General features: G+C 34.3%; 4 protein-coding genes and 1 pseudogene across 5 annotated transcripts in view; 1 reads left to right on the top strand and 4 right to left on the bottom strand.

Annotated features, from left to right (window-relative positions):
- Positions 1-3,062: 3,062 nt before the first annotated feature.
- On the bottom strand, positions 3,063-7,951 carry LOC126725172 (uncharacterized). The gene is made up of 3 exons (XM_050429708.1): positions 7,660-7,951; positions 7,208-7,438; positions 3,063-3,403 (listed from the first exon to the last, which is right to left on the bottom strand). Exons 1-3 carry the CDS (start codon positions 7,709-7,711, stop codon positions 3,285-3,287), a joined length of 402 nt encoding a protein of 133 aa, XP_050285665.1. The 5' UTR covers positions 7,712-7,951; the 3' UTR covers positions 3,063-3,284.
- Positions 7,952-23,216: 15,265 nt separating this feature from the next.
- LOC126725170 (polyadenylate-binding protein 6-like) lies at positions 23,217-39,601 on the bottom strand. 2 transcript variants are annotated; one of them, XM_050429706.1, is made up of 4 exons: positions 39,335-39,601; positions 25,859-26,735; positions 24,007-24,304; positions 23,217-23,861 (listed from the first exon to the last, which is right to left on the bottom strand). In XM_050429706.1, the coding sequence occupies exons 2-4, from the start codon at positions 25,908-25,910 to the stop codon at positions 23,681-23,683; spliced, it is 531 nt and encodes a 176-aa protein (XP_050285663.1). In that variant the 5' UTR covers positions 25,911-26,735; positions 39,335-39,601; the 3' UTR covers positions 23,217-23,680. The 2 variants fall into 2 exon arrangements, with proteins under 2 accessions (XP_050285663.1, XP_050285664.1); XM_050429707.1 differs by lacking the exon at positions 39,335-39,601 and having other exon boundaries at positions 25,859-27,308.
- Positions 31,136-53,136, bottom strand: LOC126727815 (protein NO VEIN-like; annotated as a pseudogene).
- Positions 35,762-38,512, bottom strand: LOC126727816 (uncharacterized). Its single transcript, XM_050433727.1, has 5 exons — positions 38,477-38,512; positions 38,002-38,104; positions 36,631-36,928; positions 36,268-36,476; positions 35,762-36,189 (listed from the first exon to the last, which is right to left on the bottom strand). The coding sequence occupies exons 1-5, from the start codon at positions 38,510-38,512 to the stop codon at positions 35,762-35,764; spliced, it is 1,074 nt and encodes a 357-aa protein (XP_050289684.1).
- An 18,949-nt stretch (positions 53,137-72,085) lies between the features above and the next one.
- The window catches only part of LOC126725169 (protein NO VEIN-LIKE-like), a 1,441-nt gene continuing 1,437 nt past the window's right edge, over positions 72,086-72,089 (top strand). The window contains exon 1 of the mRNA XM_050429705.1: positions 72,086-72,089. This exon is cut by the window's right edge and continues 524 nt beyond it. The gene's annotated coding sequence lies outside the window, so the exon portion shown is untranslated.

The following is a 72,089-nucleotide window of genomic DNA, read 5'->3' as shown; positions in this document are numbered from 1 at the left end:
TGGATTCTAGCTGTGAAAGGTTGTGTTGTGAAAAATGAGTATATAATGAAACCGTCCTTAAATATGAAGGGTCATAGAACCTTTTTTTTTATAAAACAAAAACATGTATTCCATGGAAGGCCTAGTTTTCCAAAAGTGTTGGTCATAGACTAGAAGAATTCACTAAAGTTCGATTTACTCTTCAATGCAATTGATAAACAGTCGTGACGGGACATATATGTATACTATTAATAATTTTTGTTAATGAATGTCTTAAGGGCAATGTATAAGGTATATACAATGCTTTATTAAATAATATTTATAATTTTATATTTTTCAAAAAAAAAAAAAAAGTGAAACTATACTATGTATACACATATATTCAAAAAAAAAAAACACACACACACATATAATCTCAATAAATTTGTACGTGTAAACCAATAAATCATTAATAAGTGTATTTTTTTTCTTTAAAAATTATGCAATACAACTCATAATTGAGCATTTATTAACTTAATTTCAACTTGTGACCTAAGAGTTGGGTTAACAGTAATCTTCAGTTTCTTCCACAGTATTCAATTTCTTACACAAGCAACCTAGAAATGACACCTTGTATATGACCTTTAATAATCCATTTTTGTAAAGGTTTTATTTTGGGTAGCATGGGTCAAATTATTTTAAGACTTGTACTAAAGGTGGAGAGCAAAATATTCATAAAATTCTTCCATGGATATTGTGATAAGTTTATGCAGTCTATGGAAATATATATATATACAAATGGAGAGAAAGTCCCCACCCCACTAGTCCATGATTGTTGTTGTGGAGTCCCCCTTTGGCAGTGGCAGCTGGGCGGCCTCGTGCATTCATGTGAGATTCAATAAATCCAACCACTTTCCTCCATCATCATCCCCAACCCTCAAAACTTTTGTTCTCTCTCTCTCTCTCTTCCACACACAAGCTAACCTCTCATGTCACATTCATTCCCAACCTCTCATGTCACATTCTTTCCCATTTTATATCTAAGAGGCCACATGTACCCCCTCCTCTTTACCCAAAAATACTCTTAATTATATGAAACTCTCTTGATGCAAGTTAATGGTTATTTGAAAATATTGTGTATTCAAATTGTAAGCACAAAGGTCGGTGCCCAATTGTGAAGAAAAGCCATGAATAAAAATCGAGCCCATCTGTCTTTGGGGATGGCTTAATTGACTTATTTTATGAGTTTTCTAGATCTCTCTTTGACTGCAATATTCAATTCTCAAAATGGCCCATTTATTGATTGCCTATAAGTTTTAAATTGCTAAGCTCCATTCCTCAACTTTGCTTTATCTCTTTGTTCAACTACCTAACTTATGATTAAGTATCTTACTTAAGAATTTGAACTTTAATCACATATCATCATTGCATTTTGTTGGGCTCTCTTGCCCTATTGTTTTTATTGATCCCACTATATCTCTAAGAATCTTGCAGAATATTTTGAAAATATTTATATAAATGATATTAGGAGATATTACAAACTTTACTATATAAATCTTACAAACTTTTATATCACTAATTATTGAAAAGTAAGAGCAATTATTAGGTACTTCTAGAGTACGCTAGCTAGTGTGGTGCCCTCTCCTCTTACATTTATGGTGGATCTCATTAATTAAATTTATGGTATCGTCTATTATGAATGTGAAGTATTACATCACCATGTTTTTTTTTTTTTTTTATTTATTTTTTTTTACAAGATAGAATTCTACTCTAGTCTAATCTAAGTGTATATGTGTGTGAAACTCTCTCCTGGAGACTTAAATCTCGGTCCTTGCCCCCCACATTCCACAAGCACTTATGCTTGTAGAGTGACCATCGCACCAAGGGTGTGCAGTGGTCACCATGTTTTGAAAGTACTTAATAATTTTTCGAAAAATAATTAAAATATTTATTTATTAATTGTTAAAGCGAAACCAATTATATTCATTAGCATGTCAGTTTGTAACTATTTGGAGTGGTTTTAACTTTATCTTATTTAAATATTTTTTGAAAGGTCGGAACCTTATGTTCTTTATTTGTTTAGTAACTTGTGGGTAATTTAGCTTGAGGAAAAGCTTAATGTGAGGTTGGAAAAATAACCTACTCGGTAGTTGTAGTTGGTTTGGTGTTGGAAGATTGCATGTTTTGGAAACTCTATCAGTACATACAAATTTGGGGTGTCCACTGTCCACATCCTTTTTGGAAATTGTGCATGCTCTCACATTAGGCCCATGTGAAAGGCCACGAGGTATAGTTGGACTGTATGCGCACACATTCCCCCCCCCCCCCCCCCCCCCCCCCCCCCCATTAAAAAAAACAAGGTGTATGCATTGCACACACTTAGTACTTGAATAGGATAGGGCATGAAATGAAATGAAATTAAAACTTTCTGTTGCAAAGAAAACGATATGAACCATAGACAAGCAGATATAGATTACAAGTTTCATAGTTCACATTACACCTTCCTAAATTTCATAACCAGAAAGACATAAGAAGATACATAAACAAATAACACAAGAACTCATAAGGTAATCAAGAAACTTCCTGTGTTCTTAACATAGATCATATTTTCTACTTGGTATGTTTCATGAAGCATATGTGGAAAAATTGAAATTCTGGAAATAGTACTATGGTCTATGGGGAGAGGATTGGCCATTTGACATAAGTCGAATGGGCGTTTGGTTTAGCATTTTTTTGAGTGTTTATTTACATACGTGTAGAGAAGTGTACTTTTGATCACTTTCAACAAATAAGTATATAAGGAAAAAAAAACTAATTTCAAACGCACATTCAGAAATATAATGAAGCAAGAGAACTTATAAATGATTCTTAGTTGTTATCATTTTCTGTCTGCAGATTTTCAGCTCTTTTATCAGAAAACAGTAGATTATTATCTTTTAGTAGACTACTGATGGCTTATTTAATCATCGGTCCAATATTCCTCTACTTAGCAGAGCAAGGAAAGTAACTATTCTATCTTTTACTGGCTAAAATTATCCTCCATGATCTAAAGAACTCTGACCGAATTAGATGAACTTTTTGCAGCCATCATTCTAGACAGACAATTGGAAAATGCATCAACATTCAACATAATAAACTACTTCATGCCGGTTAAGATTGAAAATAAAACATCGTTTGTATTAGTCTCTAAATTTGAGAACAAGTGTTGAATAACTCTTGGGACAGATTTTGCTCAAATAATTCGTTTGAGAATAGCTTTCTCTTCATAATGCACTTCTTTCCTTCAGGTCTTTTCGTTTGACCCTCCTTTTCTTTTCCAATATCCACTAGAAAGTTCCAAACAGCTCTGGAATTGCAGCTATAGTTGAAACTTGAGTTGCATCAATGTGCATCTTACTTCTTCCTCTTTCTGCATCTTTCTTCTCTGCCGTCAAAAAGACGAAAGCTGAAAAATTCACAGAAGCACATTAAGATCCCTATAGAAAACTTTGTGAGGCAACTAAATCATAGGTTTTAATATAGTTATTCCAGTAAGATTAAACTAACAATTTATATATAAAACTACCAAAAAGAAGAAGGGGGCCAACTTTGACCATGAAACTAGATATGTACACATCTCAGATAACATATGTTAATAACATGTTAAGCACTTATTTAAAAAAATGATAATAACATGTTAGGCATATATTTCCTTTATCAGAATTTGCTCACTATACTTCCATGTTAATCTAATAAAATCAGTCCTTGAAGTCTTCTTTTATACTCCAGTTGTTCTATCTCAAACCCCACTGAGACACCAAACATGATATTAAAGATGATCCTAGACATAGTATATTAAGCAATCAATATTTGCTCAACACTATAAATGAGGCACATGAGTGACTACATCCTACCTTGTTTTTTTTTTTTTTTTTTGAGTAGTACTATATCCTACCTGATGTTACAGTATGTAACTCCATATTCAAGATACTATGCACAGAAAAAAGGAATTTATACAAACTCATCATAGACACAGATAAAGCCAAAAATTACTTGTATATGATTTTAAACATCTCAAGTAGTAGAGATTTAGATGGCTAGTAAATGATTATGCAAGAATTGCATTCTGCCCACCTTGTGTAATGATTGTTTTTTTTATAATTTTTTATAGTAGAACTACATCCTACTTGATGTTACAGTAGGAAACTTCATATGCAAGATACAATGCACAGAAAAAGGAATTGATACAAACTTTGTCTTTTCCGCATATTGCTCATCATAGACACGGATAAAGCCAAAGATTACTCGTATATGATTTTAAACATCTCAAGTAGTAGAGCTTTAGGTGGCTAGTAAATGATTATGCAAGAATTGCAATCTGCGTGTCATGTTTCGCCCACCTTGTGTAATGATTAAGTTTGTCCTTTTTCCCACTATCACAATAATCTATACCAATTATGCTAAAGGGAAAAGAATCATGATATGGTTTGTCGCCAATTAGAGGGATGGACATATACGTTTGTTACTTGACCATTGGCTGTAAACATAACTCTATTAGGCAACCATAGCGCGTTTTTAATGCAGTGAAGAATTTTTCTAGTTATTCCTGTTAATATTATTTAAACAAATCAAGAAGAAATTTAATCAACAACGAACTCCACAATACTCCAAAATGAAGGAATGTGCATCGTTCATCAGGAATGTTGCTTTATAGAAAGTGGACTAACTACACGTTCAATAATTCAACTTGCTTCAATACACAGCAAACACGCATGATAACAACATCATTACAACCAACAGCATCAATATCAAGGAGATATGAATACACCCATTGTGGAAAATTCAAACAGCGTGCAGGTAAGTGAGGAAGAACTATCTGAAAGGAGAATAACAAAAATGTAAAGTTGCAAATGATAATATCATGGCAAGCATCCTAGGGTGGGAAGATTGGGAGTAAAATTGGGGCTTCAAGGTTTCCAATTTGCCTAGTTTCAATTTATTTTTATCCACAGGACATGGCTAACACGTAGTTTGCAAGTCTATAGGGGTAATCACTCATATTAGTAGATTATTGCAACAGAGAAAATACAAGAAGTATTAGAGCAACCTCACAGAAAATGAAGATACATTCCTCTTTAGCTAAGTTAGACATGCCAGTTTGGAACATGTCCAATAGTAGGCATGCAAGGGCACAAATCCTATATATTCACAAGTCTAATTATGTCTTACAGGGATACATTGCAACTTTTTCAGAGCCCATTTAATGTATCCTCAACACAACCTGTTTAGTTCAGCATATGGTGCTTAATTTGGCCCACAGAAAAGGCAGCACTAAATAAAGATCAACAATATGCATCCCTAGTCTGTTGTATAGTAAAGCAGAGGTTCCAATACACAGCAAGTTCAATATAAAGGTGAAGTAGGTTCAACAAACTACATATGGAAGTTAACAGCAATGAATGAATTCAGCAAGCCTTTAGATATTCTTCCTTTGCTATCTTTCATTCTTATTTCAGCTATTCTATCCCCCTTTTGGTAGGGGAGGGGGAATGCAAACAGCAATAGTTGGCTATACCCTATACCATAATGGGGTGCCTTCTCACACCCCCAAAACACATCTTTTTCAATGGTACCCCAGACCCCCATTATATTAGAATGAACCACAGAACTAGAGACATCAAAAAAATTAATAATTTTTGGATGAAGAAGAGCATGGAGAAAAGCATGGGAACTTGTGCATTTAAATCAAAGAGAAGGCTTTAGCTTTAATTTTAGGAATAATAAGAAGTTCACTTCCAATTTATACATAGACATGCAAAAGCTTCAAAAGAATCCTTTGAAGTTATATCAGCCATAATGCATTATTAGCAGCATAAACACATTCCTAAAGGAGAAAAAAATGCAATAAAGACAAGCTAAAAATCCTTTCACTAAGCAAACTCATTCCTCAATTTTTCTTTAACCTGCAATGATGCAATTAATTATGAAATGGAATTCATTTGTCTTGCTGACAACAATATATGTAAATTTGTTTTATCTAGTTTTTAGATTTTCTTACTTAATTTTTCCTTTCAATATATGCTCTATTTATTTCACATTCTATTAGAGGAGTCAACGTAAAGAAGAAGAGAATTATTTCAACTCATCCAGTTTCATTAGTTTGGAACCCCAATTGCTATAGATTGAAAGTTTTCCAGTTATTATAGTTTATTGCAAGATTTATTTATTTTTGATAAGTAGTTTATTGCAAGATTTATTACAAGTCATCCAGGTTCATTAGTTTGGAACCTCTCTCTCTCTCTCTCTCTCTCCATAGTTCCCTGGTTTTATTCCTCTAAACTCAAAAAAGGGACAATGAAAACCTTGAATTGCAGGAGATTTTGAAGGAATCTCTCTCCCTCTATCAACACTGCTCTAGTTTCACTTCTCTAAACGTAAAAAGGAACAATGAAACCCTTCAATTGATGTACAGTTAACACTGATTGAATAAGACACTGATTGGGAGATGACAAGGTTAGGCCAATCCTCAAGACTTTGCATCCAAGAGTTATAAAATTATATTGTCTCCAATACGTATCAAACAATTTATATTAGTTTTGACCACACTTATAAACCTGGAGAAGCCAAATGAATAAGACCTTAATATACTTAAACCAAAAAGAACCAGAGGTAGCCTCACCCCACCCCACCCTACCTCACCTTGTTTCTTGTTCTGTTAGGAAGTCTATATTGAAGATTTGATATATAAGTATGTCACTGCAAAAGCCATCTAGAAACTACATTCACCAACCTATATTATAACACACATACACACTCTCAAAACACATATACAAAACATGAGAAGGTTTCCACTTGTATACAAATACACAGCCGCATTCATATATCTATCTCAGCAAATTACATTTTAAACCCTATATTTGGAGGCGCCTATTTCAAGGTGTTTTTTCAAATTAAGATCTGTAATTTTTTTTTTTTTACTACGGTTTCTTCAAGATTGCATTCACTAATCCACTGTGAACATTGTTACCTTTTACAATTAAATTTAACCGTGTGACTTATTAGCCACTGCAATCATATTATTGAATTTAATTAAGGAACTTTCTAAAGTACCATATATAAGGCATTGTACTTAAGTTGTCCTAAAATTCAAATTCACACATGGGATAATTTTTTTTGGTATCTAATAAACCACCCCTTCTAACAAAAAGCAAGAAAAGATATTAATAATGATATTACAAAGCTGACTAGGAATAAAGAGAAAGAATGGGACCTGAAAGAGCAAGATTGCCAACAATGAGCATAGACCAGATAGACCTGCAATGCCGAGCAAAAAACTTTTGGGTTGACTGAGGTGGCATAGCTGGAGTCCGAGCCTTCCATGTGGTTGGATCTGATAATGATTCTTTCCTATTTCCATTGAGATTTATACATGCTGCTGCTCCTGATGAAGAAAAGTAAGAGTTGGCTCTCTGCTGATGCCTTAGAAGTTCTGCAATATTTGCTGTTTGCAAAGAGCACAAATCAATGAAACAAGGGTCAGACACCAATACCCAGATACTAAAAACCAAAAACAAACTCAAAAGCACAAGACTTTCATTCATGAATGTGGGTTTTCGAGAAAAACCATGTTTCTGTTTCTCAAAAACAACATTGTTTTCTGAAAGCAAAAACACACAAAATATATATATATATATATATATATATACAAAGTTTTGAGCTTACCCTTTATTGGATTCTTCATGTTGAAGAGTCTTGGAGTTGGACCTTCACTCATTGTTGATTCCAAATTTCCTTTCTTTTCTTTTCAATGCGAAGGCTCTTTCTTTCTTGGAGTGATTTTGGTTAAAATAGACTGTTTTTCAAAAAAGGGTCTGTGAATTTAGGCTAACTGTGCTGTCCAAGCATTCCTTGGCTATGGTTTTATACTTTTCTTACACCGCCAAACTCTTGAGGAAATCCGAGACCGAGTAGAAGTATACCTCAACCGAACTACATGGGATTAAGTCGGCTAATTTTATCCGGCAAAATAAAATAAAAATTCTATTTGTTTAATTCTATTATTCAATAGAAACTGTTTTTTTTTTTTTTTTTTGATTTGATTCAATACAAACTTATAATTTAAATAGTTGAGTTTAATATTCTAATTTTATCAAAATTAAGTGTCAAAATATTAATATAAACTAGCCTCGACATACGTGCTTTGCACGTGCTCTATTGTTAGTGAGGTTATAGTGTGCTCTCCAATGTGCGATGAGGTTCTTTTTATTATTATTTTGAATTTAATGTAATTTTTCAATTTAAATTTATCTATTGTTAATGAGATTATGTAGAAAGAAATTTTTAAGAAACTAAAATTTAAGATTTGAAATGAAATAAACAGCTGATTTAGTGTTTGTTAGTTTTTAGGAAAAAAATATATCAAACATGAGTGAAATATATTTAAATAGAAAGTCTGCTAATATTTTTTAGGAAAAAAGTTTCTCTGGCAGTTTTTTTTTTTTTTTGAATTTTGTTGAATTACAATTTTAACCCATTTATTTTTTTTTTAAGAATATTGATTATCTAATTATTATTAGAGGTATTTTTGATATTTTTCGAAGTCATAACTAATATTTTTTTTGAATATAAGTCCTAACTAATTTTCTGAATCTTCTTAATAAATAGAGATCAACTAAAATAAGTTTCCATAAAAATAAAAATAAAAAGTTAAACTTTTTTTTTTTTAGAAAGAAAATAAGTTAAACTTTGATTTCTAATACAAATATCTATTATCCAAATACAAATATATTATCTAAATATAATACAAATAAGTTTTTTTTTTTTTTTTTTTTTTTTTTTTTTTTTTTTTTTTTGAGAATCTAAATATAATACAAATAAGTTAAACTTTGATTCTAGACGTGGATTTATTTGGTTGGTGGGTTGGTTGAAAACTTATCTAGACATGGAAATAAATGCATTCATCTAAGGACTAAGGGGCTAGGGAGAGGGGATTAAAAAAAAAAAAAAAATCAATCCTCCCTCTCATATATTTTTTACAAAATTTGGCTACAACTCTATTCAATATCTTTTTATTAAATGTGAATTGGACAACATTTTTTTTATGTTTTCAAAATTTTTAGAAAACTAAAAATTAATAACTAAGTCATCAGTCAAATTTTTAAAATTTTAATTTTTATAATATAAAATTATGTACAAAAAATAAGCTTATAGATTAAATAATAAATAACATCCGATTGATTCGAAATTCAACTTACGTCTTAAAAACATGAAAAACATGAGTTAAATTTTTTAAATATGTAAATATGTTAATTTTTTTTAATAGAAGTTGTAGCCTTTTTAAGTTTTTAGCCAAATTATATATATATATATATTTTTTTTTTTTAAGAAATTAATTTTTATATAAAATTATACTAGGGGGTGACCCCCTAGATTTTTTTTTTTTTTTTTTTTAACGTAATACATTTATGTAAATAACTTATATATCATTGTTTTTTTTTTTTTTTTCCGTTTTTACTGGTAACTATTCCTAACTCATTAAATCAAGGTGTATTTGTTGGGTTCCAATTAAACTTATTGGGATTTGGGAACATTGAAGCAAGAGAGCTCATACTTATTGACATTTTCTATTTGCAGATTTTCAGATTGTTTCCAAAAATCATTGGCTTGTCATCTTTTATAGATTTCCGATGACCCATTTAACCCACAATCTGAGTGATCTCTGATGATGAAACATTGGTTACAGGGTAAATAGAAAAAAAGGGGGTCCTCTACCGTTCTATTAGAAGAGCAGGAAAGTAACTAGTAGGCACTACCTTTCACCGACTAATATCAAAATCTTCCTTGTACTGAACAACAATGAAATAAAGAGCTTTAATGGAATTGCATTAAGTTTTTGCAGACATGATTTTAGACAGACAATTGGGAAAGCCGTTAATAATTTGATATTCAATGGAAGGATATACTAAAAAAAAATGAATTTTTTTTTGAAAGAAAATCTAGCTGTCTCTAAATTTGAGAACAAGTGTTAAATAATCAAACACTTGGGATAGATTTTGCTTGAATAAACTGTCTGAAAATGGCTTTCTCTTCATCAATGCACTTCTTTTCATCAGGATCTTTTGGTTTGATCTTCATTTTCTCTTCCAACATCCACTTGAAAAGTTTTCGCTGCATGCTGATCCTCCTAAATAAATTCCTGTAACTTCACAGGCTTTGTGATGGGTGGTGAGGGCAAGACTTTTTCAGCAAGAGGAGCAGTTTTTACATCTGTAGTTGAAATTGGAGTTGCAGCTTCTTCCTCTATGTGTTCATCTTTCTACTTCAACAAATCTAAATCAAACAGATCGAAGAAAACTATAAAGTTCACAGAAACTTTGAGTTTTAGTAATTTAAAAAAAAGAGGAAAAATAAAATAAAATAGAAAAATGAGTGGTAATGAGTAGGGGGCTAGTGAGGCAAGGAAACGCTCGCTGGGTATACCTCTAAACTCACCACTCTTATTCTTATCTCTGCATTTCTCTGTTGATTTGGATGTCTTGATTTTGGTTGGAAATTTGGGATGTCTAGAACTGAAGGATGAGTTTCTGTACACCACTGCTTCCATCAATAAAAGATCAAGCAATTGGTCATATGGATCTATTAACAACTATTGTATGGTATCTATTGGTTAAGGTCAAGCAATTAGTCATATTTGTGTGTGAGATGGAAGGGATATATAGTCCCAATCAAATATCCAACGCATCTTATTAATATACTTTCATGTTTGCCATCAATAATCAGCATCTAAGTTATTCTTCTTTTACAATCATCCATAATGTATGTATGATTCAAGTAACGGTAACTATGAAGGGTCAAACTTCACTGACTGAGAAATTCAAAATTTTTTTTTTGCAAAGGTAACATTAGAAGATTGATTAAATTCCAACGGTAACATGAAAATAGAAATTTGAATGATAATAAAGCTAGCCGTTACAATAGTTGATGGACTCACCCATGTCGGATATGAACGAATACAAATTGCATATTGAGCTAAGCGTTTGACAACACTGCTTTCTTGTGGCCCAAATAATATCTTGGGGTGAGAGAAACTTTTGTTGGTGCAGACTTCCTGAATTAGCCAAAGCCCACAACCCAAAAGAAAACTTTTGATGGGTTCATTCAGACCCAAATTTGCTCCAAGGGACAATGTCTCTGGGATTTATTTAGCATTGAACACCCTATAGAAAAGTGAATGTGGATTTTAAAGGGCGGAGCTAGTAACAAGTGAGGGGTACCCTATAATTTTCAAAAGTAACAAAATAAACCTCTATTTCTAAAATTAACAAATTAGACTTCAACCCATTGTGTTTGAGGTATGATGTAGGTTGGAGTTTAAGTTTTATTTATAAAACCTCACATTTGAATTTGTTACTCTTGAAGCTAGATAGTTTACTTTGTTACATGTTCAAAAGAAAATTTCTCAAAAATGAATTGGTCAATTGATCTAATATTCATACAGACAATGTAATTTTTTTTTTCCATCTCAATTTTTATTTTTTTATTGTAAAACTTCCTTTTCTACAATCCAATATATAAAAGAGCAACAAAATCTAAAAATAAATGACAATGGAGGCAGTTGTGACAATAGCTGTAGCTCAATTGGCAATTTCTCTTCTCCTAAAATAATGGGGCTATAGCTAACCTACCATTATAATTTGGCTTTGGTCTTAAAAGCCAAATTATTTTTTATTTTTACTCACTAGTTTCTTCAATCAAATAAAATCCAATGATTTTTTTTAATTTTTATTTTGTTTTTTTTAATGAAGGAGAAAATTTTACTGAGAAAAGACTACTTCTTGAACGAAGGACACAAAGAAGCCTTAAAGAATTACAAAATAGAATTATGTACAAAAAGACAAACGAATCTGGAAACATATAGAGGTAGAAAAAGTTGCAAGGAAGTTTGAACTGACTCCTCCATACACCACTGGAGATCTGTTTTTTGAAGTGATTGTTATTTTTGACGTGGGCCCTTGAATTTGCCACAAGCCAATTTTTTTTTTTTTTTTTTTAAGGCACGAGCTAAGAACATTCTCATCAAGAGTGTTATAAATGCAAAAATGTTATTTTTAGCATTTATAACCACAAAAACCTACTCTATCAAAGATGCTATATGCTAAAAAATTTGACATCTTGCTACAGTGAGCTCTCATTTTTGAGAGCGTATCGTAGCAAGATATTATAATTTTTTAATGTAATAAAGAAAGAATATTTAAATAAAATGGTAAAAAAATAAAAGTTTTTTTGATAAAAAAAAAATAGAAGTTTTGATGTTAGAGGTATTGTAAAGTGATGAGTTAAATACTATAAAGTTAGGTTTTTAGATGCTAAATGCTAAAATTTTTACAACTCTTGATAAAAATGCTCTTAAATTGGTTACGTCCAGCCACATTAGTGGCCGAATATAATTAGAACTTGGAAACCCACCTGTCGACTTTAGTGCCTAGTATATTGGGCATATTTTGCTAAATAGCATAATTTTTGAAAATATTTAGGAAATAAATTAGGAAAAAAGTATCGTGCTAAACTTATATTTAAAGTTCTAAGCATTATTCTAGTATTATTGCTTAGAATAATGCTTAGAACTCGAGTTCTAAAAAAATGCTACATAACTAAATAATTTTGGTTAGGTGCTATTTAGGAAAATTTTGCTAAATAGCATATTTTTGGAAAAATATTAGAAAACTAGTATGCGGCTGAAAGTATTTAATAAATTGGACTGTTTTTGGATTTCGAGTTTGTGAAACTTGAGTTTCAACCAAAAAAAAAAAAATATATATACGTGGTACTCTTGGATTACTCTTGGATTAATCTGACGTAGATTAAAAAAAAAAAAAAAAAAAAACAGAGGTACTCTTGCAGGTAAATTTTTTTTAAATGGAACTTGAGGTTACTACACTCGAGTTCCATGTGGTTTTTTTTTTTTTTTAAATGCACATCAGATGAATCCAAGAGTAAATCGAGTTTCCCAAACTCGATTTTGGGTTAGAACTCGAGTTTGTGAAACTCGTGTTCCAAAAACAGTCCACCTTACTAAATTGTTTCATCCGCATACTATTTTACTAATATTTTTCCAAAAATATGTTGTTCAGCAAATTTTGCCCTATTTATATATGCTAAAACGCCAGCAGAGAATAGAGAAAAAGAGAGCCACCAGTCTTATGTTTTTGTGTGAGAGAGAGCTACCGTGTTCTCTGAGTCAAGGGTGCTAGGAATTGCAGACAGATTTTTCAGATTTAAAAGTTAGAAAATTACAGAAGAAGCTAGCTATTGATGACAATAAATGATCTCCCAATTTCCCTATTGTTAGAAATCCTGTATCTGCTGGATCAGAAATCCTTGATGCAATGCAAGTCTGTGTCAAGGCAATGGTGCTCTTTTATCTCTGATCCCTCTTTCGTTGACAACTTTGTTAGGCACCACGCATCGGATAGGCGTTTTATCTTGCTAGTCGATTGGCTGAGCCGTCCCATCGTGGTATTGGAGGAATCTTCTGTATTTAAATTCCAGACTTATAAACCTCCAATATATCAACATGTTATATATATTGACGTCATGTCATGACTTGCTCTTATGCTGTGCAAACATGTTCCGTTATACTAGTGTTTACCATGTGATAAATCCAATTACTAGGCAATGGACTCCCCTGCCTCCTCTACCTGAACTTCGAAATGCTCAATATGGATTCATGTGTTGGTATGATGTTCATCATCGGCTCCTTAGCTATTGGGTGATGCGCATTCCTGGTGTTGTGGGTAAGTCAACAGAATTCAATGTAGATATATTCTCTTCCGAAACAGGTCAATGGAGTCAGTCTGCGTCCGTGTGCCCGTAAAGATTTGACTGGGGTGTTTTTGCCTTCCCCCGGGCGTTCCCTATAATGGTTTGTTTTTCTGGTGGAGTAGCACTGACTGCCTTGTTGGGTTTAATCCATACACCGGTAAATGCTGTCAATTCTTTGAGAAGCCTGTAGATTTGAACCGATCCTATGGAATATTTGAGCGTCTTGGGGTTTTTCACGGCAACTTGAGGATATGTAAGATTTCGGGTTACTCTTGTTATACTTGTTTAAGAGTTTGGGACCTCAAGCATGGGTGCGTTTTCCGGATTCAGGTGTGGGTGTGGATGCCGGGTGCGACGATTAAAAATTTATTTATATAGTGAATTTAATATTTTTATATAAAAAAATTCAAATAAAGGGTAGAATTTATTATTAAAAAACAATTATTTATGATTTGTTTTTAATAAAATCAATATTTTTGATAATTGTAAATAAAAAACCACATTTCAAGAAGGTTGCTTTACTTCTTTTCCAATTCCCAAGTCCACCCACAAGAAACAATTGACTTTCTCGCCTACTTAATTTATATTCTTTTGTTATATACCTTTATTCTTCTTCCTCACCTCCTCTAAGTTCTAACCATTTCTTTGTGTCTTCTTATCTTTTTCTTCCTTCTTTTTTTTTTTTTTTTTTTTAATTTATTTTAATTTATTTTTATTTTTTTTATTTATTTATTTTTTTTTAATTTTTCACAAGGCCACATGAAGCAGAAGAATGGTGGCCAATGGCCCATTTTGGCCTGTTTCGGCAGCCGTATCGGTCTAATTCGATGGCTGTTTCAGTTGGAATAGGACCGTTTCAGCTCCTGTTTCCACCAAAATCGAGCCAAATTAGAGCGAATCCAAAAAAAGAAAAGAAAAAAAGAGGCGACTTGGCACGTCGGATGCTAGACACTGTGTCAGGATGAGTTCGATGCAGGTGCGGCGACCTTGGAGCCACACCCGTGCTTTCTTGCCTCAAGGACTATGATAAAGGAGGCAAATGGTACTTAAAGCACAAGGTGTATCTCAGAGATTTAGAAAAATCTCCTTGCCTCACAGAATTACTAAGGGTGGATTCGATTGTGGGGGTCTTAGCCTACCATCCAAATGATGGGGAAATCATGTATTTGATGATTGAAACTAAGGTGGTATCAAGCAACTTGAGGAGAAAAACATTGGAAGTGGTCTTAGATTCTTCGAAGACTAACGACTTATACAGTGACTACAATGTCTTCACCCTTTTGCTCCCTTGTTGGCCAACTCCCATTCCCTATCAGATGGAGAAGGCCGCCTAATCAATATATGTGCCACGTGGCTACATAAATTAATGCCACGTATAAATTAAAAATACCAAAAAATTGTGACTTTTCATTTTCAATAGGCACATTTTCGATTAATAGGCACATTTTTAGTTAATAGACACATTTTCCTTCAATAAACACCTTTTGACTTTTAACTTTTTATTAACAGCTTCTTATTGCACCCACTGCCACATAAATTAATCTATATCTATACTCATAGTAAAAAAAAAAAAAAACTTAACTCTTCAACATCTTCCTTCTCTCTCATTCTAATCTCAGTTTACAATGACCCAGTAAACTTGACCAAATCTGCACAAGGTTGTGAAACTTGTACGGTTCGACCGAATTTACCGGCAACCGTTCATCAAGACGGGTTTTTGACTCTCAAGAACCAGCCTATACAAGAAAAGTAGTGGACCATGCAAACTGCGATCGAACCTCCCGAGTTTGAAAACCGTTGATGGTTCTTGTGGTTTAGATCTGGATTTTATTTTTGGTACTTACCACCATTGTTGAAACTTCAAACCACTATGAGATGCTATTAGACCTTTAGATCGCATTGCCTTTCTTCTTCTTCTTCTTCTCTGTCTCACTCGTGCTTTCTCTCTCATTTTTCAGCGTTTTTTGCCTTTTGCCATTTTAGTTTCTGTACTTTTAGCGTTTGGAGTTGCTTTGCAGATGGTGGAATAATGCTTGCCTGCTTAGCTGTCATCTGCTCACTCACCAAACCACTTTCTTATTAAGGTGCAATTTGGATAGAGATTATAGCATCTACGTTTTGGGAGAGACGCGATTCAGCTTTTTTTTTTTTTTTTTTTTTTTTCCTCTGCATGCGTTTCAGCTGGGGGACAAAGTTACTATTCACACTATGCGATTATTGTTCACGCACTGTTTCGTACTGTTCATGTACTGTTCACCCATTTTTCAGCCACTTTTTCATTAAAAATGAGTCTCACACTACTATTCACACATTTAAAAATTATTTTGTTATAGTGTTTTCAGTTTTCAGTAAAAATAAGTTGTATCCAAACGGACCTTAAATCTCCTTGGGCTTTGGTTTGTATTTAAGCTATATTTAATGAGTAGACTTTTATTTTTTTAATCTTTTATCTTTTTGTTTTCCACTTTTAAATTTCATTGGAAAGTTGACCGTTGAAATGGGCTTGGGCATCAAAGCATGGGCCTAGTTTAATTTGCGCTCGAGGCATGGGCTTAATTTAGACGTAGGCTTCATAAAATATATATAATTTATTTTTATAAAATTACCTTTTAGGTACCTAAATATTTTCTCATTTTAGTCAATTTTTCTATTATTTCTAATTTAATATATTTATTTATTTTTAAATAATTATTAAATTAATTATGACATTATCATGGTTCAACCTTGGTTCCAACTTTAAAAATCTTGAACCACTTCCTTTTCCGGTTCATAAAAGGTTTGGGTTTGAAAACCATACATCTGTATAGATCATGACTTTGATGGAAAAAGCTAATTCAACTGCCATAGTTTCCACCATTGCCAGTTCTTCTTAGTAGTTGGTACGCTTGCTTTTTCCTCCTCTCTTTTTTCTTTGAATTTAATTTGTTTTTTTTCTTCACCCTTCTCACTTTGGCTGCAGAGAAGTCAAAAGTGCCAAAGTGAGGGATTTAAAAAAAAAAAAACAAACTTAAATCTTGCTATGTAAAACTATGTTTTCGTTTGACAGATCATTGTTGGTTTTGGGTTTTTTAGAGTTAATATGTAACTTTGCAATTCTTCCAATTGTCATGGACACCACCAACAGGTTTGGTATTTTTTTTTTTTTTTTGGTTTTATTAATAATTGTTAATTAAATTTGCCAAACGTATTTATTTTTTGATTCAATAACCTGTCACTAGAACTTACAGGAATCTTTGCTCATTTGTCTGCTAAAAGTCTTAATTTTGTAGTATTGAAAATTTCCCATACAGATGCTTTTGCTAGCTTATTGGCCAATTAGAGGATCTAAACGGGCAACCCTATGTAATCTATTTCATATACTTCATATTATCTTCAGACCCATAATTGATGTTTTGGTTAATTTTACCATTGTGTTCGGCAAAATGGCTACTTATGAAAACAAACATTAATATATGTGTTTAACTAAATGCTCGAGATATATTTTGGCTACGCAACATAATTATGTACATAGAGATATAGTTTGGCATTTGTTTAGTTGCAACACCTGCATGTTCCATGATATTCATTTTTAATGTCTTTGTTTTAGAATAGGTTGAGAACTTGAGATGTTTACAAAAAAATTATAATCCAGTAGGCCGGTAATTATTACTATTCTTCATTGATAGTATGTATTTAAATGTTTCCAAGAAATTTCATCATATATTTTTTTATGTTCTTACTTATAGGGAATAACTATTAAAAATTCTTTCATTGTAATAATTGTGTACTAATTTCAACTAATGTTTAGTTCTTTTATGCAAACGAAAAGTAGATTGAAGGTTCTCTACAAAACAATTTCACCAAATTTCCTCTTTACAATTCTCCTTCACTAGTTGGACATGGGAATGCTAAATTTTTATTCTACATCCAAGTCCATTATGTTGCGTAAAGAGTAGGATGTTAGGTATAAAATCTTATTTTGGGGCATCTTTGTAAGTACATGCATAGTTGTTAAAAAATGAATCGTATCATGAATCGATTTTTTCTTTTTCCGTATCGTGTATCATATCATATCGTGTATCGTAAAATACACACACACTTAATAAAATTTATAAAAAATTATAAATATACATATATAAATGGTTTATTCATTATAAATTTTAAATATATTCAACTAATGACTAATTTATTCATCACTTATGTAATAATATTTAACAAACTAACTAAATAAATCAACCTAGCATGTGTTTATAACATACACATTCAAATGGTTTATATTTAAAAGTGATAATATATTACAAATGATCAAAAAAAATAATTTATTTTCATCATATTGCCTAATAAACACTATCTAAGTCAATGCTATCATCATGTTTATCATTTTACAAACTTATTTCTTCATTAAAATTTTCTTCATTGTCATTAACATTTACTATCACCCCTTGTTCTTTTTATTTTAATAATTAAAAAAAAAAATTGCTTCTTGGCATTCTAGTTTCTTGGACTTATAACAATAATGACAAAAATAAAAAAATAATTATATTGTCAACTAATATCTTATTCATAGGAGAAAGAGAGAGGAAAAAACCTTATGAATATGTTATTTTATTAGGCTAAATTAAGTAAAATAATAATTTTGTGTTAAAAACAAGTCTAAAAACTTGTTAGATTCAAATAAAAATACAAATTTTAACAAAAAATCTTATTTTTAAGCATTTTTCTATGTATCGTACGATACATAACTTATTCATAAGTAAAATAAGTTGGCCAAATTTATCATGCTAAACAGACACTTAACATATATAAAACTTTTATTTAACTATCCTGTGCATCCAGAGATGAACCTAGGATTTCAAGCTGGGGGGGGGGGGGGTGGGGAGATAAGCGAAAAAAAAAAATTCAAATACGCATCCATATAGTATTAATAAACTATCAACCAAGACAAATACCTAAAAATCATTGTTTCTTAATATATTAAGATACAATTATCAACCAACAAAAACAAAAGACACAACAGCTCTTATTAGAAACAGAAACAAAATCCGCTACCTAGAAACTACAAAATTTTCAATTTACTTAAAACCCATCACAGTTCAAATGAAAATTAGCAGTAAATATTGATGGAATGATAAAAAAAAAAAAAAAAAAAAAAAAAATTGTTGGAATGTCATAAGTGCACACTAACAAGTGAAAAACCACTGCTAGACACAAGTGCATCTCAATTGTTTCAAAACCTTTTTTTTTTTTTTTGCTAACCAATTGTTTCAAAACTTGTTTAACTATACTAATTGCAACTTTATCTCACGCCCTTTTTTTTTTCTCAAAAAAATAAATACATATATATATATATATATATATATATCCTACCAATTTACCATACATTATTAAATAAAAAAATAAACTGAAAAAGAAAAACATGACTAATAGAAGGTGGCAAGTGCTAGCACAGACCTATTTGGTTTAAAAGCACAACCAACCAAACTTTTGTGCTTTGATTGGGGACGAAATGGGAAATTAGGCATAATTTCCCAACTATCTAGTTAGTAGTTAAGGTTTCAAAACTATTTTTTTTTTTAGCATCTCGAGTCTTTTAAACTCGATTTTGGCCTACAAATCAAGCATCAAAGACTCGATTTCTATGCTCTAGTTACGGCCGACGTGGCATTTTTTTCCACGTGGTTACATAGAAATCGAGTCTCTAAGACTCGATTTCTAACGCTTATAAATAAAACCAAATCAGTGAGGAACCAGAACATCAGAGAAGAAAGCAGAGGAAAAAAAAAAAAAAAAAACCAGAAGCCTGGGCTCGTGAGACCCAGGCGCCGCGCTGCCTGGGCTCGCGCGACCCAGGCACCGCGGAGCCCAGGCCGTGCACTGCCTGGGTCGCAGAGAAGAAAGCAGAGGAAAAAAAAAAAAAAACCAGAAGCCTGGGCTCGCGAGACCCAGGCGCCGCGCTGCCTGGGCTCGCGCAACCCAGGCACCGCGGAGCCCAGGCCGCGAGGTGCCTGGGTCGCGCGACCCAGGCCGCGCGGTGCCTGGGTCGTGCGACCCAGGCAGCACGCGGCCTGGGTCTCGCGCTACTTGGGCTCGCGCGACCTAGGCAGCGCGGAGCCCAAGCCGCGCGCGACCCAGCTCTTTCTCTCCCTCTAATCTGAGTCTTTTTCTTCCTCTAAGCTCTGATATGAGATTTGAGACTTTGGGATTGATTCTTAAATTTGTTTTTGAGTATTTTGGGTTGTCTATGAGACTTCAAGTTTTTTAAAAAAATTTGGGTTAGAAATCGAGTCTCTAAGACTCGATTTCCAGGTAGGCTCCACGTGGAAAAAAATCCACATCGGACGTGATCAATCTATGAAAATCGAGTCTCAAAAACTCGATTTATGGGTCCTAAATCGAGTCTTTGAGGCTCGAGATGTTAGAAAAAAAATATCTTTCAATACTGAACCTATTAACTAGATAGTTGAAAAATTAATGTTAGTTACCTATTTTTCCCTTTGATTGGCAAGAAACACAACAGACAGCCATCTGTCACAAATCTACTAAGCCCAAAGGCTTAAGCAACTTACACCAAACTTATAACTGCCAACACAAAGTCACCAAACAAAGGGTAAGAAAGTTCAAACAGAGATTATCACTAAGAATTAAGAGCTTGTTATCCAAAATGGGCTCTTGAGTCTTGACTGGGCTGGCCAGCTGGGATAGGGGGGGCCCAAGTCTTTTTTTTTTTTTTTTTTTTGTTGAAAATTTTAGCAACTAAATTTTTTTTAATTGGGCCTAGGGGGGGGGTCCGAACCCCCTTAGGCCCCCACCTGAGTCCGTCCCTGAGACAAATGCTAGTAGTTATATCGTTGATCTTAACACACATTATCTTAACATAACAGCCAGTGTTTCAAGACCTTCCTTTATTACATGGCCTCCACCATTACCTGGTCTGCACCACTGCCTCACTATTTTTAAATCCAGACATTCGACTCACTACCACCCAAAAATAAATTCCAAGAAACAACAGAAGTGCAGCTGCAAAAGAACTGTCCAAATAAAAAAAAAACGAAACCCATAGAACATAAACAACAAGAGGAAGTGAAGACTTCAATTTGCGCATCACCCACAAAGCCCTTTTTCTCGTCAATAAAGCTATAGACCTACAGTGGCTTTCTTTTTAATTACTTTTTTCCCTTTCCTTTAGTTAGACAATAAAGTTAAGGATGACAACCAACTTCTCCAAAAACTTCAATCTCCCACACAAACTAGGCTTCCTTATTACTAGAAAGACCAGAACTTCTACATTACATTTTCCCTAAAAGAAAGTAATTACATAAGGTGTTTCTAAACCAAATAGGAAAACCTTATGTATAAATAAGACTCAAAGTATACATAAGACTCATGACTTCTTTAATAACACATTATCTTCAAATGTGCTCTTAGTTTCTCTAGGAAAAGGTTATTTAGGATTTATAATTCTAGTCTTTATAGGAAAAACATTGGCAATAGCCTACATAAATGACTTTCATCATAAAAATATTCATAGGAAGATAATTCCAATAGCTTAGTAAACTTAAGGGTGTAATTGTCTTTTTGTTCTTAAGTTTGATTTTTTAGGAAATCTGAACCTAGGTTCATTGTTTCTACACCACCAACCATTAAATTCTTCCCAAATTTAGAGAGATATAATATTTTATTACCTAAATAGCTAAACCCTTACCAAGCACCATTCAAGAAAGACTTATCAACAATTCTAACCTACTGCAGACCTTTTAGAGATGCTACCTCAAATTTTTAGAGCCTAATAGAATTTATGTAATCTTCTCCTTTTGCATCTTGTCATTGTTTAGGATGTTACTGTTTCATGTGCATTGTTCTAGGTTATTATTCAACTTGTGGCAGATTTGATGTCAGTTTCTTTATATATATATTGGCAAGCATAAATTGAATCTTTTCCCTTAATAAAAGCATGGATAACATTTGTTTGATTTTTCTTAAACAACAAAGGAAGCTATGGATAAGCTAAACGAGACAGAATTGAAGGGAAAGCCAATGATTATCACGTGGTGTGAAAAGCAATGTCCTAGTAGTAATGCAAAATTGTGGGTGTCAATTAATGGCCCCCCTATCAATAATGATAACTTCGAGGCTTTATTGTCCGGTTTTGGTGCTGTTGATTCTTTCAAAGCGGTATTGCAACATCTTGATACATCCTATTGGATTGTGCAGTTCGACTCACAGACATCTGCTACAGATGCCATTAAATTTTTGAACGGTGCTGAAAAGTATGGCATGAAATTGTAAGTAATTTATTTTCTTCATAATTGCATTATTTTGTATTGTTTTGTTTTTTTTATTTTTTTTTATTATTTTTTTATTTTGTTAAACCTTGTAACTAATGTGCTGGGTTTTATTCAACCTTGTGTCAAAATATAATGATTGCAAGAAACTCTGTGTGGAATATCATTCAAAAGATCTAGATGAGAACAACATTCTATTAGCATTCTCTTTGTATGGGGAATGCACTGTCAATATCGTGAATAAATCAAGTGGTATTACTTTTGTTAGCTATCATACATCAGAAGGGGCTGAAGAAGCTACGAGGAACTTAAATGGCACAGATTTAGGTAAACATTCAATTTGGTCATGTCTCTTACTTCTCTTTTTCAATTATTATATAACTAATATTCCTTAATAAAGTTCACATTTTTTGTACGAAAGAGGTATTGTGACGCAAGCTGTGACTGAAGAAGCTCCAATTTTTGTGATTGAAGATAATAGGAGGCAATTAGTTACAACTGTCAATATGGCAGGTTTTCGTACTGTATCAGATTTCCTTCAATTCCTGAACAAACTAGGGGATGATCATAGACATATTGGTCTATTGGAGAGAATTAGGTCCGATAGTCCGTGACCTGGTTATGAAGTTGTGTATAAACATGTTGACAGTGAGAACGAGGTAGTCATCAAACCGTTTGAAGGTGTTGAATCTTTTGATTCTGTTGAACCATGTTTCAACGAAGATCCGTACGAGCACTCTGAGCTATGGTTCCTCGGTATGGTCAACCAAATAGAGTTCTACGAGAAGAAGGCGGTGCCACTTGTGGACTTAAATGCATGATTTAAGCTTTTGAAGGTTTTTTTTTTTTTTTTTTTTTTTTTTTTTTTTTTTTTGGTGTTAACAGCTTTTGAAGTTAATAATGATTTCATTTGGATGGTTTGGACGAAGACAATCTTTATTTATTTATTTATATTTAATTTTTGTGGAGGGACGGAGTTTTGTGTTTTCTTATGATGCAACTCCGTCCCTCCACAAAAATTTTTAAAAAATAAGTAAAGATTGTCTTCATCCAAACCATCCAAATGAAATCATTATTAACTTCAAAAGCTGTTAACAAAAAAAAAAAAAAAAAAAAAAAAAAAAAAAAACCTTCAAAGCTTAAATCATGCATTTCAATCCACAAGTGGCACCACCTTCTTCTCATATAACTCTATTTGGTTGACCATACCGAGGAACCACAGCTCAGAGTGCTCGTACGGATCTTCGTTGAAACATGGTTCAATAGAATCAAAAGATTCAACACCTTCAAACGGTTTGATGACTACCTCGTTCTCACTGTCAACATGTTTATACATAACTTCATAACCAGGCCACGGACTGTCGGGCCTAATTCTCTCCAATAGACCAATATGTCTATGATCATCCCCTAGTTTGTTCAGGAATTGAAGGAAATTTGATACAGTACGAAAACACGCCATATTGACAGTTGTAACTAATTGCCTCCGATTATCTTCAATCACAAAAATTGGGGCTTCTTCAGGATTGTTATCTTCCGTCACAGCTTGCGTCACAATACCTCTTACATACAAACAATGTGAACCTAATTAAGGAATATTAGTTATATAATAATTGAAAAAGAAAAAGAGAAGTAGTTACCTAAATCTGTGCCATTTAAGTTCCTCATAGCTTCTCCAGCCCCTTTTGATGCATGATAGCTAACAAAAGCAATACCACTCGATTTATTCTTGATATTGATAGTGCATTCCCCAAAGAGAACGCTAATAGAATGTTGTTCCCATCTAGATCTTTTGGATGATATTCCACACAGAGTTTCTTGCAATCATTATATTTTGACACAAGGCTGAATAAAACTTAGCACATCAATTACAAGGTTTGAAAAAAACAAAAAACAAAAAGAAGAAAAAAAGAAAGAAAGAAACAAAACAATACAAAATAATGCAATTATTATCAAATAAGAACCACAAGGAAGAAAATAAATTACTTACAATTTCATGCCATACTTTTCAGCACCGTTGAAAATTTTAATGGCATTTGAAGCAAATTTCTCTGAGTTGAACTGCACAATCCAATAGGATGTATCAAGATGTTGCAATACCGCTTTGAAAGAATCAACAGCACCAAAACCGGACAATAAAACCTTGAAGTTATCATTATTGATAGGGGCGCCATTAATTGACACCCACAATTTTGCATTACTACTAGGACATTGCTTTTCACACCACGTGATAATCACTGGCTTTCCCTTCAATTCTGTCTCGTTTAGCTTATCCATAGCTTCCTTTGCTGTTTAAGAAAAACCAAACAAATGTTATCTATGCTTTTATTAAGGGAAAAGATTCAATTTATGCTTGCCAATATATATATATATATATATATATAAAGAAACTGACATCAAATCTGCCACAAGTTGAATAATAACCAAGAACAATGCACATGAACAATACACGCGAACAGTAACATCCTAAACAATGACAAGATGCAAAAGGAGAAGATTACATAAATTCTATTAGGCTCTAAAAATTTGAGGTAGCATCTCTAAAAGGTCTGCAGTAGGTTAGAATTGTTGATAAGTCTTTCTTAAATGGTGTTTGGTAAGGGTTTAGCTATTTAGGTAATAAAAAATTATATCTATCTAAATTGGGGAAGAATTTAATGGTTGGTGGTGTAGAAACAATGAACCTTGGTTCAGATTCCCTAAAAAATCAAACTTAAGAACAAAAAGACAATTACGCCCTTAAGTTTACTAAGCTATTGGAATTATCTTCCTATGAATATTTTTATGATGAAAGCCATCACGTAGGCTATTGCCAATGTTTTTCCTATAAAGACTAGAATTATAAATCCTAAATAACCTTTTCCTAGAGAAACTAAGAGCACATTTGAAGATCATGTGTTATTAAAGAAGTCACTAGTCTTGTGTATACTTTGAGTCTTATTTATACATAAGGTTCTCCTATTTGGTTTAGAAACACCTTATGTAATTACTTTCTTTTAGGGAAAATGTAATTTAGAAGTTCTGGTCTTTCTAGTAATAAGGAAGCCTAGTCTGTGTGGGAGATTAAAGTTTTTGGAGAAGTTGGTTGTCATCCTTAACTTTATTGTGTAACTAAAGGAAAGGGAAAAAGTAATTAAAAAGAAAGCCACTGTAGGTCTGTAGCTTTATTGACGAGAAAAGGGGCTTTGTGGGTGATGCGCAAACTGAAGTCTTCACTTCCTCTTGTTGTTTATGTTATGTGGGTTGGTTTTTTTGATTTGGACAGTTGTTTTGCAGCTGCGCTTTTGTTGGTTCTTGGATTTTATTTTTGGGTGGTAGTGAGTCGAATGTCTGGATTTGAAAATAGTGAGGTAGTGTTGTAGACCAGGTGATTGTGGAGGCCATGTAATAAAGGAAGGCCTTGAAACACTAGCTGTTATGTTAAGATAATGTGTGTTAAGATCAATGGTATAACTACTAGCATTTGTCTAAATTAAATAAAATTCATATTAAGAACAACAGTCCAATTTGTCTATAAATAACAACAACAACAATGAAGCCTTAGTCCCAAAATTTGGGAAAGTTGGTTACAGATTGTGAAGAGAGTAATTAGGGTTGGCCACATCACATCTCATGTATTAGAGTTATTTGATTGAGGACAATCATGTCCTCACTCTACAGTCTTATATATAATTTTGTAGTATAAATGTGAACAAATAATCATATCGTAATCATATGATAAAGATAAAAAAGATATTAAATGTCTTTTCATTGAAGTCTTAAGACTAAGAATAAGAGTAAGACTAAATTTGGAAATTTAATTAAAAGGCAGCAGCAGCAGTTTGGATGGATGGATGGATTACCTCTATCTTTATCTGCCATGCCTGCACCGTATCTACTATACGGATCTGCCATGTCTCTCTTTCTCTCTCTCTCTCTCTCTCTCTCAGCTTCGCCCTCTCTCTCTAGCTTGGCCTGAAACCCCTTCCATTTTCAATTTTAAACGATGTCATTTGATGGTTAATGGCCTAATGGCTTCTACCGGTTTGGTTCGCACTATGTTTTTTTTTTTGTGTTATGGTAGCTATTAAAAATTTTAAATTATATAAAATTTAATAAAAAGATAATTTTGATATGCCAATGTTACAAAGAAAAATTAAATATTCAAAATATTTATTTAAAAAAAAAGGAAGAAAAATTTAATACATCTGTCTCCAAAAAATAAAACTAAATATATAAAGTTTTACAATTTCTTTCTACTAACAAAATAAAAATGTAATAAAGAATTGATGAGAGATAAAGTGAGAATTGAAAATCTTGAAATTAGAATAATAAAGTTAAAAGAGAGTCTAAAATAATGAAAAATAACCGAATCGCTTTTTTTTCTTTATAAGTAATAAGTTTATTGATATCAAAAAGGGGAGCACCCTAGTACATAGGGAGTCTACAAGGGTCAAACAATCAAGAACAAAAATTACAAGAATCTAAGAAATCAAGAAAATATGAATAGTGGAGTAGTGGAGTACCGTCATTACTGCTACGGAATTTGACGACACCACAAGTAGAAGATTCAAAGAGTAACAGAGACAACTTGTAGTTGGATACTTGGGTTATACTTCGTAACCCTATTACTGATTGCCACCCTCTAGTCTAGATGGAAATCAATTTTCTTAGAAAAATTTCAGTATAACCAATCAATGTGGCAAATTATGCAGAGGAAAATCATTAAGGAATTATTACCTTTGTTTGTTTAAAATAGAATCAACTAAAGACGTCTTTCTAGGATCAACATGAGCCACAATCTCTATATTCCTCACTATGAAATTCTACCAGAATTCAAATATCACTTAGTTTAAATAGAAGTAATAAAACTAACCCCAAAAAGTATCATTGTGAAAAATTCTTTTTTAACAAATAAATTCAAGCAATCAAAATCAAGCAAATCCATCTTAAAATTACAATTTCAGACACAATTACACAAACCCACTATGAAGACATACGCTTTTATCAAACCATTTGATTAATAAAATTGCATAAAAAAAAAACCAATAAAGGAAAACTGAGAAAAACCGAGAGAGAACGGTCTGATACCCATAGTCATGCCCTTGCAAGCTTTCTACGAAATAACTTGGGTCTGTGTTTGAGAGAGGGGTAAAGGGTAGAGGTTCTACGCTTAATGGTGGACTGAAAGGGAAAAACAAAAGAAGACAATTTCACCGGCAGCGGTTCCTCTGTGTGACGGCGGCAGGCTAGTGGAGACAATCCCATATCTTATCTCTACTAACAGAGTTTCTTCTCGCAGAGGAAAAATGGGCAAAGGCAAAATTGAAGTGAAATTGAGAATATATAAAGAGAGTAAGAGATAGTTAAAGAACTTAGGGCCCGTTTGGTCATAGTTTTCAAAAATTGTTGTTTACAAAGATGTGAAAACTATGGTTTAAAAAGTGTTGTTGAAAAACGTGTTTTTAGTGTGAATAAAACAAAAAAAATGTGTTTGATATCATGGTTTAAACAACATTTTTCAATGTTCAAAAAATATAAAATATGTGTTTGATATGTGTGTTTTGAATGATAAAAAAAACTGACAAAAGTACAAAATAAATATATTTTAAATCAGGAGAAAGAACATGGTGGGCCCATAAATCAGGAGAGAGAACATGGCTGACCAAAGTATTTTAAAAAAAACTGACCAAAGTACGAAAAAGCTGACCTGAGCACTAGTGTTTGTTGTTTAATAAAATTACGGAATTGCCACTGAGCAGTAGTATTTGTTGTTTAAAAACTGTCTGGAGGTGATTTCAAAAATGGGTTTTTTAACATTGGTTTTTTGAACAATATTTTCCAAACAACAAGGAACAGGACTGGTACACCAAACACATTTTTTTGGTTTTTAGACACTAGTGTTCAGTGTTTAAACATGGTGACCAAACGGCGCCTAACCCACTGAAATGGTGTGTGTGTGTGTGTGTGTTTTTTTTTTTTTTTTTTTTTTTTTTTTTTTTTTTTTTTTTTTTTTTTTTTTCTGTAGGGAGTAAATTTTGGTCAATGTGTGTGAGGGTGAAGCTAAAAATATAAAATATTTGATTTGGGTTATTTGTTGGTTGGTTTAAAAAAAAAAAAAAAAAGCTTATTTGTTAATTTGTCACGAATTTAAAGAAGTGTTTTTCTTTTTTAAATTTCTGTAACTACTATTTAAGAGTAAAACATTTCACGTAAACTACTAATTGAAAAGGCACAATGTTTTGGTGTTTAAAATGTAAACGTGGCATTAATTTGTGTAGCCATGTGGCATAATGAGGCGCAGTCAACAAAAAATCAAACGTTTCGACTATTAGTTATTATATATAATATATAAATATATAGATAAGGATTGAGATCCGTGCAATCTCTCTCTTGATCTAGATCTAAAAAGGGATCGTAGGCGTAAGTGTTTGTGGGTTTGGTTTCAAATGGTGAGTTGCTCTTTTTTCTTTTTCTTTTTTTCTTTTTTTTTTCTTTTTTGTTTTTTTCCCTAATGGGTCTGAGTTTGGTATGCTAGCAATGGTGACCGACGAGGTTGAGGGAGACGCATAGAGCAAGTGTGGATGTTGAAAGAGTGGAGCATTAGGGGAGAGAGAAAAAGAAACCCAGTTGGAGTGGGAGAGAAAGAGAGAGGAGAGAGAGAAGCTGAAATGAAAAAGAGAAAGTGGGAGAAATTGAAAGTGGATTGCCAGGTTGGATCATCAATTGGATTTGGATAAACACGCAAAACCTTCTAATTGAAAAATGAATCCTACTCTCTTTGATAAAATGAAAAAAAAAAAAAAAAATCCTATCTATTTTTTCAAATTGTGATGAAAGAAAAATTATAATACTAAATCAAAAAAAAAAAAAAAAAAGAGCCTCATTGCACACACGAAGCGCGTGTAATAAGGCTAGTTATTATTATTATTGTGGGTGAAAACTTGCAACTCTAGTTTACATAACACCTATAATACTAAGATATTGGACAATTATAGTTGATTTTGAATTAAATTGAAAATCAGTGTATCAAAAATGATAAATTTTTGTGTATTTTGTCGAATTGGTCTTTATAGGTCAATATTGATTCTCTCATTTTCTCATACATAGAGCGTGGTTATTGGAATTCAAAAATAAGAAGGATATGCATTCAAGACCAATTAATAGATGAAAAATAAAATTATTATAATTAATATTTAATAAAATGTAAAAACTTTTTTTTTTGAGGAACAATAAAATGTAAAAACTTGTTTCTCTATAATTCAAATGAATAATTTATCAAATGAAATTCAACATTCTATTAAATTCCGCATATAATTTATAATTTATTTTGTACTCAATTTCATAGTAACTTCTTTTTCATTGTTAAAAAAAATTCAGAAAATTCATCTTCTTTTTTTGTTATGAATTGAAATTTTGACAATACTTATCACAGAAAATACTCATTCTGTAATTGCACTAGAAACTAAAATGATAAACACAAGTATAAACATGTTAGTGTGTAGTTGTGATAGATAATTACACCATTCTATGGTGCACCCTAAAAATACAATAACCCTGCTCAGTGGATGGTGTTGCTTCACAAACCCAATATTTGTTTTAGTAGAGAGACCATAGTTGGGTGAGGTTGTTGCTCGAAGGGTTGAAGTATATGTTCATATGTTCATAAAGTTATGTCTACTCCCAAATAGGTGTGAGTTTGCCTATAAATACCAAGACCCTCATTTGCATTCAGACACAATTTACCCAATCTATTCTCTTTGCAGACACAAGGTTGTGGTCTGTGATCATCACTCTAATAGTATTGTCATCCACATTAGGGACCAAGACAACCGCTATATAAACTTATTGGTGAATTATCGATCTTCTCATCCTTATCAATCATTTAGAACAATTTAGAAAAAAATGACGACAAAAAAAAAAAAAAATCATAATGCATGATTCGACCTAATAGCATCCCATCAATTTTTTTGGGGAAAAAAAAAACTAATGTGAAATATATTGATTAAAAAAAAAGATACATACATATTTGTCACACATGTTTATCTAGAGCAAGAAACTATCTTATAGTGGAAAATGGAAATAACAGAATAATTAAATGCTTATATTTATGTATGTTAAAACAATTTTGTTGCATAAAGAACAAATTAAAAAAAAAAAAAAAATCATCATATAGCCTTATATATATAACTTCAAAATATTATGCGATTTAAAAAAAAAAAAAATATCTATGACCTCATTTAGTATAAGATCAATTTAAATTTTTGGAGATTGAAAATAATATTGGATAACATATGACACTCAAATAGACCATACTCAAATTTTCGATTGATTAGAACTCAAACAAATATCTCCAATTTGTTTAATCAGCAATTCTGCTATCAATTGATTGATTCAGATTATGCTAGGCTCTAGAACGTCATTTTTTGCTTAGGAGAGTTTTCCTTCTAGCAGATGGGAACATTAATTAAAGCAAAGCTCATTATCTAATCTAAATGTTGAGGATAAGCTTATGTAGACTATAGACATCAACAAAGTCAGATGAGCTTTTTGCACGAAGTGCAATATCATCTTGGTTGTGTGCAATAGCTTCATAAGGTAGAGTGGCGACGGGGAGTCTTATGGAAGGAAAATTAAATAATGTTTCGGGCATATATACCCACCTCTTTCACAACACGAAAAATCCATGTACTGGTGGATCCAATGTGTTGTAAGGGGCTGAATATATACACTCGAAACATAATATACCTTCTTGTATGGAAGAGCATTTAGTTGTTGAAAAACCCTCAAAAGATCAAGATTTTCCTTGTGGCAAGCTTTGAATAATAGCCTTTCTACGATCCATAATCTGGTTAGATGTGGCGTCCCTAGTTGATCCAATTTGTGTGCAATGTGACTAATCTTATTAAAAATTAATTAATTATTCATGCCCTATGGTCGTGTAATGTAACAAATGAAGTTTCAATGGTTTGGTATGTAAAGATCCACAGTAAAATTACAATGTTTGGCTGAATCCACAAGAATTAGGAATTTGTTCAAGCTAATAAAAGGCAACAGAAAAAGCTTTGAACTGCTTTTTCTCTTTAATTACTGGAATTATTAGCTCAAATTTTAAAGGTCAAAAGTAAACTGTACGAGGCTAGTACAAAATTTCATGGGCAACTGCTTAAGCCATCACCCGCTAATAAAATATTACAAATAAATAAAATTACAATATGGTAGCAATCTATGATTTACATACAACAATTTATGAAGATGACATATTGACATTAGATCCCTGCGGTGCAAATCAAACCTTTGGCATTTTGGTCACTCTTTTAGAAGAAATACCACTACAGAGATTCTTCAAATCCTATACCAAGTCAGCCCCATTATAGTTCTCTTGCAGGTAAAATCCACAACAAATGCTTGCTTTCCTATGCAGGAGCTGGACTCTTACTGAGGGAAAGAGTGACCGTACACAAGCCTCTGTCATTTCAGTGTATTTCCATAAAGGCAGTTATGGATTGGCTAAAGACTTCAGAGTCAATATAACCCAAAAGCGCAGATGAAAATGAGCGTGTTCATGTTAGGAGACAACGGAAAATTCCTTCTGCTGCCTGGGCATCATGACAACCAACTGCAACTTGCCTAGAGAACATAACTTTACTGGATTCTTGAATACTGACACCCTTGCAACAATATTTTTACCTAAACAAAACATGTGCAATGCTGTATGATTCACCCTTTTCAACTGCAAATTGCCCCTCTCTTGTTGATATATTGAACCAGTCTTGGTTCGAGATTTAGTTGCTTTAACTTCAATGTACTCCCTACTACTCTCCTCCCCTACCATAATGTCGTAAGGTAACCCAGTTTCAAAATCTTCATTAACCCACTTCACTGCTGTCCCACCAAATTTCCCAATAATGTATTTGAAAGCAACATTCTCACCTATTCTCCCCGTTTGCATGGCTTGTACTGCTAAAATTAGATGCACCCAACTCAGGGCCATCAGACACTCGATCTAAATCAACAGGATCAAATTCAACATGCATGGTGGAAACAGTACGATTGGGAGCATGGCCAGACTGATCAGAATAAGTTGAATTGCAAGCATTGGCAGACTGATTTTCCAAATTGGCTGACAAAACTAAAGCTTTTGAAGCTGCTGCAAAATCATCTGCAATGGTCCAATCATCTTCAATTGAGATAGGAACATTATCAGTTTCCATGACTGTGCCTTCAGAATCATCCTTCCGTGGGCTGCCGCTAGGCTGTGCAGCTGTTGCCTGAGTCTTAAAACCATTTAAACGAGCATAACTAAAACCAGGTGCAGTTTTCCAATCCGCAGGCGGCCAATTTGAGTCATTTCCAGCCTTCTTTTTGGACTTTGTCGAATCAAAACTTGTTTGGAGTGATCGTTCTTTGTCCGTGAAGGTATGGATGGGAGGGACCAAACAGATTCTTCATTAGAATGCTTAGGCATCTTTTGGCTATTCAAGATGAAAAACTCTGTTTGCTCCTCAGTAGAACCTGATTCAGCCATGGTTGTGATCATGTGAAGGAAATTTGCCTAGTGTAAATCAGGAGTTCCATCGAATAACAAACGAGACAGCTCCATAAATAGGGCATGAGAATCGGATTCTTGGGTTGTGTACAAAACGTTGTCCTGTTAAAGGCATACGATAAGGATATGAATGTTGGAAATGCCCTCAAATTCTAATAAAGCATACATTGCAAAGTATAAAAGGAGGTTTAATAGTACTCATTTTAGTAACCATCAACTAAAAAGAGAGTACTGAGTTAGTGTTGAAGGCTGACATATTTTAGGGATTTGGAGGCATCAGTCCAGAAAAGGCTTCAACGTGAAAGATGCCTATGGTTCAACATAATTATATTGTGGTTTTGTTTGGAAGCTAAAAGACAATAAAACTTCAGAGAAATGCTGAAATTGTTTCCATAGCTTCAAATTATCAGACCAGCACACAAGGCCAAAGGAAGGTTTTAGGGAGGAAATCCACTTATCATATTCAGTTGGAAGTATACAGTTAAATTTCATAAGATGCTCTTTCAAGTAAATGATATCTTCAGGACTCAGGAGTCCAGGATAGGGGGGCCCAAGTCATTTTGATAAGGGGGCCCAAGTCTTTTTTTTTTTGTTGAAAATTTTAGCTACTAAATTTCTTTTTATTGGGCCCGGGGGGGCTCGAACCCCCTTAGGCCCCCACCTAAGTTCATCCCTGAGACAAATGCTAGTAGTTATACCGTTGATCTTAACACACATTATCTTAACATAACAGCCAGTGTTTCAAGGCCTTCCTTTATTACATGGCCTCCACCATCACCTAGTCTGCACCACTGCCTCACTATTTTTAAATCCAGACATCTGACTCACTACCACCCAAAAATAAAATCCAAGAAACAACAAAAGTGCAGCTGCAAAAGAACTGTCCAAATCAAAAAAACCAAACCCATAGAACATAAACAACAAGAGGAAGTGAAGACTTCAGTTTGCGCATCACCCACAAAGCCCTTTTTCTCATCAATAAAGCTACAGACCTACAGTGGCTTTCTTTTTAATTACTTTTTTCCCTTTCCTTTAGTTACACAATAAAGTTAAGGATGACAACCCACTTCTCCAAAAACTTCAATCTCCCACACAGACTAGGCTTCCTTATTACTAGAAAGACCAGAACTTCTACATTACATTTTCCCTAAAAGAAAGTAATTACATAAGGTGTTTCTAAACCAAATAGGAGAACCTTATGTATAAATAAGACTCAAAGTATACATAAGACTCGTGACTTCTTTAATAACACATGATCTTCAAATGTGCTCTTAGTTTCTCTAGGAAAAGGTTATTTAGGATTTATAATTCTAGTCTTTATAGGAAAAATATTGGCAATAGCCTACATAAATGGCTTTCATCATAAAAATATTCATAGGAAGATAATTCCAATAGCTTAGTAAACTTAAGGGTGTAATTGTCTTTTTGTTCTTAAGTTTGATTTTTTAGGAAATCTGAACCTAGGTTCATTGTTTCTACACCACCAACCATTAAATTCTTCCCAAATTTAGAGAGATATAATATTTTATTACCTAAATAGCTAAACCCTTACCAAACACCATTCAAGAAAGACTTATCAACAATTCTAACCTACTGCAGACCTTTTAGAGATGCTACCTCAAATTTTTAGAGCCTAATAGAATTTATGTAATCTTCTCCTTTTGCATCTTGTCATTGTTTAGGATGTTACTGTTTCCGTGTATTGTTCATATGCATTGTTCTAGGTTATTATTCAACTTGTGGCAGATTTGATGTCAGTTTCTTTATATATATATTGGCAAGCATAAATTGAATCTTTTCCCTTAATAAAAGCATGGATAACATTTGTTTGATTTTTCTTAAACAACAAAGGAAGCTATGGATAAGCTAAACAAGACAGAATTGAAGGGAAAGCCAATGATTATCACATGGTGTGAAAAGCAATGTCCTAGTAGTAATGCAAAATTGTGGGTGTCAATTAATGGCCCCCCTATCAATAATGATAACTTCAAGGCTTTATTTTCCAGTTTTGGTGCTGTTGATTCTTTCAAAGCGGTATTGCAACATCTTGATACATCCTATTGGATTGTGCAGTTCGACTCAGAGACATCTGCTACAAATGCCATTAAATTTTTGAACGGTGCTGAAAAGTATGGCATGAAATTGTAAGTAATTTATTTTCTTCATAATTGCATTATTTTGTATTTTTTTTTTCAAACCTTGTAACTGATGTGCTAGGTTTTATTCAGCCTTCGTGTCAAAATATAATGATTGCAAGAAACTTTGTGTGGAATATCATCCAAAAGATCTAGATGAGAACAACATTCTATTAGCGTTCTCTTTGTATGGGGAATGCACTGTCAATATCGAGAATAAATCAAGTGGTATTGCTTTTGTTAGCTATCATACATCAGAAGGGGCTGAAGAAGCTATGAGGAACTTAAATGGCACAGATTTAGGTAAACATTCAATTTGGTCATGTCTCTTACTTCTCTTTTTCTTTTTCAATTATTATATAACTAATATTCCTTAATCAAGTTCACATCGTTTGTACGTAAGAGGTATTGTGACGCAAGCTGTGACTGAAGATAACAATCCTGAAGAAGCCCCAATTTTTGTGATTGAAGATAATAGGAGGCAATTAGTTACAACTGTCAATATGGCAGGTTTTTGTACTGTATCAAATTTCCTTCAATTCCTGAACAAACTAGGGGATGATCATAGACATGTTGGTCTACTGGAGAGAATTAGGTCCGACAGTCTGCGGCTTGGTTATGAAGTTTTGTATAAACATGTTGACAATGAGAACGAGGTAGTCATAAAACCGTTTGAAGGTGTTGAATCTCTTGATTCTGTTGAACCATGTTTCAACGAAGATCCGTACGAGCACTCTGAGCTATGGTTCCTCGGTATGGTCAACCAAATAGAGTTCTACGAGAAGAAGGCAGTGCCACTTGTGGACTTAAATGCATGATTTAAGCTTTTGAAGTTAATAATGATTTCATTTGGATGGTTTGGACGAAGATAATTTTTTTTTTTTTTTTTTTTTTTTTTGGTAGGGAGGGACGGAGTTTTGTGTTTCTTACGATGCAACTCCGTCCCTCCACAAAGATTTTTTTTTTTTTTTTTTTAAATAAAGATTGTCTTCGTCCAAACCATCCAAATGAAATCATTATTAACTTCAAAAGTTGTTAACCAAAAAAAAAAAAAAAAACTTCAAAAGCTTAAATCATGCATTTCAATCCACAAGTGGCACCGCCTTCTTCTCATAGAACTCTATTTGGTTGACCATACTGAAGAACCCCAGCTCAAAGTGCTCGTACGGATCTTTGTTGAAACATGATTCAATATAATCAAAAGATTCAACACCTTCAAACGGTTTGATGACTACCTCGTTCTCACTGTCAACATGTTTATACATAACTTCATAACCAGGCCACGGACTGTCGGGCCTAATTCTCTCCAATAGACCAATATGTCTATGATCATCCCCTAGTTTGTTTAGGAATTGAAGGAAATTTGATACAATACGAAAACACGCCATATTGACAGTTGTAACTAATTGCCTCCGATTATCTTCAATCACAAAAATTGGGGCTTCTTCAAGATTGTTATCTTCAGTCATGGCTTGCGTCACAATACCTCTTACATACAAACAATGTGAACCTGATTAAGGAATATTAGTTATATAATAATTAAAAAAGAAAAAGAGAAGTAAGAGACATGACCAAATTGAATGTTTACCTAAATCTGTGCCATTTAAGTTCCTCATAGCTTCTTCAGCCCCTTTTGATGTATGATAGCTAACAAAAGCAGTACCACTCGATTTATTCTTGATATTGACAGTGCATTCCCCATACAAAGAGAACGCTAATAGAATGTTGTTCTCATCTAGATCTTTTGGATGATATTCCACACAGAGTTTCTTGCAATCATTATATTTTGACACAAGGCTTAATAAAACTCAACACATCAATTACAAGGTTTGAAAAAAACCAAAAAAAAAAAAAAGAAAAAAAAAAAAAGAAAGAAAGAAAGAAAGAAACAATACAAAATAATGCAATTATTATCAAATAAGAACCACAAGGAAGAAAATAAATTACTTACAATTTCATGCCATACTTTTCAGCACTGTTGAAAATTTTAATGGCATTTGTAGCAAATGTCTCTGAGTCGAACTGCACAATCCAATAGGATGTATCAAGATGTTGCAATACCACTTTGAAAGAATCAACAACACCAAAACCGGACAATAAAGCCTTGAAGTTATCATTATTGATAGGGGGGCCATTAATTGACACCCACAATTTTGCATTACTACTAGGACATTGCTTTTCACACCACGTGATAATCATTGGCTTTCCCTTCAATTCTGTCTCGTTTAGCTTATCCATAGCTTCCTTTGCTGTTTAAGAAAAACCAAACAAATGTTATCTATGCTTTTATTAAGGGAAAAGATTCAATTTATGCTTGCCAATATATATATATATATATATAAAGAAACTGACATCAAATCTGCCACAAGTTGAATAATAACCAAGAACAATGCACATGAACAATACACGCGAACAGTAACATCCTAAACAATGACAAGATGCAAAAGGAGAAGATTACATAAATTCTATTAGACTCTAAAAATTTGAGGTAGCATCTCTAAAAGGTCTGCAGTAGGTTAGAATTGTTGATAAGTCTTTCTTAAATGGTGTTTGGTAAGGGTTTAGCTATTTAGGTAATAAAAAATTATATCTCTCTAAATTTGGGAAGAATTTAATGGTTGGTGGTGTAGAAACAATGAACTTAGGTTCAGATTCCCTAAAAAATCAAACTTAAGAACAAAAAGACAATTACGCCCTTAAGTTTACTAAGCTATTGGAATTATCTTCCTATGAATATTTTTATGATGAAAGCCATTACGTAGGCTATTGCCAATGTTTTTCCCATAAAGACTAGAATTATAAATCCTAAATAACCTTTTCCTAGAGAAACTAAGAGCACATTTGAAGATCATGTGTTATTAAAGAAGTCACGAGTCTTGTGTATACTTTGAGTCTTATTTATACATAAGGTTCTCCTATTTGGTTTAGAAACACCTTATGTAATTACTTTCTTTTAGGGAAAATGTAATTTAGAAGTTCTAGTCTTTCTAGTAATAAGGAAGCCTAGTCTGTGTGGGAGATTAAAGTTTTTGGAGAAGTTGGTTGTCATCCTTAACTTTATTGTGTAACTAAAGGAAAGGGAAAAAGTAATTAAAAAGAAAGCCACTGTAGGTCTGTAGCTTTATTGACGAGAAAAAGGGCTTTGTGGGTGATGCACAAACTGAAGTCTTCACTTCCATTTGTTGTTTATGTTCTGTGGGTTTTGTTTTTTTGATTTGGACAGTTCTTTTGCAGCTGCACTTTTGTTGGTTCTTGGATTTTATTTTTGGGTGGTAGTGAGTCGGATGTCTGGATTTGAAAATAGTGAGGCAGTGGTATAGACCTGGTGCTGGTGGAGGCCATGTAATAAAGGAAGGCCTTGAAACACTAGCTGTTATGTTAAGATAATGTGTGTTAAGATCAATGGTATAACTACTAGCATTTGTCTGAATTAAATTAAATTCATATTAAGAACAACAGTCCAATTTGTCTATAAATAACAACAACAACAACGAAGCTTTAGTCCCAAATTTTGGGAAAGTTGGTTACAGATTGTGAAGAGAGTAATTAGGGTTGGCCACATCGCATCTCATGTATTAGAGTTATTTGATAGGACAATCATGTCCTCGCTCTACAGTCTTATATATAATTTTGTAGTGTAAATGTGAACAAATAATCATAACATAATCATATGATAAAGATAAAAAAGATATTAAATGTCTTTTCATCGAAGTCTAAGACTAAGAATAAGAGTAAGACTAAATTTGGAAATTTAATTAAAAGGCAGCAGCAGCAGTTTGGATGGATGGATGGATTACCTCTATCTCTATCTCTATCTGCCATGCCTGCACCATATCTACCATACGGATCCACCATGTCTCTCTCTCTCTCTAGCTTGGCCTGAAACCCCTTCCGTTTTCACTTTTAAACAATGTCATTTGATGGTTAATGGCCTAATGGCTTCTACCGGTTTGGTTTGCACTATGTTTTTTTTTTTTTTTTTTTTTTTGTGTTATGAGAGCTATTAAAAATTTTAAATTATATAAAATTTAATAAAAAGATAATTTTGATATGTCAATGTTACAAAGAAAAATTAAATATTCAAAATATTTATTTAAAAAAAAAGGAAGAAAAATTTAATTCATCTGTCACCAAAAAATAAAACTAAATATATAAAGTTTTACAATTTCTTTCTACTAACAAAATAAAAATGTAAGAAAGAATTGATGAGAGATAAAGTGAGAATTGAAAATCTTGAAATTAGAATAATAAAGTTAAAAGAGAGTCTAAAATAATGAAAAATAACCGAATCACTTTTTTTTTTATAAGTAATAAGTTTATTGATATCAAAAAGGGGAGCACCCTAGTACACAGGGAGTCTACAAGGGGTCAAACAATCAAGAACAAAAATTACAAGAATCTAAGAAATCAAGAAAATATGAATAGTGGAGTAGTGGAGTACCGTCATTACTGCTACGGAATTTGACGACACCACAAGTAGAAGATTCGAAGAGTAACAGAGACAACTTGTAGTTGGATACTTGGGTTATACTTCGTAACCTTATGATTGATTGCCACCCTCTAGTCTAGATGGAAATCAATTGTCTTAGAAAAATTTCAGTATAACCAATCAATGTGGCAAATTATGCAAAGGAAAATCATTAAGGAATTATTACCTTTGTTTGTTTAAAATAGAATCAACCAAAGACGTCTTTCTAGGATCAACATGAGCCACAATCTCTATATTCCTCACTATGAAATTCTACCAGAATTCAAATATCACTTAGTTTAAATAGAAGTAATAAAACTAACCCCAAAAAGTATCATTGTGGAAAATTCTTTTTTAACAAATAAATTCAAGCAATCAAAATCAAGCAAATCCATCTTAAAATTACAATTTCAGACACAATTACACAAACCCACTATGAAGACATTCGCTTTTATCAAACCATTTGATTAACAAAATTGCATACAAAAATTTAAAAAAAAAAAAAAACACCAATAAAGGAAAACCTGAGAAAAACCGAGAGAGAACGGTTTGATACCCATAGTCATGCCCTTTCAAGCTTTTTGCGAAATAACATGGGTTTGTGTTTGAGAGAGGGGTAGAGGGTAGAGGGTAGAGGTTCTATGCTTAACGGTGGACTGAAAGGGAAAAACAAAAGAAGACAATTTCACCGGCAGTGGTTCCACTGTGTGACGGCGTCAAGCTAGTGGAGACAATCCCATATCCTATCTCTACTCACAGAGTTTCTTCTCGTAGAGGAAAAATGGGCAAAGGCAAAATTGAAGTGAAATTTAGAATATATAAAGAGAGTAAGAGACAGTTAAAGAACTTAGGCCCGTTTGGTCATAGTTTTCAAAAATTGTTGTTTAAAAAAATATGAAAATTGTGGTTTAAAAAGTGTTGTTGAAAAACATGTTTTTAGTGTGAATAAAACAAAAAAAATGTGTTTGATATCATGGTTTAAACAACATTTTTCAATGTTCAAAAAATATAAAATATGTGTTTGGTATGTGTGTTTTGAATGATAAAAAAAGCTGACGAAAGTACAAAATAAATATATTTTAAATCAGGAGAGAGAACATGGCTGACCAAAATATTTTAAAAAAAACTGACCAAAGTACGAAAAAGCTGACCTGAGCACTAGTGTTTGTTGTTTAATATAATTACGGAATTGCCACTGAGCAGTAGTATTTGTTGTTTAAAAACTGTCCGGAGGTGATTTCAAAAATGGGTTTTTTAACATTAGTTTTTTGAACAATATTTTCCAAACAACAAGGAACAGGACTGATACACCAAACACATTTTTTTGGTTTTTAGACACTAGTGTTCAGTGTTTAAACATGGTGACCAAACGGCGTCTAACCCACTGAAATGGTGTGTGTGTGTGTTTGTTTGTTTGTTTTTTTTTTTTTTTTTTTTTTTTTTAGGGAGTAAATTTTGGTCAATGTGTGTGAGGGTGAAGCTAAAAATATAAAATATTTGATTTGGGTTATTTCTTGGTTGGTTTTTTTTTTTTATTTTAAAAAAAGCTTATTTGTTAATTTGTCACGAATTTAAAGAAGTGTTTTTCTTTTTAAAATTTTTGTAACTACTATTTAAGAGTAAAACGTTTCACGTAAACTACTAATCGAAAAGGCACAATGTTTTGGTGTTTTAAAATGTAAACATGGCATTAATTTGTGTAGCCACGTGGCATAATAAGGCGTAATCAACAAAAAGTCAAACGTTTCGACTATTAGTTATTATATATAATATATAAATATATAGATAAGGATTGAGATCCGTGCAATCTCTCTCTTAATCTAGATCTAAAAAGGGATCTTAGGCGTGAGTGTTTGTGGGTTTGGTTTCAGATGGTGTGTTGCTCATTTTATTTTTTTTTTCTTTTTCTAATGGGTCTGAGTTTGGTATGCTAGCAATGGTGACCAACAAGGTTGAGGGAGACGCATAGAGCAAGTGTGGATGTTGAAAGAGTGGAGCGTTAGGGGAGAGAGAAAAAGAAACCCAGTTGGAGTGGGAGAGAAAGAGAGAGGAGAGAGAGAAGCTGAAATGAAAAAGAGAAAGTGGGAGAAATTGAAAGTGGATTGCCAGGTTGGATCATCAATTGGATTTGGATAAACACGCAAAACCTTCTAATTGAAAAATGAATCCTACTCTCTTTGATAAAATGAAAAAAAAAAAAAATCCTATCTATTTTTTCAAATTGTGATGAAAGAAAAATTATAATACTAAATCAAAAAAAAAAAAAAAAAGAGCCTCATTGCACGCGCGAAGCGCGTGTAATGAGGCTAGTTATTATTATTATTGTGGGTGAAAACTTGCAACTCTAGTTTACATAACACCTATAATACTAAGATATTGGACAATTATAGTTGATTTTGAATTAAATTGAAAATCAGTGTATCAAAAATGATAAATTTTTGTGTATTTTGTCGAATTGGTCTTTATAGGTCAATATTGATTCTCTCATTTTCTCATACATAGAGCGTGATTATTGGAATTCAAAAATAAGAAGGATATGCATTCAAGACCAATTAATAGATGAAAAATAAAATTATTATAATTAATATTTAATAAAATGTAAAAACTTTTTTTTTTAGGAACAATAAAATGTAAAAACTTGTTTCTCTATAATTCAAATGAATAATTTATCAAATGAAATTCAACATTCTATTAAATTCCGCATATAATTTATAATTTATTTTGTACTCAATTTCATAGTAACTTCTTTTTCATTGTTAAAAAAAATTCAGAAAATTCATCTTCTTTTTTTGTTATGAATTGAAATTTTGACAATACTTATCACAGAAAATACTCATTCTGTAATTGCACTAGAAACTAAAATGATAAACACAAGTATAAACATGTTAGTGTGTAGTTGTGATAGATAATTACACCATTCTATGGTGCACCCTAAAAATACAATAACCCCGCTCAGTGGATGGTGTTGCTTCACAAACCCAATATTTGTTTTAGTAGAGAGACCATAGTTGGGTGAGGTTGTTGCTCGAAGGATTGAAGTATATGTTCATATGTTCATAAAGTTATGTCTACTCCCAAATAGGTGTGAGTTTGCCTATAAATACCAAGACCCTCATTTGCATTCAGACACAATTTACCCAATCTATTCTCTTTGCAGACACAAGGTTGTGGTCTGTGATCATCACTCTAAATTCTCTAATAGTATTGTCATCCACATTAGGGACAAAAACAACCGCTATATAAACTTATTGGTGAATTATTGATCTTCTTATCCTTATCAATCATTTAGAACAATTTAGAAAAAAATGACGACAAAAAAAAAAAAAAAATCATAATGCATGATTCGACCTAATAGCATCCCATCAATTTTTTTGGGGAAAAAAAAAACTAATGTGAAATATATTGATTAAAAAAAAAGATACATACATATTTGTCACACATGTTTATCTAGAGCAAGAAACTATCTTATAGTGGAAAATGGAGAGCAAGAAACTATCTTATAGTGGAAAATGGAAATAACAGAATAATTAAATGCTTATATTTATGTCTGTTAAAACAATTTTGTTGCACAAAGAACAAATTAAAAAAAAAAAAAAATGAAATCATCATATAGCCTTATATATATAACTTCAAAATATTATACGATTTTAAAAAAAAAAATATCTATGACCTCATTTAGTATAAGATCAATTTAAATTTTTGGAGATTGAAAATAATATTGGATAACATATGACACTCAAATAGACCATAATCAAATTTTCGATTGATTAGAACTCAAACAAATATCTCCAATTTGTTTAATCAGCAATTCTGCTATCAATTGATTGATTCAGATGCTAGGCTCTAGAACGTCATTTTTTGCTTAGGAGAGTTTTCCTTCTAGCAGATGGGAACATTAATTAAAGCAAAGCTCATTATCTAATCTAAATGTTGAGGATAAGCTTATGTAGACTATAGACAGCAACAAAGTCGGATGAGCTTTTTGCACGAAGTGCAATATCATCTTGGTTGTGTGCAATAGCTTCATAAGGTAGAGTGGCGACGGGGAGTCTTATGGAAGGAAAAATTAAATAATGTTTCGGGCATATATACTCACCTCTTTCACAACACGAAAAATCCATGTACTGGTGGATCCAATGTGTTGTAAGGGGCTGAATATATACACTCGAAACATAATATACCTTCTTGTATGGAAGAGCATTTAGTTGTTGAAAAACCCTCAAAAGATCAAGATTTTCCTTGTGGCAAGCTTTGAATAATAGCCTTCCTACGATCCATAATCTGGTTAGATGTGGCGTCCCTAGTTGATCCAATTTGTGTGCAATGTGACTAATCTTATTAAAAATTAATTAATTATTCATGCCCTATGGTCGTGTAATGTAACAAATGAAGTTTCAATGGTTTGGTATGTAAAGATCCACAGTAAAATTACAATGTTTGGCTGAGTCCACAAGAATTAGGAATTTGTTCAAGCTAAAAGGCAACAGAAAAAGCTTTGAACTATTTATTCTCTTTAATTACTGGAACTATTAGCTCAAATTTTGAAGGTCAAAAGTAAACTGCACGAGGCTAGTACAAAATTTCATGGGCAACTGCTTAAGCCATCACCCGCTAATAAAATATTACAAACAAATAAAATTACAATATGGTAGCAATCTATGATTTACATACAACAATTTATGAAGATGACATATTGACATTAGATCCCTGCGGTGCAAATCAAACCTTTGGCATTTTGGTCACTCTATTAGAAGAAATACCACTACAGAGATTCTTCAAATCCCATACCAAGTCAGACCCATTATAGTTCTCTTGCAGGTAAAATCCACAACAAATGCTTGCTTTCCTTTGCAGGAGCTGGACTCTTTCTGAGGGAAAGAGACAAAGAGTGACCGTACACAATCCTCTGTCATTTCAGGGTATTTCCATAAAGGCTGTTATGGATTGGCTAAAGACTTCAGAGTCAATATAACCCAAAAGCGCAGATGAAAATGAGCGTGTTCATGTTAGGAGACAACGGAAAATTCCTTCTGCTGCCTGGGCATCATGACAACCAACTGCAACTTGCCTAGAGAACATAACTTTACTGGATTCACCCTTGCAACATTATTTTTACCTAACAAAACATGTGCAATGCTGTATGATTCACCCTTTTCAAATGCAAATTGCCACTCTCTTGTTGATATAATGAACCCGTCTTTGGTTCGAGATTTAGTTGCTTTAACTTCAATGTACTCCCTATTACTCTCCTCCCCTACTATAATGTCGTAAGGTAACCCAGTTTCAAAATCTTCATTAACCCACTTCACTGCTGTCCCACCAAATTTCCCAATAATGTATTTGAAAGCAACACTCTCACCTATTCTCCCCGTTTGCATGGCTTGTGCTGCATTGGGGGTACCAAATCTAAGATGATCTCTACTGCTAAAATTAGATGCACCCAACTCAGGGCCATCAGACACTCGATCTAAATCAACAGGATCAAATTCAACATGCATGGTGGAAACAGTACGATTGGGAGCATGGCCAGACTGATCAGAATAAGTTGAATTGCAAGCATTGGCAGACTGATTTTCCAAATTGGCTGACAAAACCAAAGCTTTTGAAGCTGCTGCAAAATCATCTGCAATGGTTCAATCATCTTCAATTGAGATAGGAACATTATCAGTTTCCATGACTGTACCTTCAGAATCATCCTTCCGTGGGCTGCCGCTAGGCTGTGCAGCTGTTGCCTGAGTCTTAAAACCATTTAAACGAGCATAACTAAAACCAGGTGCAGTTTTCCAATCCACAGGCGGCCAATTTGAGTTATTTCCAGCCTTCTTTTTGGACTTTGTCGAATCAAAACTTGTTTGGAGTGAGTCATCGTTCTTTGTCCGTGAAGGTATGGATGGGAGGGACCAAACAGATTCTTCATTAGAATGCTTAGGCATCTTTTGGCTATTCAAGATGAAAAACTCTGTTTGCTCCTCAGTAGAACCTGATTCAGCCATGGTTGTGATCATGTGAAGGAAATTTGCCAAGTGTAAATCAGGAGTTCCATCAAATAACAAACGAGACAGCTCCATAAATAGGGCATGAGAATCGGATTCTTGGGTTGTGTACAAAACGCTGTCCTGTAAAAGGCATACGATAAGGATATAAATGTTGGAAATGCCCTCAAATTCTAATAAAGCATACATTGCAAAGTATAAAAGGAGGTTTAATAGTACTCATTTTAGTAACCATCAACTAAAAAGAGAGTACTGAGTTAGTGTTGAAGGCTGACATATTTTAGGGATTTGGAGGCATCAGTCCAAAAAAGGCTTCAACGTGAAAGATGTCTATGGTTCAACATAATTATATTGTGGTTTTATTTGGAAGCTAAAACACAATAAAACTTCAGAGAAATGCTGAAATTGTTTCCATAGCTTCAAATTATCAGACCAGCACACAAGGCCAAAGGAAGGGTGTAGGGAGGAAATCCAGTTGGAAGTACAGCACAGTTAAATTTCATAGGATGCTCTTTCAAGTAAATGATATCTTCAGGACTCAGGAGTCCAGATTTCAAACCATCACTCCACTTGAGAAACACTTGGAAAACCTGAGACATGAAAGAAACTCTAAAGTTTCACCGCAACAAACATTAATTGCAACTGTGATTTTGTTTCAGATTTGGTTACTTACTGCATTAGCTGCTTGTGAAGGCAAAGTAACAGTCGAAAGCTGGAGCAAAATTTGTAGGTAGCTACAGAGAGGAGGGGTCTCATGTACTCCGCAGCCGTCAATGAAAAAGTCACGAAGGCCTGGATATATATTGCTCAGTGTCTTTTTTAAGGGGCAATGAGTCACTTCTGTCAAACTGCACTGAGGATTTATCTCCTTAATTTGGTCTAGACAACCAGTTGGATCATGCCAACATATTTCTTCAGGAGACAAAAACATACCAGGTACCACATCCTCACGACTAGAGCCAGACGCATAGGGAACAAATACACAAGATCCAGAATGTAATTCCTCAGTGATTTTGTGCCTTGAAGTAGCCATTTCTTTCCAGATGAATGTGTACAAGTTTGACATTTGTGATATGCTGGCATGCGAAGAAAGTTGGACCCATTTAGTTGGTTGAAAGACTCAGAAGTATTTTTTATAAGTGAAAGACTCAAAAGTATAGACTAAACAAATAATAAATGGAAAATAGATATAACCCAAGCATGCTAAGAGGTCAAAAAAGTGCACGTAAGCGTCTATTAAAAGCAAGTGTTCCATAAGTAAATAAGATATCATTGTAATTTGTAACAGGAAGAGGAAAAAGGAAAGTCATCCAAAAAAGAATAAGAAGAGGAACAGATGAAGGTATGAGCAAATGCATGTAAAAACCTCTGGTTCTGGAAAGCAAATATAGATGAAAAGCATCTCAATGCAAATCTGTCAAATTATACAGCAATAAGTCAATAACAACAACCAAAACTTAGTCCCAAAATTTTGGGTTTGGGGTCAGATTAATCCATATCTGAGTCAGATATAGATCCTCAACAAACCAATCAGGGTCGGTCACATGTATTTTTTCTTATCATTCTACCCTATCCAAAGTCATACTCTCCATCACCTCCTTAATTGACATATCCTTTTTTAATACTTCTATTAATGTTATTTTAGGTCTTTTCAACCATTTTTTCTCATTCCCTTAATTTGAATCCACTCATCTATTAAATTATCAACAAATAAATTTCCAAGAAATCATCTGAATTATATAAACCGCGGAATAGCCATGCAAGGAATTTCAATCCAGCATTGACTCGAGCTGACTTACACATACATGTTCATGGCAAGTGGATAACATGAAATCTAGAGAAAAAAGCATTAGATTAGTTCCTATAGCCAGCAAGAAAGAACATTTACTAAATTAAATAATCTCACTTTCAGATGACATTTTTAAAGATCTAAAATGGCAAATAAGAAGCAGCTATACCTGGCCTTAAAAGGCCTCTGAGAACTTCTCCACACTTAGAATTTCCAAAATGTCATCCATTGTAACTTTAACCTTAAACCCAATATCACTTACTAGCTCCCGTTTCGTACCTGTTCCCAAAAAAATAATAATAATAGCTCAGTAAGGATCTATAAAAGTCCATGTGATGTGAGCTAAATCCTCCCACCATACAGGGAGATGCAGCAGGTTCTTAAAGAAAAACCCCCCACCCCTCCCCCTAAAAAAAAGAAAAGAGGAAAACAAATTGGTCACGCTCTACCTATACACCCAAAAAAGATACAGTAGTAAATAAGGATTGGTGCAGAAAAGAGAAAGTGGGTGGCCCCTGTTTTTCTCATCAAGGGCACAACACTGTATGAAGCTCAAACTGCAGAGCAGGTGAAGAAAACGTAGGACACGTGTTAGCTAGGCCGTTTCTTGTAGGAGTGCTAATGCACATTATTTATAAGTAGGTAATCATTTAAGTTGGATTTGGCTTTGCCAACCATTCAAAGAATTATATGGAGGAGCATACATAATTTATTTCAAGTTACAGTATTTAAAACAGTGTGCTAATGTTGCAACGTAATATCAAACATACAAAAGAACAGGAGCAACCCTGATGAACTCACTTTCTTCTTGCATACAAGTACGAACTTTGTGATGAAAGCTTATTTCATATAACATTATTTTCTAACCAAAACTTGATCTCCAACAATCTTTTATCTTTTTTCTCCTTTTCTGTAACAAAATTTCTAATCTGTTCCATATTTTTCATAAAACTGAGAATTAACCCCCAAAAAAAAAAAAAAATTTGTATTGGTTGATGTAGCAAATTGAGCTTCACGCCCTTTCTCACTCGATGTACAATGCTTTGGCAAAGCAAGCGTAAAGAAACAAATGTGTGTGTGTGTGTTAGAGAGAGAGAGAGAGAAAGATGCTCCTAAAGCAAGAGCTGTCTGCTCAATACGGCTCTCAATCTCATTGTGCAGAATGACCTTTCTGATAATTGTAGCAACTTCAATATGTTTGCATCACATTCTAGTTCTTAACATCATAGTGGAAGTACTCATGATAGTTAAACCAATTCAAAGGCTGTCTCCATAATAAACGATACTCATCCAAACCAAAAGGCTAACAAATATATTGCACCTTTCACAATATTTCATGCATAAAAAGAAGAGACTTTGTAAAGAATATAAATGACAACTAGATATGCTTCCATCACAAAGGAATCAGAATTGATAAAATATTACATCAAAGTAAAAAAAAGATGAGAAGTGCAAAAGATTACATCTGGGATAGTGAAGCTCATCATCCATGCCAGATACTGCCCACTGGACATCACTAATGCTGCTCATAAAAGAAGACTTGAAGGGTTTGCTATCTCCGCCAGAGTTAATATTGCAGTAACCCATCACTTTGTCACTAAAACAACTATCCCATAGTGTATAAAAAATCTCTAACAGATATATACAACTTTGCTGCATGCAATTTTTGGACAATACAGATATTAAGTGGACCAATTCATGAGATTCCCAGTCTTTGGCAATTGATTCAGGGGAAATCAGATCTCTTTCCCACATGAGATTCTTAAAAATGATATGAGATATATCAGAAACAGTCTTATCAACTTGATTAATTTGCACAAAATCCACAACACCTAATTCCTGGAAAAATTCCCTCCATTTTTCCAGTCCACATGAGAGTGATTCAGTAACTGGATGCCTCAAATAAGTGCTGTCAACTTCATGCCATTACATATCTACAACATTAATCAACATATTCACATTGACTGGATTTCCATATTCTTTACTAAAATGAATTGGCACCTCAACAAGTCGTTGCAAGCCCTGATTTGTTAAAATAAAGCTTTATTTCGTAATTGGGAGATTATGTACTCCCTTTCAACATGACAATCAGGGCAGCTAGACTGTAGGTGGATCATTACAAAGCAAACATACTCTGTCATCAAATTCTTGTCCCTATTTGTAATTCCATCATCAGATACAGCTGGCAAGATGTGCACCTTCTCAATTTCATGAGCAGACAACCACTGGACACCAATTCTATGAAGCAAGTTGGTAAGGTTGCCTACTAAACTCACATCCAAGCATGAGGTATCAACAGTTGATGCAGAAAGGAGGGCAGGATTCACAGTTCGAAGTTTAGCAAATAAATTTGGGAAGGCTTCAAGTCCATGCCTGCCATCAAACCCCGCACTTAAAGCATCATATTGTAACCAGATTGTACCTTCATTCACTGAGCTGTATGTACCATCTGAAAGAGGAATAAACGGTAATTTTTTAAGGTTCTCTACGAGATCAATTTCTGCATCAGAATTAAACAAAGTTTGTCTAGATGAATGGAATGACATTGTATAAAGTGCATTTAGCCAAGAAGACAACCAATACAGGCCCATGGAGTTGATGCCATTCTCCACATGAATCAGAGAGCGTATAAATTGTAGTAGAATTTTAGGACCATATTCCTCAATACCCAGTGCCCTTGCTAATGAATCAGAAATTTGTATATTTCTATCCAAGAATCCAAGGCCAAGGTGCTCACTAAGCATACTATCAGGAAGAAGGATGCGAGCCTGTTCATTCCAACCTCTTAGAACCTTGCAAGGAGGAGCCCATCTGTTGTTTCCTCCTTCCAGAAGTAAGCAGTTTGTCATACGTAATTTTGAAATAATCAACCGGGGAAGACTTGAAAAGAAACCATGAACTTCCCCAACAAGCGGAACAAAGCTCATGAAAGCAGATACAGCCTTTCCAGGATTCTCTCTATAACATGGAAGAGCGCAAAAGGATCTCTCAGCATCAACAAACAAACCAGGAAACTCAGACAATAACCACTGATTCCAGGGACTATCTCCATCCACTTCCTCTCTAGATGATGGAAGAACAAAATCACCTTGAAGAATAAATTTCAGACCATAAGTCCTTAAAGGAAGAAATGCAAAAACAGGCCACTGGTCTAGAAGTGGAGTGTAATCCCCGTCAATTGATTCCTGCAATGTTACCTAGTGTCTCAAAAGCTTAAGTTGTTAAGAAATGATGAATTTAATTATTTAACCATATTTCTAACACTCCCCTTCACGTGTGAGCCTAAACTTCTAGTTAATAAGTGAGGCCTAACATATGAGATTTTTAACATTTTAAATAGGAGGTAGAGTGAAGACAAGGATTGAACTCAAATCTCTTACTTTGATACCATGTTAAATTACCAATTCTCTCAAAAGCTTGAGCTTTTGGGACAACTAGTAATTTATCTATCACATTACTCGCATGTGAAGTTGTACTACACTACTACTCTCAATGAGAGAAACAAAGAAGATGATCTTACCAGCTCAAGAAGAAAATGTGAATCCTGAGAATATAATTCTTATGAGAGACAATGAAGTGCTCTCCCTAGGCGAGCATGGTGCTTCTTCAACATGCTAATTTCAGCATTTGAAAGACTTGGATCAAGGCTAAATTTGTCCCGCCTAATAGATTCAATGACTAGGGCTGCATTCTTATCTTCATTAAGTTCAGATAAACGTTGCAAGCAACCACTGCTAATTCTATCATAAAAAACTAATGCCCCATTGATTGATTGACAAACTCCAGTATGTTCTTCAATCTGCCATCTGCCACAAGAGGTACATCCAATTTTACTTTGGAAGTGGAAGACTTACTTGAGAAATCTTGCATATTCTTAAGGCCAATGCTTTTCTCAGGCCCAACAGCTTCCAAGCATGAAGCTCCAAATGGGAAAAAATTAGTAGCATCAGCAGAACAAAATGCATGGTAATCATCAATCCACTCCACTATACCAAGAGACAATCCAACTTCATGAAGCATGACGCGCTCTTCCCTTTGGTTGCACTCACACAAAATGGCTGAATTAGCATCTTTGATGACAGGTCGCATTCCAGAAAGCAAAACATCAGCAGCAAAACCACAAAACTCTGTGGGTAAATAGCCAAGACAATCAAGGAAAAATCTTGATACAACAGGCACTGCTTTATTCATATTGCATAAACTTTTGTGTAACTCACTACTAAAACTACCAGCATGAGTATCAGCCTCATCAACTATTTTCTGCATATATGAAGTGTTTCCTTGCACGGGAGAGTTCTGATTGTCATTTACTTCTCCACTCTCAAGAGAATTCTTCAAAATGACTTCAAATGCACGACGTGCATGAAATTTTAAAAGGGACAAGGGAACATATTTTTCTCTCCCAACTAATGAGAACAAAGATAACAGCTGCACAGCTGTTTGAAAAGGAGATCCTTGAAGTGCAGCTTCCAAGAATGAGTCCACAGTAGCCGAATGATCAATGCGCATTACCTTGCCATCTTTTGTCACTAAACACAATAATTCTTTCGCCTTGACTTCATTCAACAACCATGGCACAAGAGGACCAAGTGAGGGAGAAAATACCAGGTCCTAATGTGCCCATGTGTTTAGATCAGACATTAGTGGTGCCCTAAGTAAGGCCTCAACTGCATCCTTGGATGTAAGAGATTCCAAGGCTCCTTTCTGGCTGATGTCGATTCTCACCTTTGTGGTTTCCAATAATTCACTTCCATTATGGGCTGTTGAGTCTCCAACGTGACGCATTTCAAATAATGTATAGGACTCCTTTAGAAATTTCATTATTCTTATAATTCCCCAAAATATCTAGGAAGTTCGACATAGAACCATTTTCCGAAATTTTGAAACTGATCAATGGGAATTGCCTCCTAAGCAATGAAAAAATCATTTGCTTGGTTGCTATTTCTTTCTCCCCTACGCAGCCATTCGGAGCTTATGATACTAAAACAAACAACTAATGCTGAAGCATGCAAACCTCCAAAGGGGACTTTTCACATATGTCACCTGTTAAGAACTTGTGTATTTCATCAGATCGGAGGGAGGCATGTTTTTCTAGGATCATTAAAAACTCCCCAAAACCAAGTGACTTAAATGTCTTGACCCAAAATTGCTCCTCTAGCCAAAACTCACAATTATAGAGCTCCCTTAAGATGTTAATTCTCTTTTCTAGAACTGATTTATCACGACTATGGATTCCATTGTCAAGCTTAAAATACATTGCAGCTTTCCTGATAATGTCTTCAACAGATACACCTATGAGATCAAATTGGTAATTACACATCACAATTAAAGTAAAGAAATTTATAGGGAAATTACGAATGATGGGATAATAAGTCGGGAAACTCAAAAAAGTGTCACAACATATTGACACCTTCCCCAATTCACTTTTTTCTTATATAAGTTTTGACTCCAACATGGGAGGAAAGTGTGATTCAAACTAGTGATCACCATTTCATAAGGTGAGGTCCTTAAATGATTGTCACTTACTGTGATTAATATTCTTGTACTTAACCTGCCCCTTGAGTTTCTACCTCAAAAGAGTCACTTGAAGGTTCAATAGTCACTTATGCAATTATGCTTTTTCGTGCTACCCCTTCCGGTTCCCTAATTCACTTATCAAGTAAATCACACCAAAGTATGACCAGCTAAACAAATGAAAATAGACCTTTTCCATTAACAAATATCAAAGTCCACTTATCCAAAAACAAATATCAAAGTCCCACATAATCTCCCTAGAATTTCAAGGCATTCACATTACAATCGTGGCATTATGATAAGAGTCTAGTGAGCAAAATTTTACAAAAATTCAGCAAGATTTAGAATTCAAGATGATGTCAAAATGCATAACCAAGTCAAGGTTGAGAAAGGAGGGATGTTTAATTTTCAACCAATTTACACTCCAGTTGTAAATTAAAAAAATTATGAAATCCCCCCCCCCCCCCCCCCCCAACCCAAAAAGAAAAAGGAGACAAGAAAAAAGACAAATAACACAAGATAAGAGAAGTAAAGGAATAGGCAAACCATAATCGAACTATTATCAGCAAAGCCTATTTTAAGAAGTAAACACTACTCACTATGTGTAAGCTCAACACTATGCTCAGCGATGACTGGTGCATCCTTAACACTTGGTTCAACATCTACGATCTCATAGTCAGATTGATTTTGCATATGTGAGTTAGTTAATTCCTAGTGCATCCTTAACACTTGGTTCAACATCTTTGATCTCATAGTCAGGTTGATTTTGCATATGTGAGTTAGTGAGATGACGACATGGACTAAAATGGAATAAGTTTTTCATTTTTGGGACTAAATGCGGTAAAATAAAAATGTAGGGACCAAAATGGGAATATGGTCAAAATGTAAGGACCAAAATAGTATTTAATAATATTTAAATGGTATAGAGATAGGGATAAAGAGTATGTTGGAATATGTATTTGAAAAAGTAGATAAGCAAAAAGTAAAAGTAACTGTTTACTTTCCAAACAATACAAAAATTTAGAGAGACAGCTAAAGATGCTCTTACCAAAACAAAGACAAATTCAATACATAACTTGATGCCAAACTAGTAAGATCTCTTATTTATTGAGTAAGAGATCTATTCAAACCTCGCCTACCCAAAAAATCAATTAGTATCTTAGCTTGATGATAAGATGCAATTATCACGGAATGAATGTTATAAATTTAAAATCTATCAAATTTATATAGAAAAAAAATGATGTCAAACAGGCCAAACTAAGTTTAATTTTATATAAAGATTCAAATATCATATAAATAGTTTAGAGTTTATTTATAAAATTTTACAAAAGATAGATAAACTTTTTTTTTTTTTTGAAAGGGTTTAAATTTACCCTAAGTAAAGTGATACATGGTTAAAGAAAATTGAAATCTAATTCTTCATTTTAGTTTTGATGTTAAAAGAGAGGGGGAGAATAACTTAAAAAAAAAAAATTAAAACATTGTAGAAAATTGATCATATATTCATATGATTCAATGCACTCGCATTTTGTTGAAAATAAGAAGCATGGTGGTTCTCAGCATCAGGGAGAGCTACAAGATACAATGCAAGGTGGTTCTCAGCAAGATGCAGCCATGGCAAGAAGCAATGATCAAGTGGCTATTGCAGAATCAGGATGGGTTAGCAAAGAATTAATGGACCTAATTGTAGTACCTTACTATGATCAGTCCATCCATTCATTCGAGGAGATAATTAGCTAAGATACACATGTACCATTTAGATAGGATTTGTTGTGACTGCTTTTCCCTCCAATTTTGGGAGTTTGTTATTTGCTTCTAGCTTGCTTAGATCATGTATATATAGGAGTAGTGGTAGTGAATTATATTCATTGGATTGTATTTATTTTCTCTGATCAATAAAATTCAGTCTTCTATAGAGAGAGAGAGAGAGAGAGAGAGAGAGAGAGTTCTAGAATTTTACATGGTATCAAAGCCTTGAAGCTCATCAATGGCGTCCACTGAAACTAACACTTCCTTTAATGCTTTCAATATGCAATCCATGCAAATAGGCTTGAATTCCAACAATGATTCGAATTCTCATAAACCCTATTTTCTCAGTTCTAGTGAAAATTCAAGGAACATTCTTGTTACTCAACCTTTGCTTGGGATGAAGAACTATCATTCTTGGTCTAGAGCAATGGTGCTTGCTCTCACTGCAAAAAAAAGAAGATTGGCTTTGTGAATGGGAAGATTCCAATGCCAGATATTGATTCACCTTTGTATAAAGATTGGTAGAGTTGTAATACCATGGTTCTTTCCTTGTTGATCAAATCTATGCACATAGATGTTTCTAGCAGCATCATGTACTATGAAACAACAAGGGAGATGTGGATCGAGTTGAAGAATTTGTTTTCATAGGGCAATGGACCTAAGATCTATAATTTGCAAAGGGAAATTTCTCATATTTGTCAAAATTAGATGATTGTGACAGAGTATTTCACTAAATTGAAGCATTTGTGGGATCAATTGCTGAACTATGAACCATTTCTAGAATGTTCTTGTAGAGCTATGAAGATTTTGAGTGCTTCACATAACAAGGCTTATGTTATGAGGTTTTTGATAGGATTGAATGAGAATTTTGAGACTCTTCAAAGTCAAATTCTTATGTCTGATCCTTTTCCCTCAATGAGCAAGGTCTACTCACTAGTTCTTCAAGAAGAATCTCACAAGAACATTGGTTATGGAGGTTCATGTTCAAATCAACCTGATGTAGTGGCAATGTATGCAAATTCAAAGGGAAATTCTAATTGGAATAAGGGAAATGGCAAGAAAGGGAGGCCCTTTTGCACTCACTACAACATGCTTGGGCACATGATTGAAAAGTGCTACAAATTGCATGGTTATCCACTTGGTTATAAGCCTAAAGGGAAGTCCACTATCATCTATCAATGCAAATCAAGTTTCCTCTAATTCAGGCAATGTTGCAGAAAATGACCCAGTTGCTACAAATCAGCAGCCTATCTCTAGGCACAATGTGAGCAATTGTTGGCCTTTCTTACCTCTGGGACTAATCTTGGTGATGCCCATCATGCTGCAAATGTATGCACTTCTTGCATGGCTACTGGTGTGGAAGGAGTCTCTAGTGTGGTTCCTGATATGGTTGCAATTTCTACACAACCATAGGTTAATCCCACAACATCTCATTCTGCCCTCATGTCGGGTATTCACTCCAACTTGCCTTTTACTTCTACTCTAGAACATTCCATTTTTTTTGCTAAAACAGTTAATAAAGAGGCTTTTAGTGCATCTAATTGGGTCATAGATACATGTACAATAGACCATATTGTTCATTCTATATCTTGTTTTACTTCTATCACTGCAACTTTAAATACTTAGAGCAATTACATCAGCTTGTGCACAAGATTTTGTCTATTTTACATTTAAAACCTACTTTTTCTATTTTACATCATCACTTTTACAAAACACCAACATCAATTTATCTATTATACACAATTATTCAATAAAATATTCATTATTTTATAATTTTTTATTACTCTCTCCCTCATCGCCTCTCTCGAATATTTTATAATTTTTTATTACTCTCTCCCTCACCGCCTCTCTCTCTCTCAGAACCATTCTCTACAACATCAAAGCAAGAAACCAAAGGCTATGGCAAGCACTGAACCCGAGCACGAGCACAGAGAAGAAGTGGAAGCCCCAACCATCGGCAATCGTTAAGCTCCGATCGGCAAGAAACCGCCTCTCTCTCTCAGACCCATGCTCCAATCATTAAGCTAGAGGGGATCGCTGTCACCACCGGCAAGGAGGATGAAACTTCCATTCTCGATCTATACGTTTCTCTTTCCTCTCTCTCTCACTCTCTCTATTCCTATGGTTTTCCTTTCTTTTTCATTGCGATCTGATTGAATCTAGGGATTTTTTATTTTGCAGCGCAAAGCTAGACTTTACACATTTTTCATCGCTGGTTCTGTCAAGTTTCTCAAGCACAAAGAGCACCAGAAACGAGAGAGAGAAAAAACTAATAAAGTAATAAATGGAAGTGCTACATTAACTGTGCATATATGCACAATTACTGTAGCAATTATGTATAAATGCACAATATAAGGTTGAATTTATTCAATCATCTAATTGGCTTTATTCCGTGCCAAATTTGCTTGTAATTCAGCATTTAGTAACCCTGTATTTAGGTGGGTTTGTTGTAAGGGTAGTGAGTGAGATAGAGTGAAGATTGCTCAAGAGTGTGCAAGAAAACAGAGACTCGCGGCTGGGACTCGCGGGTGACTCGCGGCTGCAAGCCGCCAGAAGCAGCACACGTGCCAAGCATGCTGGAAGATGAACAGTCATGCTAGCTGGAGCACTACAGGACAAAACAGGACAACTGGCCATACGGTTAACTCGCGACTGGATCTCGCGACTTAGTCAAGCCGCGAGGTCAAGCCGCGAGCCACCCCTGTTTTGTAAAACCTGACGTTTCACATTTCTCTCCCACTCTAGTATAAATACCCCTTTTACCCACGATTGAAAGAGAGCTTCCAGAGAGAATTTTGAGAGAGAAACCCTAAAGAAAACCAGATTGTTTCACCCACAATCTATACCTTAGAGTCTCTTCAAATTCCTCATCTCTCTTCCTCTCCATTGTCAAAACCTTGAGAAGCATTATACCAAACCTGGTTCTCACCATCATCATCACTGTGAGACAGTTGTTTGGATTTCTGGGAAGCAGTTAGGAAGGAACCAATCTTCATTGGTTGATGCTACGGTCTAGTAGCGGAATCCGGGAAGCTAGAAAAAAAAAAGGTTCGGTGCAACCTCGTTGGAGCAAGAAGCTTGGAGGGCTTAGGTGCACTGGGTAGATTAGGCTTGGAGGGTCTATTGCTGTCCTTGTATCCCAACTGTATTTTCTAGTGGATTGTTTACCGCTTGGAGGGCGGTGGAAAGGTTTTACGCCGAGGGCTTCGGTTTCCTCTTCGATAACATATCCCGTGTTGTCTTTGTGTGTGCATCTTCCTTCCTCTCTATCTTTACCTTTATATTATCTGCTGTGGATTTTATTCTGTTTTGGCTTAGATAATTTTTAACTAATTTCATATTATAGCATATGTTAAGTTTCTGCACACTAGTTGTTTGACATATTGCTTGAATTGGTTAAGTTGTAATTTGGGGGTCTAAATGTTCAAGAGTGTTTATACACATATTTGAACTTTCATTTGGTATCAGAGCGGGTACACTTGTTTTGGTTTTATTACCTAAGTGTGATCCTTGACCCCTTGTGTGTTTTGCCATGGATAATGTTTTGTATGCTTCTATGGATATTGTTGATTGTAACATGCCATGTGTTTGTGAAAATGCCTCTATGAGTGCTAATCCTCATAATTGTGATGACATGTTAATTGAATCTATGGGTGTTGTTGACAAACTCTTGAAGAAAGGAGCTAAGAAGTTTCAAAAGAATTTGAGCAAGTTAGTTTGTGAAAAGGATGATTTGATTGCTAAACTCAATGAATCCAACACATTGGTTGAGAAATATAAGAATCTTGCTGAAATTTCTCTTGAAAAGCTAAAAGAGTTTGAATGTTTAAATAAGGACTTGGATGCTAAACTTGTTTTGTCTAACAAACTTGTTGATGATCTTAAATCTGAAAATGAATCTCTTAAGATGCATGCCAAGTGTTTGATTACTGAACCTATAGCTAAAATGGAAGAAAATATATGTTGCAATCATGTTGTGGTACCCGATTTTGTGCCTATTGTGTGTTCTACCTCAAAGGACAAATCGGTGTACATTCCTCCACACAAAAGAAATCAAAAAGTGGAGAGAAAGACTTTTAAGCCTAAGCCTCTGTTTAGGTCCCAATCTAGGTATTTGAGTGGATCTAAGTTTGTTCCTACTTGCCACCATTGCGGTGTGATCGGTCACATAAGACCCCAATGCCCCAAGTTAAAAAGAGAACAAACCTTTGTTGTTAGATCCCTTCCCAAAAAGCCTAATGGACCTAAATACATTGTTTGTCACCATTGTAGTGCCTTTGGTCATCTAAGACCTCATTGCTCTAAGTTTCAAGCTCTTAAGAAAATCAAAAGAAAAGAGAAACTTGAGTTTTTTGGAAGTTGTGCTTTGAAAGCTAAACCGGATTGGATGGAAAATGGTAAGTTGTTGAAGAAAGTGGTTAATGCTCTTACCTCCTTGTCTATGTGCATCTCCGGTTCTCATTCTTCCAACCCTCGTCTCACTTCTCTTGAGACACTCATTCCAAACAATCGTTCCGTTTGGATGAGGAAGGGTTCCTATGGTTGAGCTTTTGCTCTTTTGGTCCTTGATCTAATTCTTTCGATCTTTGTAGGACCCTTCATGCATTAAATGTCATATCTTCATGCATTTTGTGCATCTTGCATTCATTTATATGCATTGTTTTGTTTTTTATCTTACTTTTATATTTCTGTTTTGTGTGAGTAAAAAATCCAAAACCACATAAAAAGTGAAAAATTCAAAAAGTTTGATCGTATATGTTTGAGCACATATCACATGTGAGTTTGGCCTTGTACCTTTGTACAAATGGCTTTGTGCATTTTCGAGCTTAGCTTGTTATTTTTGCACTTATATCTTTGTGGGAAAAATCTTGACATCTTTGTGTGATTGTTGTAAATCGATCTTCAAGCTTGTCATGAATGATTTGTCAATAGTCATGTTGGTTTTGATACATGCGTAGACTTGTGCTTATATCTCTTCCCACTCTTTTATTTTTATTGCTTAAAGAGCTCAATAAATGTAAATCTCAAAATGAAAAGAGATAATGAGCTGCAAAAACCGTCGCACATACTAGTATTCGACTAGGAAAAAGGGAAAGCGACTTATATGAAAATGTATGATGCCCAAAAAGCCAAAGGCTTGTTCATCAAATTGAAATATCAAAAATTTCAAGCATCAATCTCAAAAATGAGATGTATTTCTCAAAATGAGTTGTATTGATTCAAAATGATCAAATGATATGAATTGTAAGAAGCCAAATGAAAAGCTTCAATCTTATGTAATCATTTTCTTGTGGGAGGTCATATATGTTCACTTCTATAATTGAGATAGACCACTTGACTTAGTACTAGTTGTGTATGACTTGATTGAATTGATCATTGAAACTTCACTTTAGACTAAGGACTATTCCACATTTGATACACACACATAACACACTTGCCTTATGTTCAATGAATATCTTATTCATTTGTTAGATTGTACTTGTCTAAATGTGATGTGTGTGTGCTCTATCTTATATGGATTAATCCAAAAATATTTTTGATCATTTTATATATTTTTGGAAGTGATTTTTATCACTTTTTGTGTTTATGTTTAGTGCTTACTTTGTTTTTCAATGTTTAAACATGTTCTGGTTTGAAAAACAAGTGTCAGAATTTTTGGCCACTCATTTTGGCTACTTGCGTGAGCTGCCAGCAAGCTGCCAGTTTTGGCTACTCGGTTTGGTGGCTTGCAAGCCGCGAGTTTAAGCTGCGAGTTCATACAGAGAGGTTTCGTGGCTCACTCGCGACTTGGCTCGCGACTCGCCAGTCGCGAGTCGCCCAGAATCAGCTTTTTAAAGAGCTTTTTCGTGGGAAACTTGTTTTAAACCTCTCCCATCCTCTCTAAAACCCCTCTTTCAATATTTTTACATCAAAACACAACTAATTTGAATGGTTTTTCATTCCATTAACATTTCTAAGGTATTTATAAATTCTTTTCATTATTGTTGATCCTTGGATTATGTTTTGGAGAGTTTTATGCTCTTGGTTGGGATTTTTATCATAGGGGTTGGGAAAACTTAATTTTTGTCAAATTTTTTTCATGGGATTGGTTTATTTTGTTGATTTGCATTGGATGTTGGCCCCTTGTGGCAATTAGAACATGTATTAAGGGTGAATTTCATGATGTTCATGCATTGTTTCACATTATTGTTCATAGTGTGCATGCTAGGTGTTTGATAAAATGTCTCTTAGGCATTTTCTCGCTTGTTTGGACTCCGATGAGTACCAAACTTTGGGGTTTCTCATGTTTCCTCATTAGGAACATGTTTGGTTCATTGGTTGTGTATTTAACACACCTTGCCCCACATGTGCATTTTTCATGCATTGGTCATGCATTGCACTTAGCCACCTCTTGCACACACCTTTGCTACCCTTGTCATGCATTGGTCTTGACCTTGCTGTTTCATCCTAGCTTGTCATGTCTACCTTATGCTTTGTAGCATGTTACTTTGGCTTAGGTTTGAGCTTCATTTTCTCATTCATCTCACATCCCTCATGCATCATTATCATTGTTCATTACTTCATCTCTTGCCCTCGTTTTTTTTTTTTCTTGACCCTTTGTCTATTCCTGACAAAAAGGGGGAGAGTATACTCTAGAGAATGTTTCGGAGTATTTTGTCATTTCTATATGACTCTTGTGCACATCCTTAGGGGGAGAAATTCTATTTCTCATGCACATTTGTAGGGGGAGAGATATTCCATAGGGGAGATGCATATACCAAGGGGGAGAAGACATTGTGTTAACTAGAAAACTTTGTTCTGTTTGTTTTCTTGTTGGCTTTATGGTGCCTTGAGTTATGCTTTGTTGTTCTCATTGCATCATGTTTGTGCTTTGGACATGTATATATCCCTATGCTATTATGCTTCATTGAATGCATGTTCAGCTGATCATTTGCTTTGCTATGTGATCATTATAGCCATTTCTATACTTGTTATATTATACTTGTTCTTTATTACTTGCTTTACCTTGAGGGTCTAATGTGTTTTGTGCAAGTGTTTTAGGTTACAAATATATATGTTCCAAGTGCATCACAGCTTCTCATCACTTTAAAGGGGAGAAATTTTAAGCACTTTTAGTTTATATTGTTTAAGTTTTTATTCAATATAATGTGTTTTGTACCCATGTGCTTTTGTAAGCTTTTAGGGTTAATGTTTTATGCATAGTTTGTAGGCTTTATGGTATGTACCTTGCTTAATGCAGCCTTTATGCTATGTTGAAATCAGTACTTTAATCTAAATGTTCTGCATTTTGGTTTATGTACTGTCACTCTTGTGCCCTTGTAGGATTGTTCCTAGATGCATATACCTTGTGTGTTATGCATTGGTTGAGTGTTGAGCATACAAGTGTCTTGCCTTGTGCTTGTTAACTTGTATGTCCTTGTGTTCATTCCAAGTGTGAATGAGCACTGTGATCACTACCTTGTGGTGTTCACTTGGTTGATCAAGCCATGACTTGTTTCTCAACTCCATCTTTGCTTGATCACATATTTCCTGTTTCATATGCATTTATAATTTTCTGCTTACAATGATCATGGTGTATTGTTGTGTTTCAGGAGTATTATGTTCATATGATTCAAGTGCTTCACAGCTTCTAGAGTTAGGTGTGAGTGAGTTTTGTTCAACTGTTCCCAACTCACATGTTAAGTCTAGAGTCTGTTTTAGGGTTTTGTCACGGAATAGCCAAAGGGGGAGATTGTAAGGTTGAATTTATTCAACCATCTAATTGGCTTTATTCCGTGCCAAATTTGCTTGTAATTCAGCATTTAGTAACCCTGTATTTAGGTGGGTTTGTTGTAAGGGTAGTGAGTGAGATAGAGTGAAGATTGCTCAAGAGTGTGCAAGAAAACAGAGACTCGCGGTTGGGACTCGCGGGTGACTCGCGGCTGCAAGCCGCCAGAAGCAGCACACGTGCCAAGCATGCTGGAAGATGAACAGTCATGCTAGCTGGAGCACTACAGGACAAAACAGGACAACTGGCCATACGGTTAACTCGCGACTGGATCTCGCGACTTAGTCAAGCCGCGAGGTCAAGCCGTGAGCCACCCCTGTTTTGTAAAACCTGACGTTTCACATTCCTCTCCCACTCTAGTATAAATACCCCTTTTACCCACGATTGAAAGAGAGCTTCCAGAGAGAATTTTGAGAGAGAAACCCTAAAGAAAAACCAGATTGTTTCACCCACAATCTATACCTTAGAGTCTCTTCAAATTCCTCATCTCTCTTCCTCTATATTGTCAAAACCTTGAGAGGCATTATACCAAACCTGGTTCTCACCATCATCATCACTGTGAGACAGTTGTTTGGATTTCTGGGAAGCAGTTAGGAAGGAACCAATCTTCATTGGTTGATGCTACGGTCTAGTAGCGGAATCCGGGAAGCTAGAAAAGAAAAAGGTTCAGCGCAACCTCGTTGGAGCAAGAAGCTTGGAGGGCTTAGGTGCACTGGGTAGATTAGGCTTGGAGGGTCTATTGCTGTCCTTGTATCCCAACTGTATTTTCTAGTGGATTGTTTACCGCTTGGAGGGCGGCGGAGAGGTTTTACGCCGAGGGCTTCAGTTTCCTCTTCGATAACACATCGCGTGTTGTCTTTGTGTGTGCATCTTCCTTCCTCTCTATCTTTGCCTTTATATTATCTGCTGTGGATTTTATTCTGTTTTGGCTTAGATAGTTTTTAACCAATTTCATATTATAGCATATGTTAAGTTTCCGCACACTAGTTGTTTGACATATTGCTTGAATTGGTTAAGTTGTAATTTGGGGGTCTAAACGTTCAAGAGTGTTTATACACATATTTGAACTTTCACACAATTATGCACAAACTGATGTGGGTGTTTTTTTGCTCAAATTGTGTAAAATTAGCCACTTTTTCCATTTTGCACAATTATGCCCAAGTTGATGTAATTGCTCTTATGTCAATCTTCCTAATGGTGAAACTGCTTTAGTTACACATATTGGGACTATTCAAATATCAAAAAACCTTATTCTTTATAATGTTCTATGCGTTTCTTCATTTAGCTTCAACCTTCTTTATGTTAGTCAATTAGCAAAATCAATCATTTGTTGTCTCATATTCTTTGGAAATCTTTGCTTTATCTAGGACCTTGCTCACTGGAGCACAATTGGTCTGGATAGAGAGTACAATGGTCTTTACCAGCTTGAAGAGAGTACCTCAACCTCAACTTGTTTTTCTATAGTTATTTCTGTTAATAATGTTTAGCCACATATTTGGCATTATCGATTGGAGCACTTGTCAAATTCCAAGTTAGCTTTGATGAAAAACAATAATGTACCTCCTTTCTAATAAAGTGTTTCATTGTGATATCTGTCCTTTAGCTAAATAGAAAAGCCTGCCTTTCAATGCTAGCTCTCATATTTCAAGTGAATGTTTTGATTTAATTCATTGTGATTTGTGGGGTCCCTTTTCTGTTTCCACCATTGATGGTTGCAGGTATTTTTTGACCATTGTGGATGATTGTTCAAGGTGCACTTGGGTTTGCTTGTTAAAACATAAGTCTCAAACACAACACACCTTAGAATAGTTCTGTACCATGGTTGAAACACAATTTTCAAGAAAAGTAAAATGCATTAGAACCAACAATGGAATTGAGTTTATCATGACAAATGTTTTTGCTCAAAGTAGTATCTTGCATCAACTCAGTTGTTTTGGAAACCCCTCAACAAAATTCTATTGTGGAGAGAAAACATCAACATATCTTGAATGTAGCAAGAGCTCTCAAGTTTCAATCTAATTTGCCTTTACATTTTTTGGGGGCATTGCATTCTTACTGCAGTGTATTTGATTAATAGAATACCATCTTCAAATTTATCTCATAAAACTCCTTTTGATATTCTCTTTGGTCATGTTCCAAGTTATTCTCACTTAAAGATTTTTGGATGCCTATGTTATGCTTCTACTCTTTCTCATAGCAGGTCTAAGTTTGCTCCAAGAGCAAAGAAGTGTGTTTTCCTGGGCTATCCTTTTGGAATTAAAGGTTACAAAGTTTTGGATTTTTCTACCAACACTGTTTTTATTTCTAGAGATGTTCATTTCTATGAAAATATTTTTCCTTTTGCCACTACTACTTTGTGATTTTTCAAATCCGTTTGTTTTTGAGGTTGATACTCCTACTTTTGATGGTTTGTTAGACACTTTTGTTACTCCAATAAGCATTCTAGAAATTCATGTTGATTCTTCTAATAGTTGTGATACATTGGTACATCCTCCTTTATCATCTTCCCTTCCTTCAGAGTGTCCTAGTCCTGACTCTTTGCCATCTGCTCTAGCTATACTCACTGATTCTCCTATTTCTATCCCCACAAATCCTACCTTACCTATTGTAGCACCTCCACTAGTCAAAAAATCCATCAGGACTAACAAAGCACCTGTATACCTGCAAGACTATGCTTGCAATTCCTCTACCGCATCTCTAGCTTTAGTTGTAGCCTCTCATGCTCCAGGTTCACCTTATGATATTGCAAACTACTTGACATACTCCCATTTGGAACCTCAATACCAATCTTACCTTATGACTATTAGTACTTGTCATCAAGAAGCTGAGCATTTCTAATAGGCGGTTAAAGATCCTCTTTGGAGAGAGGCCATGGATAAAGAGATTCAGGCCATAGAAAAGACTCACACTTGGGTTCTTACTCCTCTACCCCCTAGTAAAAGACCTATTGGTTGTAAATGGGTATACAAAGTGAAGCTCAATCCTAATGGGACTGTGGAGAGATATAAGGCAAGGTTAGTGGCAAAGAGCTATACCCAAAGTGAAGGTCTTGATTTTTTGGAAACCTTCTCTCCTGTTGCCAAGATAGTTTCAGTTAGAGTTTTGATTGCTTTTACATTTGCTAAGGGCTGGCCTCTGCACCAACTAGACATCAATAATGTCTTTCTTCATGGCGATCTTGTAGAAGAGGTTTATATGGACTTGCCACCCAGTTTTCACAGTAAGGGGGAGTCTTCGTCTTCCACTCCTTTAGAACACAAGCTGGTTAAGTCACTTTATGGCCTAAAACAAGCTTCTAGGCAGTGGAATGCTAAACTTTCTACTACCATTTTGCAGCTCGGGTTCACACAATCACAAGCAGATCACTCTTTATTTGTTCATTCCAATGGATCTTCATTCACTGCATTGCTGGTATATATGGATGACATGATCGTTACAAGTAATGATCCAGATTGTGTTGCAGCTTTAAAGTAATTTTTGGACCAGAAATTTGGGATCAAGGATCTTGGTTCACTCAAATACTTCCTAGGTTTGGAAATTGGAAGAAGTGACAAAGGGATTAGTCTAAATCAAAGTAAGTATGCTCTTAAAGTTCTTATGGAAGCAAGAATGATTGGTTGCAAATCTACTAAGTCACCTATGGAATAGTGATTGAAGTTGTCTAAAGGTGATGGATAGTTGCTAAAGATGCAGGTCAGTATAGAAAGTTGATAGGGAAATTAATGTATTTGACTTTGAGTAGACTAGACATTACATATGCTGTACATAGACTCAACCAATTTTCGTCACAACCTAGAGTGCCACAAATGAAGGTAGCTACTAGAATCTTGCAATACATCAAAGGCACACCAGGGTAAAGAGTATTCTTTCCTTTGGAGTCAGATTTGCAGCTAAAGGCCTTTTGTGATGCTGATTGAGCAGGTTGCCCTGATACTAGGAAGTCCCTAACTGGATATTGTGTATTTCTAGGAAATTTTTTAGTCTCTTGGAGGTCAAAGAAGCAAAATGTGGTCTCAAGATCCTCTGCAGAGGCAGAGTACAGGTCTATGGTCACAACCACATGTGAAGTGACATGGTTTCTATACTTATTAAAAGATTTACATACCTCACATGAAAAGCCAACTCTGATATACTGTGACAACCAGGTTGCCTTGCATATATCTGCTAATCCAGTGTTTCATGAGAGGTCCAAGCATATTGAGGCAGATTGTCATATAGTTAGGAATAAGGTTCTAGATGGGACAATTAAAACTTTCTATGTGCCATCCAAAAATCAATTAGCAGACATTTTCACTAAGGTACTTGGAGTTGACAATTTTCTAAGACTACTTAAAAGATTAGGCATCATTAATATTTTTGCTCATAGTGTTCAATATCTTGAGTACACAAAACAAAACCAAGAAGCAAGAGCTTTGCTTTTGAGGGGGAGTGTTGAAAATAAGAAGCAAGGTGGTTCTCAACATCAGGGAGAGCTACAAGATGCAAAGCAAGGTGGTTCTTAGTAACAGGGAAAGCTTCAAGATGCAGTTGTGGCAAGAAGCAGTGATCAATTGGTTACTATAGAATCAGGATGGGCTAGCAAAGAATTAATGGACCTGATTGAAGCAGTACCTTACTATGATCAGTGTAGGGAAATAACACGAAATTCCCAAACCTGTGAGAAACAAAATAGAGAAAACACATGCCAAAGAAAAAAATAATCACACACACAAGACAATATTTATGTGGTTCGGTAATTTGCCTACGTCTACAAAGTTGCAAGGATTTCACTATTATCAAGGAAAAATACAAAGTGCGACAATACAGTTTTTCTCTCACTCAAAAACTACATCTAGAAAACCTTAATCACCAAAACAACGGTTTCTATATCCTACGCACAAAATTCACAATGGGCTACAAAACGGGCCAAAATTTTTTCACAAGACAAGATTTACGTGGTTCGGCAATTTGCCTACGTCCACAGAGTTATAGGGATTTCACTATTATCAAGGAAAAATACAAAGTGCGGTAGTATAGTTTTTCTCTCACTCAAAAACTACACCCAGAAAACCCAAATCACCAAAACAACAGTTTCTATATCCTGCGCATAGGATTTACAATGGGCTACAAAACGGCCAAAATTTTTTCACAAGACAATATTTACACGGTTTAGCAATTTGTCTACGTCCATGGAATTGTAGGGATTTCACTATTATCAGGGAAAAATACGAAGTGCGGTAGTACAATTTTTCTATCACTCAAAAACTACATCCAGAAAACCTTAATCACCAAAACAACGGTTTCTATATCCTACGCATAGGATTCACAATGGGCTACAAAACGGGTCAAAATTTTTTCACAAGACAATATTTATGTGGTTCGGCAATTTGCCTATGTCTACAGAGTTGTAGGAATTTCACTATTATCAGGGAAAAATACAAAGTGAGGCAGTATAGTTTTTCTCTCACTCAAAAACTACATCCAGAAAACCCTAATCACCAAAACAACGGTTTCTATATCCTGCGCACAGGATTTACAATGGGCTACAAAACGGGCCAAAAATTTTTCACAAAACAATATTTATGTGGTTTGGCAATTTGCCTACATCCACAGAGTTGCAGGGATTTCACTATTATCAGGAAAAATACAAAGTGCGGCAGTATAGTTTTTCTCTCACTCAAAAACTACATCCAGAAAACCTTAATTACCAAAAAAATGGTTTCTATATCCTGCGCACAGGATTCACAATGAGCTACAAAACGGGCCAAAAAATTTTCACAAGACAATATTTACGTGATTCGGCAATTTGTATGTCCGCAGAATTGCAAGGATTTGACTATTATCTGGGAAAAATACAAAGTACGACAGTACAGTTTTTCTTTCACTCAAAAACTACATCCAGAAAATCCTAATCACCAAAACAACAATTTCTATATCCTGTACACAGGATTCACAATGGGCTACAAAACGGGCCAAAAATTTTTTACAAGACAATATTTACGTGGTTCGGCAATTTGTCTACGTTCATAGAGTTGCAAGGATGTCACTATTATTAGGGAAAAATACAAAGTGCGGCAGTACAGTTTTTCTCTCACTCAAAAACTACATCCAAAAAACTCTAATCACCAAAACAATGGTTTCTCTATCTTGCGCACAGGATTCACAATGGGCTACAAAACAGGCCAAATCTCCCATTAAAAAACCACGTAACATCATTTTGGGTCAGGTCCGGTTGGGTCGTCATCTGGATCAAACACAACTAAGCTCCACAAAGCCCAACAATCAATTCATCCATTCATTCGAGGAGATGATGCCACATGGATTAGGGAGTTAGAAAGTAGTTGCAGGATTGATTAGCTAAGATACACGTGTACCATTTAGATAGGATTTGTTGTAACTGCTTTTCCCTCCAATTTTGGGAGTTTGTTATTTTGTTTTTAGCTTGCTTAGATCATGTATTTATAAGAGTAGTGGTAGTGAATTATATTCATCGAATTGTATTCATTTTCTCTAATCAATAAAATTTAGTTTTCTATTTAAAGAGAGAGAGAGAGATCTAGAATTTTACACATTTATATATACAATTTTTGTGAAAAATAATATTTTCAATTGAGTTAGATTTCTGATATTCAATTTTGAGACCATCTTGAAATGGGAGAGCACACCTGTTTTTTTCAAGAAAAAAAAAATTATTAATTTAAAATTTTTGGAGATATTTTCAACTGGGGCACTAGACAATGGACTGTTGGACCTTGCCCAAGGGTCGGCCCTGGTCCTCGCCACCATAGAATTACTCACGGGTAGTGAATTGTTACGCCAAGGGCTGCTTCAACCATAGGTACTTCTAATAGCTCATCTTCCCTAAATCTCAAACGGTTTTGGATATGAATCCCAAGAAGAGATCACCATGGATGGGATCTTGGGGGACTTGTGGTTCAAGAAGAGGTACAAGAAAGTCAATTTTTACGAGTTGATGCCTTCATTTAGCTCCATTTCCAATATATGCGTTTGTTTCAATGCCCATATGAAACAAATTGCGCTTTCTTTTTCAGAGATTGGGGAAAAGGAAAATAAGGATTAATGCAACCGATGAGAATATAGTTATAGAATTGCTAATAAGATTAACATGGGTGATCCAGGGTGTGCAGGTTGGTAGGGGTGGAAAAGTGAGAGGATAGAAAATATTTTAATTTCTTTCATTTTTGTTTGGTTGGAAGTGGAAAAGTGGAGGGATGAAAAAAGTGAGTTTGTATAAATTTACTCATACACCCTTGTTAAAAAATTATTGCCAATTAAAACAAAAAAGTGACAAGCAGCCAAAAAAAAAAATCAATCACCCAATTTATTAAAAAATAAAAATCATGTCCAAAAAAATAAAATCATATCTAGTTAAAAAAAAATAACAAAAAACTATCACACCCACAGCCTAGGAAATCAAAAGAAAAAAAAAAAGAAAAAGAAAGAAAGGCAACGACGAGGAAAGAAAAAAAGAAAAAGAAAAAAGAAAGAGGCAACGTGCTCAGGAAAGCACAAAAAAGAAAGAAAGAGGAATTGGACAAATTGCATATATGCAAGTGCACATGGACATTTTTGTCCATCAAGCAGCCCTATTTTCTCACTTCAATTTTCTCTCCATTTTGGAGGGAAAACATTTTAGTGGGTTTAGGGAGAAAACACCTAGGTCACATTATTTATTTCCTTCTTTCCCACCCAACTAAACACACTCCAAAAAAATTTTCATTCCCATTTTCTTTCCAAAGTTTTTCATCCATCCTATTTCACCTCCAAACAAACACACCCTAAGAGCATCTATACCTTCAAAAAATTGTATTTTAAACACCAAAATGCATGCTTTATCCAGACGTGGGTTCTTAAGAGCATCTACAACAAGCTCTCTAAACCCCAAATTTGGATAGTAAACCCACAGAAACTTGCTCCAGTAGTCTCTCTAATTCACTGTTCATTAGCAAAAAATTGTTTGCTAATGAACAGTAGTTCTCTTGGTCTGATGACCTATTATTCATTAGCAAAAGAATTAATGGGAATAAAAAATTCAACACACCCATTAAAATATTCAATTTTACTCAACAATCACAACGACTACAACTCAACCATTCTAGATTTTTTCTCTCTCAAACATCTCTAAACTCAATCACAATCAAAACACAAACTCACATCACAATCTCAAAACTAATCAAATCAGAACAAACAAACAAACAAAAAAAGCAAATCTAACCTATCTGAGCCACTGTGGAGAGGAGAACAAGTGGTGGTGGAGAGGACGAGTTATCCACTGGCGATCTTTGTTTGTGAGAGAGAGAAAGAAAGAAAGAGAGAGCTTTGGTATTCTCTCTAGCTTGGACGAAGTAGTAAGAGAAAAAAGAGAAAGGAAGAAAAAAAAAAGAGAGAAAGAAAGAGAGCTCTGGTATGTTCTGGAGTTTGGAGGAAGTGGTAGGGAAAAAAGAGAAAAGAAGGAAAAAAAGAAAAGAGTAAGGGTACGTGTGTGGAGGAGAAAAAAGAGGGGGGGGGGGGGAAGAAAGAAAAGAAGAAATTGTATGGATGAAAAAAAAAGGGAAAAAAATAAAGAATAAGAAATTAAAATTAAGAAAAGCTTCTACATTATTTAATTTACTCATTATTTCTAAATATCCAAGGAAATTTTGTGAAACATTGCAAACAAAAGAAAAAGAAAAAGAAAAGGCTGCATATATAGTAGGTATTACATGAACACTCTACAAAAAGAAAAAGAAAAAAGAAATTGCATGAACATGTATGTTAAAAATCTTAATCAAACTAACGCTAATTTGTGGGTTCCAGTTAGCTCAACTGGTAAAGTCTCTGATGGTTGTATAAGAGATTTGGGATTAAATCTCCGCCTACACCAAAAACTGATTGGTGTCTTAGTCTGATGATAAAGAGTTATCATCAGAAGCGGACGCCATAGGTTGAAACTCTCTAAAAAAAAAAAAAAAACTAACACTAATTTATAAAGTTTGGTACAATTACAACGGGTACAATATATATATATATATATATATATATTTTAGTACTATCAATTAAATGCAATAAAATAATGTTTATTATTAAATTTTATAACTTTCCACAGAGAGAGATGAAAGAGGGACCGAAATTCATGTTGATTTTGATTTTGGTCTAGAGTTTTTAATTTTTTGTTCTTTAATGTGGGCTTCAAAAAGAACCATACCCATTTATGGTGCTAATATGCAGAGCAGAGCTGATGGATGGAACAAAATCCATGAATGGCCCAATTTAAAGACAAAAGACAGTGTCTTAGGCCCAATACTAAAGTTGATAATCAGTAGACCAGAAAAGTAAAAGGAAAGTTGATAATGTGAAAGTGAAAGTGAAACCACAATTTTCGGAAGGAGAGTAGAATCATTACATGTGCTTTTTTTTTTTTTTTTTTTTTTTTTGGGGGTGGGGGGCGGGGGGGTGGTTGGGGGGTGGGGGGTTGAATTTGCTTTTGCTTTTTACGCTTATTGGTTTAGGTGGGTTTTGCTTTTCTTGTTTTCTTAACAGATGCTAAAGTGGCAAACATCTTCCAATTGATATCAAGGCTAAAATATGATTTTGGTACTTACGTTTTTCATTACAATCAATTTGCTTATAATATTTTAGCAGTATTCAATTTAGTCCATGTTAGTTTTAAGTTGTAGTCAATTTTTGTTAATAAAGTTGATGGTAGAGATCAAGTTATTGCAAATTAAAAACATCACAAACCAAATTGATTGCTATCAAAATGTAGATACCAAATTGACAATAACCTTAAAATATAAGAACAAAAATAGAATTTTGGTTTTGATTTTAACCAATGTGAACCATTGAAAACTAATTATAATGAAGTCAAAATGTCAAATACTTGTAATTTTCTTATTTCTTTTTGTAACTAATGATAGTTTGTAGACTTTTTCAAATATTTAATTACTTTCTCTTTCGTAAAACTTTCTCATAAAGACTTAAAATTCTGATTCATACCATCCATTACAATTGCTTGTACTTATAGAAAACCATCGACTTTAAGAATGCGTGATAGTACATATATTCCTTAATTGATTTTCCTTTCTTATGGTCTTTTTTTTTTTTTTTTTTTTTAAAAAAAAATTTCTTTTCGAGGAACCTTCCTGAGTTG

This window comes from Quercus robur, chromosome 5 (genome assembly GCF_932294415.1).
Source record: "Quercus robur chromosome 5, dhQueRobu3.1, whole genome shotgun sequence".
NCBI lineage: Eukaryota > Viridiplantae > Streptophyta > Magnoliopsida > Fagales > Fagaceae > Quercus > Quercus robur.
The sequence above is the reverse complement of the archived record's forward strand: the minus strand, read 5'-3'. Positions and strand labels throughout refer to the sequence as shown.

Excerpts from the sequence above, each read along its gene's own strand:
- LOC126725172 (XM_050429708.1), bottom strand. The coding sequence starts at position 7,711 with ATGAGTGAAGGTCCAACTCCAAGACTCTTCAACATGAAGAATCCAATA. Across the intron at positions 7,439-7,659 it reads CATGAAGAATCCAATAAAGG|CAAATATTGCAGAACTTCTA; the intron begins GTAAGCTCAAAA and ends CTTTGCAAACAG. Across the intron at positions 3,404-7,207 it reads TGGCAATCTTGCTCTTTCAG|CTTTCGTCTTTTTGACGGCA; the intron begins GTCCCATTCTTT and ends TGAATTTTTCAG.
- LOC126725170 (XM_050429706.1), bottom strand. The coding sequence starts at position 25,910 with ATGGCAGATCCGTATAGTAGATACGGTGCAGGCATGGCAGATAAAGAT. Across the intron at positions 24,305-25,858 it reads CATGGCAGATAAAGATAGAG|CAAAGGAAGCTATGGATAAG; the intron begins GTAATCCATCCA and ends TTTCTTAAACAG. Across the intron at positions 23,862-24,006 it reads GAAAAGTATGGCATGAAATT|CCTTGTGTCAAAATATAATG; the intron begins GTAAGTAATTTA and ends AGTTTTATTCAG.
- LOC126727816 (XM_050433727.1), bottom strand. The coding sequence starts at position 38,512 with ATGGTGCAGGCATGGCAGATAGAGATAGAGATAGAG. Across the intron at positions 36,929-38,001 it reads ATGGCCTCCACCAGCACCAG|CAAAGGAAGCTATGGATAAG; the intron begins GTCTATACCACT and ends TTTCTTAAACAG. Across the intron at positions 36,477-36,630 it reads GAAAAGTATGGCATGAAATT|CCTTGTGTCAAAATATAATG; the intron begins GTAAGTAATTTA and ends AGTTTTATTAAG.